Below are 72,089 nucleotides of genomic sequence, written 5' to 3' on the forward strand. Positions count from 1 at the left end.
GCAAGAAAGGTTATGACAAAAGATCATTTGGAGCCGACTTGCAACAGGGTGGACGAGTGCTTGTACGGAACCTGTCAGAGAGGGGTGGCCCTGGGAAACTGCGGGCCTATTGGGAACCTAAAGTGCATGTGGTGGTGAGGAGGAGGAGCAGTGACAGCCCAGTGTATGAAGTGGCACCAGAGGGAGGAGGCAAGAGTCGTGTGTTGCATAGGAATCTTCTACTCCCGTGTGACAGTCTGCCCCTGGAAAAACCAGAACCAGGTCCTGCTAAACGCGAAACAAAGATACAGGCAGGGACAAGAACAAGAGGGCAGCAAATCACGGAGCCAGAGAACGATTCGGACAGTGATGATGTTGAGCTGGTGTGTCGGTTCCCATACCACCGGGAACTAAGTCAGAGAACTGCAGTCTTAGACCCAGAGGCGGAGCCATTTACACCAGCTCCCACCATGCAAAATGGAGTGCCAGATCTGGAAGACGGAACGGTTGCTCGGGATGACGCAGAGACTGACAATAGAGGAATCACAGCTGACGGAGGTGAGGTGGAAGACACTACAGAGGCCAGGGACGGTCTACTAGAGTCATCAGAGGAAGATGATTTTCACCTGCCACCAGTGACAAGCTACCCACAGCGACAAAGGCACCGTCCCCAGATTCTGACCTACAACGCCTTGGGTGAACCAACGTGGGTGAAAGCTGGTGCAGAGAGCCTGCGTGTCGTGAGTATGACCTCAGCCTGCAAACCACCGACCATGTGGCGACCCTGGACATCACTAGACACTGAAGTAATGAGTTGAACTCACACAAACATTACTCTAGTTTGGAGAAAATGGACTTGGTGAAATTCCATGAAGTGTAAAGAAGAGACATTTCCAGGAGAACATATTGAAATAATACTGTACAGATAGAGATACTGGTAACAGACTAAAAGAACTGAGGCCGATATGAGTTCTGTTACAATTGAGAGTTGATCTGATTGAGGTCCACAGTACAGTAGCTGATGTTTACTGGTATTGAGCTAAATGGGCCGGATACTTTGATAAATGGGTACTAATTGAACTTGATGTCAAGGGCCACATTAAATAAAATGTAACATCAATAGGTAATACCATGTTTCAGTAAGAAAATTCGATATGTGACAGGGTACATTTTGGGTATCAGAAATGTCTGAGGACATTTATTATTGGGGGGGAGAGTGTGGCATACTGAGCAAGCAGTGGGTTGAAACTCCTACCCAATGATTAGATACATGATTAATATAATTTACATGTAATACAGTTTATGTTCAGACTGCTAAAGTTGTGTTTTCTGTTAAGGAAAGTTTGTTTTGTTGTTTGAAGATGAGTGATGGAGCAGTATGCACTGGCTAACCCCGACCAGCAGGGGGCGCGTTCGCTACACTGTGTGTTCTAGGTTATTCAGAGAATAAGAACACATGAATGTGAAGTATAATTGTGTGTGGCGAACTGTGTTGTTAAAAATAACTTTTGGCTCCTTGCAGGTAAGAAGGGGGGGTTAGAATTGGATAGTAATTGGTAAAAGCGAGTTTATGATCTCAGCTGATTTAGGGTATTGTTTATGACTGTTGTGTGGCAAATACAAAGTACCGAAAATGGTTAGCTTATCGTTAGCGGCAGTTGCTAACTACCTTGGGTGAGCGCGGGGCTGGGGAAAATAAACAGTGAGCCTGCACTCCGTGGGAGGAGTTTGTCAGCCTGTGTAAATAAGCTAAAATACGGAATGATTTATTTGATTAATGGTAATTTGATTAACGTTGACAAGGTTTGTTAAATATGATTGGTTCACTATTTGAGCAAATTTGCTAGACAATGTATAACAAAACTGATCTGAAAAAGGTGCTATGTATATGATTTTTCTGTGTTTGGAATAGATTCAAAGGCTATGATTTATTGTTAATATGTGGTGCAAAAGTTCAGAATTGCACTGTGTGTGCTAGGTTATTCAGAGAATAAGAACACATGAATGTGAAGTATAATTGTGTGTGGCGAACTGTGTTGTTAAAAATAACTTTTGGCTCCTTGCAGATTGCAATAAAGCTGATTCATCAAGTTAAATTTGTAGTGGAGGACAGTTTCATTCTGGACCACGCTACACGTGGAACATGGTCCATTCAGACTCAATGTCCCCCGCCTCCCTCGGGACGTGTTTAAAGTTCTCCCGGAGGTGGGAGTTAAAGCTCCGCCTCACAGGGGACTCTGCCAGACGTTCCCAGCAAACCCTCACAGTGCGTTTGGGCCTGCCCGGTCGGACCGGCTTCCTCCCCCGCCATCGGAGCCAACTCACCACCAGGTAGTGGTCGGTGGAGAGCTCCGCCCCTCTCTTCACCCGAGTGTCCAAGACATACGGCCGCAGGTCAGATGAAACGACAACAAAGTCGATCATTGAACTGCGACCTAGGGTGTCCTGGTGCCAAGAGCACATATGGACACCCTTATGCTTGAACATGGTGTTTGTGATGGACAATCCATGACGAGCACAGAAGTCCAACAACAAAACACCACTCGAGTTCAGATCAGGTGGGCCATTCCTCCCAAACGCGCCCCTCCAGGTCCCACTGTCATTGCCCACGTGAGCGTTGAAGTCCCCCAGCAAAACGAGGGAGTCCCCAGGAGGGGCACTCTCCAGTACCCCTTCCAAGGACTCCAAAAAGGGTGGGTAATCTGAACTGCTGTTTGGCGCATAAGCGCAAACAACAGTCAGAACCCGTCCCCCCACACGGATGCGGAGGGAGGCCACCCTCTCGTTCACCGGGGAAAACCCCAACGTGCAGGCACCGAGATGGGGGGCAACCAGTATGCCAACCCCAGCTCGGCGCCTCTCACCATGGGCAACTCCAGAGTGGAAGAATGTCCAGCCCCTCTCAAGGAGACTGGTTCCGGAGCCAGAGCGGTGCGTCGAGGTGAGTCCGACTATCTCTAGTCGGAACCTCTCTAGCTCTTGGGACGTGGAATGAATTGGGACATTTGGTCAAAATCAATTCTGGTAGGAGACAACTTTGGTAATGAACTTAGTATGGATGTACAAACAGATCCTCTAATCTTTTGGATTTTTTCAGTAAAGAAGTTTGCAAATTCGTTGCAGGCCCTGGTGGAGTGGAGTTCGGAAGCCACTGACACAGGAGGATTTGTTAACCTGTCGACTGTGGCAAATAAGACACGAGCATTATTAATGTTTTTCTTAATGATCTCAGAGAAGAAAGATTCTCTTGCATTTTTCAGTTGTAAGTTATATCTGTAAAGTCTCTCTTTATAGATGTCATAGTGAACCTGGAGTCTGTTCTTTCTCCACCTGCGTTCAGCTTTCCGACATTCCCTTTTTTCACTTCTAACTGCTGGAGCATTTCTCCAAGGAGATTTTTTCTTCCCGGAAAAAAACTTCACTTTGACTGGAGCAATGCAGTTAATGATGTCAGAGACTTTAGACTGAAAGTTATCTACTAGCTCATCTACTGAGTTGCAGCCCAAGGTTGAGGTAGCAGAGTAAGCTTGAATAAAAGTTTCTGTGGCATTGTCCTTAAAGGTGCGTTTTCTTACGATGTCCCTTTGGCTAAATGAGTCACTGGTAATGATACATTCAAAGTTAACGGAGAAGTGATCGGATAAGGCAACATCAGTTACATTGACCTGTGAAATGTTTAGACCTTTAGTGATGATTAAGTCTAAAATATGTCCCTGCTTGTGTGTTGGCTGTTTAACATGTTGGGTTAAACCAAAGTTTCTAAGTGTGTCACACAGTTCTTTTGCACTTCTGTCTTTAGGGTTGTCAACGTGAAAGTTGAAGTCTCCCACAATAATTAAACAGTCATAATCAACACATATCACAGACAGGAGGTCACTAAAATCATTAAAAAAGTTTGATGTGGACTTAGGAGGTCTGTAAACATTCAGAAACATAGTTCGTACCGGGCTCTTTACCTTGAGAGCCAAATGTTCAAAAGAGTCAAATTTTCCCAAAAACACCTTTTTACACTTTAGTGAATCATTAAACAATGTTGCTACTCCTCCACCTTTCCTTTGCTGTCTGCTCTCACAAAGGAAATTGTAGTTTGGAGGTGTTGACTCCATCAGTATAACTTCTTCATTAGATTCATGTAACCATGTTTCTGTTAAAAATATAACATCAAGATTGTTGTCAATAATAAAGTCATTAATTAAAAGGGATTTTCCTGACAGAGATCTAATGTTTAATAAACCTAGTTTATATGATTTAGTGGTTGATGATGTCTCTGTGGCAGGTTGCATCTGACAGTTAATGACTTTCAAGTATTTTTTCCTGTTTATCCTTTTGTTTTTCTTTTTTCTGCCACGTATCATCACAGATATTCCGTAATTCCCGGGAAAAGACCCATGCTGATTCTGGAAACTGTTATGTCTGATAAACGTGCAGCGAGGGCCCGCTGTGTATCACAGCGAAGTAATCTGAAGGTCTTGAGGACAGGCATGTTCCGTGATACATAGAGGAGGATCTGGGGCTCTGCGGCCTTTGGAAGATGCTGGTTTAGTCACAGAGCTGTGGCTATATGGAGAGGATGTCATCTGTAGGCCAATCTTAAATACTTTGTTCATCTTGGGAGAAAATTCCAGAAAAGGAACCTCTGGGCTTTGTGGAGAGGAAGGCGAGGCGGGTGTAGTCCGGACCTGTGTTCGTGACAATGGAGGTTCTTGGTCCTCTCCATGTCCTGCTGAGATCTGGGATGAATCCTCCTGTAGCTCTGATGAAGCCTCTATCTGTGTCATCTTTCTGGCCATCTTTATCTTGGCTTGTTCGGGCTGCACTTGTCATAGTTTGAGTTCCTGCCTTAGTTTTAATTTCTGTTTTTAGGTTATTGTTTTCTATTTTAGCTTGTGTCCTGTTTCAGTCTTGGTTTGAGTTCCATCTTAGGTTGGGTCTTGTAATTTATTTTGTGTTTCAGATTGGTTCTTGAACTGTTTTAGTTTAACCTGTTTTCACATGGTAGTTATTCAGTCAGTTCAGTTCCACCTCCAGCCACTTCCCTGATCAGCTCCACTTAGTCTGGTAATTAGTTTGATTCCTTTCACCTGCTCACTCCCCTACTTATGCCTGCCTCTGTTCCTTGCACTCTGCCCGATCATTGTGTGTTTGTGTTTCCTGCCTGGGGTAAGTCTGATCCTGTCTGCCTGTACCCAACCTGATTCTGTTAGTTTTTACCTGGATTCTTTGACCTGTTCTGCTCTTTTTGTTAATAGACCAGCCTGACTTCTGACCAGTTTATTTTAGGTTGTTGGCTGTGGACTGTTTAAGTTTTTTGGACACTGCCTCTTTGCTTTTTGGCTTGGTGCCCTCTTTTGGTTTTTTGCTTTGTTAATAAATCACCTTTTTATTACAACCTTTTGCTTGTCTGGCTGAATTCAGGGTCCTCTGTTTCTTATTCATGACAGCACTGGGCTTATCATTTGTTTTGGCACTGGATGTACTTTGTTTTGGGACAAAGCTGATGGCGTATGGTTCACAGAATAGAAGATGTTTGAAATCAGCCGTTTTGCACCTGACCTATTTAGAGAGAAGCCATTGCTGCTAAACAGATGTCTTCTTTCCCAGAAGATGTTAAAGTTGTCTATGAAGGTTACAGTTGTTTGTTTGCATGTTTTTTCCAGCCATTTGTTTAGCATCAGAATTCTGGAAAAAATCTCATCTCCACAGTAAACGGGCGAGTGAGGGCCGCTAAGAAACACCTTGACATTAAGGCCATGAACTAGGTTCAACAAACAAATGTAATCCTCTTTCAATACTTCTGATTTTCTTATCCGGGTGACGTCGCCCAGGGCTTCAGCTTGTATTATGAGTTTTTCCAAGGTCGGGCGTTCTTTCAAGATCCTCAGAAGGTTGTCTGATATTTCAGACACCAGGCCAAAGTTCGAAGGGTTATAAATCAACACCTCTGTGTTTTTCTTGTTACAGAAATGTTTAATCCCCCTTACAGATCCATTGCATAATATCAGGGTCCTTGGTCCTGTGGCATGTCTTTTCTGTGATGTCTTAGAACGAAAATCGTTGACATACCTCTGATTGTTGTCGTGATCCTCCCTGGTCACATTTTGGAGCGGAGCGAATCTGTTTCGTAATGGAATTCCAGCATTTCCAGCAGGTTTACTCCTATCATTTGTTTTGAGAACAGCCTCTCTGGAGTTCGGCTTCAGAAATGCTTTTTTCCAGCTGCTGAGTTCCTGGGCTTTACAGCTTAAGTCACCACGCAGAGTTCATTCATCCACAAAACGAACAAATTATTCTTCATCGCTGCACCCTGAAGGCAGAATCAGCGTGGACTGATGCACACATCGTCTCTGGTCCTGCACCCAGCTGCTGGTTTATAGGGAATCTGCTTATTCAGAGGAGATTAAACTTAATCTGGATCTTTACCAAACAAGCTCACCTGGAATAGGAAACTCTAAGACTGGTTACTTTAAAGCATATCTAGATTATGTCTGCCATATTGTGTTGGGTTTTTATTTTCTTATAGGTGATACTGTTATCAAACCAAATGAAACAGAAGCGGCTTAATTTAGAAACAAAAATAAAGCAACAACTGCAGGAATACCAGACAACTTTTAACTTAACAAGCATGCGATGTTCAATCAGGACGCATGCGAAGAGCAATTTAACTTGAAAGTTTTAATTGATTGACTTTGACCCCAGCTAAAATAGCTTTGAAAGCTAAACATAAAAAGATGAGCACATGTCGAAGAAGTAAAGCTCAGCTAGCTGCCCTCTACTGGTCAGATGAAAGTAGGACAGGATGAAATTAACAATTTTCTAGTACAGATGTTATTTATGATAAACCACCTGACATGGGTTGACAAAAGTCTCACTAGGGGTTTTGAAAACATTCTGAGATGATTGCATGAAAAAAAAAAATCATAGTTTTGTTTTTTTAAATACCTGTGCAAATTTAGCATTATCCTGGTTGCTGCAGCTGCAGACAGACTTAAATCGGAGGCGACCGGACATTCGTTCAGTTCTATCTGAAAACGTTTCGACACCTAACCCTAACCCTTTGCAAAATATTTAGTGTAGCGTCCTCATAATCTGTCAGGAATGTTTCTCACGCTCCAAATGACATGCTCATTTTAAATCAGCAGATCTTCACTGGCATGAGAGAAACCTGTAAGAAGAAGTTACGTCAGAAAGATAAAGGAAGAGGGTAGTGGTGGTATGGCAGCCAGAGAACTGAATCTGCCTTTTCTGTGGTCTGCAGCCATAAATGGGGAGGCAGTGTGTTCAGAAGGTTAGATCAGCCGCCTCGCTGCACATCGTCACCTCTCAGCATGCTGGACGAAGACTATCTTTATTTCTATTATTATGATAACATCACTGGGAACGACACGTCAGACCACGTGTGTCTCCACCCCGGCCTGCGTGGCTCCCACATTTTCCTGCCGGTGACGTATTTCCTGATATTCTTCTCTGGATTCTGGGGCAACGTCTTTGTGATCGCGGTGGTCTGGAGCAAAGGCAAGAGGGCGGGTCGGCTGGTGGACACCTTTGTGGTGAACCTGGCACTAGCCGACCTGGTCTTCGTCCTCACGCTGCCTCTGTGGGCCATCTCCGCCGGCCAGAACAACCACTGGGACTTTGGGGCTGCCAGTGACGTCCTGTGCAAGCTGAGCAGCTATATCATCTCCGTGAACCGCTTCTCCAACGTCTTCTTCCTCACCTGCATGAGCGTCGACCGCTACCTAGCCACGGTGAGAATGATGGATTTGAGGCACCTCAGGAGTAGTCGGTGCGTTCGCATCACCTGTGCAGCCCTCTGGGTGGTCTCCCTCATCCTCGGCATCCCCTTTCTGGTGTACCGATACCTGGCGCCGTTCGAAGGGGGCCAGGCCTGCCAGGCGGATGACAGCTCGATGCTCTTCCTGGGCAGGAATCTGGCCACGGAGCTCCTCACGTTCGTCCTCCCAGCGCTGATCATCCTGCTCTGCTACGGAGCCATCCTCAAACACCTTTACAGGCACCGCGTGGCTGCAGGGAACGCCAGAGCCGAGGCCCGCCGCAGACACTCAGTGAAGATGGTCCTCTGCGTCATGGCAGCGTTCGTGGTGTCCTGGCTGCCCTACAACACCTTCAAGTCCGTCAGGATCCTTTCACGCCTCTCAGACTTCAGTCTGAGCTGTGAGACCACGGCCTGGCTGAGCCACGGCTTCGTCGTCTCCTGCTGCCTGGCCTTCTTTAACAGCTGCATGAACCCTGCCATCTACTTCTTCCTGGACCACCACTTCAGGCTGTGGGCGCGGCTGCTGTTCCGCGGCTGCATCAGGAAGACGAAGGCGCCGCTGAGCTTCAACGCCGTGGCTTCGTTCACCAGCTCTGCTGCGAGTGGTGAAAGAACACAGCTTCAGACGTTCCTGTGAGAGGAGAACAGCTGCTTCCCTCACAGCTATCTGACAAGCAGCTATTGTTAGATATTCTATTCTGATTAGTTTTGGAAGCTGGGGTACAGGAGATAATCCATGAACTGAGATGGAGAACATGCAGAAAGACCCGAGGCCAGGATTTGAACCAAGGACCATCATGCTGGAAGGCAACAGTGCTACCAGCTGTCATTATTCCTGGTTATTGTCAGATTTAATGTTTTCTGTATAGTCTTTATTACAAGACACTGTGAAACTTTTTTTATGGATTTTGGAAAAGTACTCAGACTTTGAATATTTCTGTGTGTTTAATACTGGGTTTGTAAACTGTGTAAACCTCTTTATGTGTAGCTTGGGGTACTTGAACATGTGTGCTCACATCCACACAGCGATACTAACCAATTCTGAACACAAAATATATGCATAAAATATATGCATTTAGAATAAGGCTGATAATTTGAAAGTTAGCTTTATGAGGAGTGAAGAGGGGCTGAAAGCAGGTGAGTCTGATCAGACAGATGGAAACCAGCTGGGAAACTGAGGCTCCCCACGGAGACCAGATCATGTGTTTCTGTAAAGGTATTTGTTTTTGCGAGACCATAAATGATAATTTTTGAATTTCCACATGTACATGTGAGACACACCTTTCCTTGAAAGATTATGTTGTATCTTCGCTTCTCTCTGCAATCTGCACGCTCCTCACTCACAATTAACAACAAACATGCTGCATGACTGGAAGATATCCTTCAGAGCACATAACCCCAGTTCTGAAGTCCTCACTAAGACTAAGAACGTAGAGAACAGGGACCCGGTTCTGAAGTCCTCACTAAGACTAAGAACGTAGAGAACAGGGACCCGGTTCTGAAGTCCTCACTAAGACTAAGAACGTAGAGAACAGGGACCCGGTTCTGAAGTCCTTCCACTGGCTCCCTGTATCTCAGAGAATAGACTTTAAAATACTTCTGTTAGTCTATAAATCCCTGAATTAGCACCTAAATACATCACAGACTTGTTATCAGGGCATCAACCCTCCAGACCACTCAGGTCTTCTGGCTCCAGCCTGCTCTGCAGAACCAGAACCAGAACCAGAACCAAACATGGAGAAGCAGCATTTAGTTCCTATGCTCCACTGATCTGGAACAAACTCCCAGAAAGCTGTAAAAATGCGGAAAACCTGAGTTCTTTTAAATCAAGATTAAAAACACATTTGTTTAGGACTGCCTTCGACTGTTCTCGTTAAACAGTTTTACTAAAACATCATTAGTTCAACTTTTTTAGTCCAACTGTTTATTGATGTTCTATTTTGTTTCTACATTTTATTCCTACTTGCTTTTATTCTGTTTTATTTTCCTGTATTTTAATCATGTAAAGCACTTTGCATTGTCTCTGTACTGAATTGTGCTATACAAATAAATTTGCCTTGCTTTCACGGTTTTCTGGTATCATTCATAGTTTCATACTTTATGATGAAATCAATCCTGGTCCTGATGCCTCCAACAGTCGGTGTAATTTGTCAATTACATGTCAATATTTTGCTGATTGGAGAAGAATAACACATTTCATCATGTGTTTGACTTAGAGAAGTTGTGGAAGACCAAAAAAAGCAAGAAGTATAAGTATGAGTTTGGGGACAGTGTGAAAAGAATAAGAGGAAGCCTAAAAGATCAGTCAGCTGCGTGATGAAAGTGAAAGTCTTTACAAAGTGGAAAATGAACCGGCATGAAACTTTAACCTAACTGAACGAAAATAAGGTCATGACCTGCTGATTAACATTAGGATGCAGGATTATGAGTCCTGTCTTCCTCTGTCTGACCGATGCAGCTCTGCTCTGTGAGAAAACAGTTGGTGCCAGAGGTAGTAATTATGATACTTTCTACAGAGGAAAAGAATCAATAGGACAAAGAAGAAAAAACCTCCAGCAAAATGGAGGATGCACATTTTAAATGTTTTTAACTATAAAGTCTCTGCACACCATCTCTGAATACTTAATTTTTGTCTCATTAAACTTTATTTCTTCATTACAAAGACATTTAACCTGACCGTCCTGTCTGCAGATCGCCTGTTTCAAATTCCCTCTGGCATTATTAAAGTATTTCTGATTCTGATGTTACTTCTCCCATTCCTAACCCAAACACATTTTCAGGTATCTCACAGCACAGCATCATTGTCTTGTTGATGGAGTGAGTTGTAAAGGAAAGGTGAGGAAGAATAAGGTGCGATTACACCGAACATGAATGTGGCCGCTTTGTTGCAGAAATGGTGTTCAGTGTGAATGAGTTTGGGTTTCATCCTGAACAGCTCAACGTCTCACATCAGTAATATAAGTATTTCTGCTTTTGGTATATATAGTTTTGGGTAAAACATAAAATAACCCCTAATTTCTAAAGATGGGAAACTGACCAGAACAGGGGTGGCATAACGGAGGACCCGACAATGAATGACAATGGGTGAATATATAGAGGAAGAGACAGAGGGGAAGGCAGGTGAGTCAATTAGCATAGGTGAAAGTTGGAAAGGTAATTAAACTGAGGGAGAGAGAGAGAGAGAGAGAGAGAGAGAGAAAGCAATGATCCGGGACAAGAGGAGAATAAAACCTAACAGGAATATAAGAGCCATGATAAATGGACAGTCTATGACCCAAAAAACACACTTAAACAGAACAGAAGAGTGAGGCAGGAAGGTAAGAATCTGACAGAAACATGAGCGGCAAACTGAATCCAAATAAACAGAATAAATGACAGGAAGCAAGAAGAAACATAAACTTGTATTTCAACTTTAACTTAAAATACCAGTGTAAAGTCAGTTCTATAACCTCGTTGAGACAAATTAGAAAAGCTGCCAGCAGCTCTGAGCCGCCCTCGCAGCCCAGCGTTTCTCGGCTTGTGTTTGACTGCAGCAGATCAGAATTAAGGCCTTCACGCCTCTGATTAGTCAACGTCCACTAGGTGGCAGTGTAAGCAAGCAGCTAAATCCTATAAAGTAGCGCTCAGGCGCTCCCTGCAGATGTGTTTACAGCTGCTGACGTTTCTTTAAAACGTCAGCAGCTGTACTCAGCGATAGGACTGTTTCACTCTACCCTGGTTAATGAAGGTCAAACCTTACATGTTTTCTGTGTGAGACTGTAAATGTCTGGGTATGAAATGTTTGTGTTACTTAATAAAATGCTGGAACTTGATGGAATCACAGTTTCCTTTTGTTCAATCAGTAACTGGGGATTCAGTTATCTTTTATTTCCCACACCAAATGCCTGGTGCAGAAGACCCCATAATTCAGTCAGACAACAGGAGTGAATTCAAAACTTTAATTAAAAGAAAGATTTTGGTGTTATATGGGAAAGAGCTGGTAGTGCTCGCAGGAACCACTGAAAATGGAAGTTAGTGGCTGTGATTAAATCGATTAGGTGAAGAGGGCACTGAAATAAAGCCACTAACCTTCCCATAATCTGGGAGGTGGCACAGGATCCAATGGGTAGAACCAGGGACTCTGTGGGTCCTGGACATGAAGATTATGTGGTCACAGGCACTGAAACTTGGAAGGGGTTTCACAAACATAGTATATAGGGCTGAGACAACTGGGCAATCCAGAATCTGGACAGGGGTCATACACAGGAGACAGAGACTGGCAGAGGTAATCAGAGGGCTGGGGAGAGCGGCTTGGTCACAAGGCAGATCGATAAGTCGGTGTCCAGAATCCAGGGCCAACAGGAGAGTCCAACACAGGTAAAACAGGGATAATCCACAGAATGGGATTGGGTCAGGAACAGGTAGGTAATCAAAGAATACCTAAATGGTCTACTCAGACGATGGCTTTCAAAAATATGGCAGAGACTAGCTGTGAGAGGCAGGTATTTATTGGCAGGATCACAGGTGAACACAATGCATGTAATCAGGCGCAGGTGCTGCTGCCACCGCTAATTAACAGAGCCGAGAGGAGCATGGAATGCAGATAGCCGGACCAAAACACTAAACATCAGGGCAGGAAACAGAAGAAACAGCACAGGTGCATAACACTGGATAACAGTTCTTCTTCCTTCAAGGAAATCAGCCAGCTGTGTATCAACTGCCGATGAATCAGTGCAGGTGAGATTTGGTCCTGTGGTAACCGACTGATAAAAGTCTGAGGTTAATGCGATTAATTCTTTCAGTGGGAGGATGTTGAGCCAATGCAACCAAAGTGTTGCATTAAGAATGACCAACAGAGTCGTAGTTAGAGGGCTTGACAAAATGAAAAACACAGTGACAGCCAATGTTAACGCTCCTGATATTTTAGGATCATCTAATGCTGAGATGACTACATCTGAAACTCTTTTTCCTGATTTATGTAAATCAGTGTTAATGATCAAGTGACCGCCTGTTCTGAGGATACTGAGAGTGATAATGTTCTGCCAGAATAACATGATAAATACAAACACAACAATCAAGACAGTTATTATCAGTGACAAGCACATCTTGGTTTTAAATGTTGATTCTTCTTCACTGTCAGTCTGGTTGTGGCCAAACCTGAAAAAAGCAACACAAATATTACTTTTTATCTAATTAATTATCAGGTAATATCAGGTGTACATTTATCAGGTCTGCTGGTGGTTCCTAGAGTCTCTAAAAGTAGAATGGGAGGCAGATCCTTTAGCTATCAGGCTGCTCTCCTGTGGGATCAACTCTGTGAGGCAGACACCCTGTCTACGTTTAAGACAAGGCTTAAAACTTTCCTTTTTGACAAAGCTTATAGTTAGAGTGGCTCATGTTACCCTGAGCTACCTCTTTAGTTATGCTGCTATAGGCTTAGGCTGCTGGAGGACATCAGGGCCTATTTCTCTCTCTCTGCTGAGTTCTACTATTCTACAATTTGCATTCTTGGTTGTTATTTCAACTTTTAACTTTTTGTTCTCTGTAATTTTTTCTTCATAGAAGGTACACCTGGTCTGGTGTTCTGTTAGCTGTGACATCATCAGGGGAGGCAGATCATCCACTATTACCATCTAACATAGAAAGTACTCCTGGATCAATGTGAGCTTCTGTGCTTTCTGTGTCTCTGCTCTGTCTTCTCTACCATAGAAAGTACTCCTGGGTAAATGTGAGCTTCTGTGCTTTCTGTGTCTCTGCTCTGTCTTCTCTAAGCCCCAGTGGGTCGAGGCAGATGAGCGTTCACACTGAGCCTGGTTCTGGTTCTGCTGGAGGTTTTCCCCCCTGTTAAAGGGGAGTTTTCCTCTCCACTGTCGCTTCATGCATGCTCAGTATGAGGGATTTCTGCAAAGCCATCAACAATGCAGACGACTGTCCACTGTGGCTCTACGCTCTTTCAGGAGGAGTGAATGCTGCTTGGAGAGACTTGATGCAACCTGCTGGGTTTCCTTAGAGAGGAAACTTTCTCACCAACCTGGAGGATCTGATGGAGTCAGACTTTGGAAAGAGCCTTGAGATGACATGTTTCATGAAATGGCGCTATATAAATAAAATTCAATTGAATTGTATCATCATACAAGTGTAATAAAATGTGTTTTCATAGGCACTGAAAAACTAGGCTGCACATACATTATACAACCTTTCGCATAATTAAAGACTTCCCTGTGGAGCTAAATTGGGGGCATAAAGTTGGTTTGAAAACATTTTTTAAACTGAAAAAGGAAAAATAAATTGAAACAGAAAAATTATTTTCAAACTGAAACTAATTGAAACTGAAAAAAACATTTAAAACTGAAACGTATTTTTTAAACTAAAAGGAAATGTTTAAAACTACTATTCAGATTCTATTTATATTTCAGTTTCAATTTGTTTCAAACCAGTGCCCCATGGGTATGGGTGCAGGACGTAGATTACATGAGATGTGGAATGATGACGTCTTGGATAGAGTTGAGAAAGTTTTGGGGAGAGAAGGTAAAAGCTTGGAGATTGAGGACAGTGATAAGAGGATAGAGAATAAAGCCAACTAAGAAGAGGAGTATTTCACCTATGTGGGAACATTATGACTTGATTTCTCCTAATAAGGTAAATCTAACATTCTTAAGATTCATTTCCTCTGTTTTATTTGTCTTTATCCTAATTCTAGAAGTAGAAATAGTCAAATAAATAGCACTATTATTTTGTGGAATCCTAATCATGCTATTATAACTAAGCAAAAGTCTAAACAAAAAATAGATGTTTAGGCAGAATCTAGTGTTCCTATACTGTATATTATGTAAAAGAAATGACGCCTGCTATTTATACCTGAACTGCCTCGAAGGGTCGACAATAAATTAAAGCAACAATAGCAACGAAATATTGGTAAAAGGGAAACCCTCACCTTTTCTTTTTCAGATGGCTGTGTCTAAGAATCTGAATTTTTAACAGCCTACAGTCTTTGTTTTTCCATCTTTCCAGCGATCTTCAGAACCCCTGCCTGGCAAAACATATTTAGTTTTATAAAAGAGATTAGGTTTTTGTTGATAAAAATGTATTATTCTTAAGAATTAAATGCTATTTTGAGATGCTAACCTTAGTTACTTTCATTTCTCCAGTTCAACAAATTAAAACTCTCTCTCCTGCTTCTGTTCAGAACTGCACTCAGCATTTTTCACCTATTTTAGTGCAGATAATATTTAGTTCCTTAACTGGGACCAGTTTCGTAGCCTGATATTAATTGTGGTAACGGCAGTATCCCAGTATGAATGAAAACATAAATCTCGCGCTCCAAGCACGCACGAACATGCACGTACACACAGGCAATAGAAAACAGCCAATCAGGAAGAGGGAAGGCGGAATTTAAGGCAACACAACCATTGAGAGTGGAGTTAACCAGCACATAGCACAGTCACGTGTGCTGCAGATTTAAAGGGACCGGAAAGAAAAAACAGGCAGTGGAGCTGCGCACAGCTAACCTGACTCCGCCAGATAGATTTGCTCCGCATATCCATCTGGAAACCTTCCGTTGAAGTAATTTTGGGAAGGGGCGAAAATACTGGTTAGCTGATTGGCCTATGTTGGTGATAGACGGGCTAAATGAACCAATCAGATTCGTCGTCACTCTGTTACGAGCGACGACGAAAACACAACCACAAGCCAAGCTACTCTTGCTGCTGCAGGTAAAGGCTCGTTAGCTCAGCAAAGAAATACTCTGTAATTCCGATAAAACTTGCTCGATAGCCACGCTAACGCTAGTTTCATCGGCTGAAGCCGCCATGTTGTTTAGACTGAACTGACGCGCTTCCTGTTGCGTCACACCTCAACCCGCCTCAAAGCCAACGCTGATTGGACGTTCGTTTGGTGAACGGCTCCAAATTTTCTTTAACGGAGAGTAGCCAGACTGATCTGCGAGTGAAACCTTGAAAGCTCGCGAGATCAGGATGGTCTCACGAGGCTAGCGCACAGCAGCATTGAAATAATACCATGGGAACGCCAAGCACTTCAAACGGAGGCGTTTCGGGCGAACCTATGCATGTACGCACATGTGGCAGAGCCGAACCGACATACAGGAATACTCTGAATCAGTATTTTTTAGGGGTGCTGAGCTAAGATTTAGGGGTGCTTGAGCACCCCTAAAAATGGCCTAAATATACCACTGCTTGTTATTAAGGATAATTTCCAAGGGCCCTAAAGGATAAAAATACAGGCTGGTGTCACAGATGGCTGTGATTATGCACTTGACCAGTAGGTGGGTTCATGTGCAAATGACGCTTCAAGAAATTAACTGTTTGCTGAAGCAACAGGTTCAACGCCTCATTAGGCCTCATATGAAATCACTACTGAGTGCAACACATGTGAATAAATAAGCTGTCAGTCATCTTTCCACACCTCCTGTCAACTAAGTCATGCCCCCACAGTGAGGCGGCAGCAGTTGGAAACTAAAGAACCTGAAACTGAAACAAACCCTGAACCTGAAAAAAATGTGAATCTGAATTTATTTTTAGTTATTTTTTTAAATCTTTTTTTAGTTTATAATGTATTTTCCAGTTTCAATAATACTTTTCAATTTTAAATATTTTGTTATTAAGTTTCAAATTTATTTTTCAGTTTCAAATCACTTTTGTTCAGATTACAAAAAATGTATTCAAACAAATTTTATTACCACAATTTAGCTCCATATTTCCCTGGTAAATATGTGTTTATGACATAGTTCATATATTTTCCAATGCTGGCTGTTGTTGCCAACATATTAATTCACTGTGAATTTTTGTTTTCATTGCCAACTGTTGCTCAGTGGGAGTAGAAGTGGTTTAAAATCTAAAAGTTCTTGGTTCAATTCCAGCTTCCTCCTGTCCCATGTTGATGTGCCTCTGGGTAATGTATTTAACCTCAACTTGTCTGTTCAAAACATTAGAGCATGTGCTCCGATGAGGCAGGTTTTTCAACTTAAAGGTACCTTTAAGGAAGTATTAAACATAGTTTTACCAAGCCTACATTTCTGCATTCAATTAATTTTTTTTTGGTTTGATGAAAGCTTCTAATCTCAGATGCCGTTAATCTAATGGCTGTGAGCAGAAAGTCATTGTAGCTAACAGAAATAAATAAAGTCCACCTGTGAAGAATATTCTAATATATTGAATATGATTGTATGTCTCAGTCTTTTGGTAACTCCATGTCAGTTGACTTTTCTTACTGACAGTTTTTCAGTAAAAAAAGGCAATATTATTATTATTATTATTATTATTATTATTACTATTATTATTATTTATGTTATCTAGTCAGCGTTAACTAAGATATATTTTTAGTTTTCAGCAAATGAATGTTGGTGATGTAGATATTTAGAGTTTAATGTAGTCTGTTGAGTTATAGATGAATCACAGCATTCATCAGTTAGACGAAGAACAATTCGATCTTTTCCCCCCCCCCCCCCCCCAAAAAAAGTATGTGGTTATAATTTAGATATGTATCAATTCTTTTTTTTAAAGCATTCACTGTCATGTCAAATTTCATCTGTCTTTTACATCATTGTCCACACAGTAGCAGTTAGCGCTCCGCAAAAGACCTCTGTTAATAGCTGTGTTGCTTTCTTCTTAACTCGCTTAGTCTTGCTATGATGCGATGGTAATATTTTCAGCTCTCCTTGCTCAAAGCTTTCTATTAATAATGAAAGAGAGATACTGGTTGGTATCCGTGTTTTATTTCAAGTTTTTCTGTAACTAAAGTTTATTGAACAAATTCTATTTAAAATTTGCATTCTTCTGTTATCTGCACTTGATAACTGCTATTTGTCTTGATCCGTTCAGACAGCTGTATAAATGTGGTTGCATTTAATAGTAGTATGAACAACTACTCCCAAAAGAAAAAAATCAAATTTTTGCAAAAAATAAGAAGTGAGTATCAAGACCTGCAGTGTGAACGTAGCCAGTTCAAGGCTTGGTTTCATTTTCAGTCTTGGGGTCCGTTCTTTGTACGTGGCTAACTCAGTTAGCAGGATTTCATTGTTGACGATTTGGCATGATCTTGGATCGTTTGGTTCTTCGAAAGACTTCCTGCACTTGTTGTCATAGCAACATGTGCACCAGCTTAAACCTGCTCGAGAGCAGGCTTATTTCATGTAAACAAGATTAGATCACAGCTTTAGAAGCGGAGGAGATAGGGAAGTCTGCCGTAGCCATGTCCATTTTTACGACAGCAACCTGTTGCGGAAGGTGCAAGAATAATTTGCAGAGTTTTTCGAATTAATCGCGTATTGCGCAATGACAGGATCCTTTAGCGCAGCGCGACAGAGATTTTTCTTGGTGGCTGTTATAAACAGACAAACACATCATTTAACAGTGACTTTTAAAGAGGAAAAAGTTGTGTTGGAGCTATAAATCTAAAATATTTAAGTTGTTTGTATGAAGGTTTGCTTTTTATTTGTTATCATATTCAGTAAGAAGATTTGTTCGGGCCATTTTATTGTGAAGTTTAGTTTACTTTGAAAGGCTTGCTTCCTGTCGAGCCGTATATTGGATTAGAAAAAAAACTATGGATGGATTATCTACACACGGAGCAATACAGTTTTACCGTGTAAACTGTGGATGACTTGGAAAAGGAAGATTTTAATTTTTTATGGATAAAGATTTTTTTTGTTAAAATTCCCAGTTTGCACGTGTCCTTTACTTCCAGTGTCTAAGGAATGACACTGAAATTTGGATCTCTTGACATAACAAGTGGCTTTTAAAATACCATTTTGTAGAATATTCTTCTATTTCACTTTTACTTGTCCCCATGTTCTAGTGGGTCCCGTGGAGGCTCTGATATAAAAGAACAAAGTAAATATGAGATTATTAAAATGCAAAAATTCATACTGTAGAAAGTGATAGAAACATCTACCATGGACAGTATTTACGCATTAATTTGTCTGCTACTTTTTGCCGGCCCTCTCTCCTGGCTTTAACAGATTTTGAGGTGTTTTAATTAATGACTCAAATTCGGCATAACCTTCCATTAAAAGCTCGTGTTCTGCTTGGGAGAAAAACTGTGGGCGTTCTTTGCTGAACAGCCAATAGCAGCGTTGCTGATCATTGTTTCTACTATCGATACATTTCCCCTTTTAAACAAACGCATGAACGCGCAGTTGTCTCAGATAACTCAATCCAGCCATACTAATCGTAAACAACAGGTGTGTTTGAAGAACCCAATTAGCCGGATCATGATTAGCCGGATGATATTATCTTGGATGTCTCATTTGATCTCGGATGTTTTAAGCAACGTACGAAGAACGGACCCTTGGTCTGAAAAGTTGACGAGAATAAACAGAACTTTTTTATCTCTTCACTTTTTCTGTGGAGGTATATTATGTTAAGATTTTTTTTAATCAAATAAGGGAAATTGTGGAATTAAAAAATGTTGACTGATGTTTTCGACAGATCAAACACACAAAGAACGAAACAATTAAGGCTTCAGTTGCTTTCTATAAGAGGAATGAATATCAAATTAATTTGGAATAAAGCTTGGTGAAATTTTTTAAGTAATTTGAGAGTTGTTGTTTTTTTCCTGATATACTTATATTAATAGTTTAGCTTACCAGTTGCTTACTGTTAATACTACAACTTTATATTTCTCAAAGCATTTTAAGGAAAAGTTTGTGAACAACACAAATACAACCGATAAATGTAACAATGTTTTGAAGGTAAAAATTAATATTGGGAATAGCTAAATATAACACATTCAGGGGAAACACAGCATGGGCAGAGTATTGGGAAATTAAACAGGGTTTATGACAGGAGAACAGAGTAAGAGAAAGAATCAGCAATGATAGATGAAAACCATGGAGCTTACATACAGAGGGAAGTGTGGAGAAAGACCTGGAGAGTGGGTCAGTCAGGTGAGAATGAGAAACAGCTGAGGAGAAATGATGCAGGGAGCTGCGGGAGCAAGAGAAACATTAAGATCTAAACACAGGGAAAAAATCTATAGAAAATAATATAACATGTACATAGAGCACAACAATGAACTAACAACCGTAAAAAACGGGATTAATTTAGATTAATTAAGATAGTAAAACTAAGTCTAATTGCAAACAAAGATAGGGTCAGCAACTTAAAAATGTCTAACACTGACATATAATGACATACGGCAAATATAAAGACTTAAGCTAACATTAACGCAATTATTGTGGGAGGAATTTGGATCATAAATTAGATTCAGTCTGTGGTGAGAAGGATTGACCAAAAGTATTTATTTGTCATCAGCTGAATAATGCATTTATTTTAAAATGTTGCAAAGATTAAAATAAAGTAGAGCAAACCTTAACCAATATTTCTCCTCACTCTGTGGTTCGGGTTCTGCTGGGTGCTGAGTTGTGCTAAAGCCGGTCAATTAAAAAATAAATTAAATTAGTCACATTTGAGATATGATTTGTTAGGAGAAATAAGATTTGCTAAACAAATCTGATGACATATCCCCTAAATCAAGACTTATTAAACTCCAGTCCTCACACACTGATGTCCTCCAATGTTTAGATGTGTCTCTGGTACAACATGACTATAAACAATTGGCTCCTCAGTAGGTACTCAGCAGGTACTCAGTGTCTACAGACTTCTGCTAATAGCCCAGTTATTTGAGTCAAGTGTGCTGACAGAGACACATCTAAAGGCAGCCATGTAGCAACATTGTGTTCAATTAAACAAAATTCCTAAGTTTTTGCACACTTACCTATAAGTGTTCTTCAGCAAAAAACAAGGGAGTGTTTTGCGATTGCTTAGTTTCTTCTGTTTATATAGAAATACTTGCAGAGACACACCTACTTTCACTCAAAATGAAACAAAAATCTGCAGACCTAAACTGGCTCTCATTCAACTTTATAAAGAAATATGCAGAACCTGGCTTTTCCCCGAGGAAGTGAAAAATTCATATACTTCCTTTTAGGATGAGCAAACAGTTCAATTACCTTTTATGATAAACCTTCTCTGGCTCTGCAGTGGAGAGCTCAGAAGAGATTTTTTTATGTTTGTCTCATTTAAAAAAATATCAATAGGGAATGAGGTTTAAGAATAAAATCAATGATGGCTAATATCTTGAAGATGAATTCTCAGGAGACCTTATTGCATCCTCCCGGACTCTGAGGCGTGCAGGGAAAATTGTGGCTGATCCATTCCACCCCAGTCAAAGACTATTTCAGACACTTCCCTCTAGCAGGAGGCTGCAATCCATCAGGACCAGAACCTCACACCACAAGAACAGTTTTTTCCCATCTGCTACCAGCCTTATGAACAAGGCCAAGAGCCGCCCGTGAAACTGGACACTGTCTCTCTCCCCCGTTCAGGACTTACAAGCTTCTGCGTTACATTAACGCACAGTTTACTGAGTGTGTATAGCTTCTGTATATATATATATATATATTTAATTTTATTTTATTTTTTGTCTGCACCATCAACACCAAGTCAAATTCCTTGTAAATGCAAACCTACTTGGCAATAAACTTGATTCTGATTCTGATTCTGATCAACATCTAAATACGGGGACTCGGTTGAAAAGTGTAGCTGAAGAAACTGGTTTCAGTTGTATGGGTATGTTCAAATTTGTGCAAAGTGTTTGTTTTCTTGTAGAGTACAAATAAAAATGTTGAAAGATTAAAAGATAGTCATTCTTTTTTTTGGTTCAGGATAAATAAATTGCCCAAGAAAACTAAATTGATCAGGAGAATTTTGCTCTTCTTTTAAATGATTAAAATCTCGTCTCTGCCTTCTTTGAAACCACTAGAATGTGGATCAGCAGCTTTACCAGGAAGAACAAACATTTGCTGAGCAATGGGAAAAACTCTCAACAATTGTCTTGTTTGTACCTGTGCAAAACCTTTTGTTATTAACTTCCTTGTGTGGTTTGCACTTTTTCTAATTGTAAAATATATAGAAATTCTGACAAAATGCACAAGCTGCAAATTTTCTACTCTGCAGAAAATAAAATCAATGTAGCATTATGATAGTTGATTAGATGATTATTTAGATCTAGTCCAGTTAAATATATTTATATAGCGGCATTTTACAATAATGCCATCTTTGTCATATTTTGTGGAGGTTAAGAACCAAAGTAGCATCATGACCAGAGTACACGTGTAGCAATAACCGATAAATATAATAAACTGTTATGGGAATCCTAAACAATAATAACTGAGTTCCCATCTTTACTAAATGAAGAGATGGCGGTGATGAAGTTCCAGCACTTTTATTGAGAAACAGAGCAGAGATCACATAGATGGAAAGTAATCGCACCCCACGAGCCCGCTGCAGTCTGCCCTGCCTCTGCCTGTCTCGCTTTCCGGCTCTCCCTAATACTGCACAGTGGCCTTGGCATGAGACAAAACAAAGACAGTCTATCGTAGACAATCAGCTGCAGCATTTGGCCTTGCAATCAGCAAACAGTGGATCTTATACACAGCAATCATGTCTGCAGGCCTCCTATGTCTGAGTGGTGTGAGCCCATAGTGACTTCAGAATAATATTTTTATAACATTCATCTCTTTTTTTTGATGATGCCGTTGTCGGCAGGATCTGTGTGATCACACACAAAACAAGATGACCCATCACATGAAAATGTGAACAAAACACAAAGGACCCATTTCTGTAAACTCGTAAAGTGGGACCCAAAAAGTTCCCATGTTGGAACCAGGCAGTGCTGGAACTTTTAGTACAGATTAACATGAATGCTTCACAGAGTTTTATCACACAAGAGGAAAGGTTTAGCTTTTATTTACAATTTAGGGTTCATCTAATTAAGTAAGGCCGGTTTCAGGTCCCTTTGTGCACATTATTTTAATTTTACATTAGACTAGCTAAACCTGTTCAGTAACCAAGGTCGAATCCGTCTACTCTATTCACACCCTGAAAACCCCTTACTTGGTTCTCCATTCTCCATTCCCATGGACAATCATCCATCACTTTCATACCTTACAAATCCAGGAGTACCAGTGTCGGGCATCAGAGGGCAGGCTGGGCCTTTATTCACCAGAAAAACTCATCCTTTCTAAAAGATGATAAAAACTGATGTGACCCAAGGTGAAATTCCGCTCTCGGCCAATCCTGAGCAAGAAGTCCCTGTATTGAAACTAGGAGTTACCATTACCAGCTAATATTAAAGGATATTTAGAGCCAATCTGATCCTGGTTCTTCCTATATCAAAGTTAAAAAAGTGCATAAACCTTAGGTATCTGTGTGTCTGAAGAAAACAGTTTCCATTCTTTATCATACAACCATATTGATCAACATAATGCAACATCACGGTGTAGATGTCATAACACAATAAATCAAACATGAAAGTCAGTGGAACAGAGCAGTTAAACAAACAGTAACACAATATGAGAGGAGTCAGAAACGACAAGAACACAAAGTTAAGAAAGCCTTCAGGTCTTTCAGGGCACTAGGCAGAAATTAATTTAATCGTGCTCAGGGTTCTTCAGGCAACTCCTCCTGTTGAAGAATACCAAATCAGAGTTCTTTGTCTTCTTCATCTCCAGTCCTCTTCTTGTTCCCCCCTTGAAGGCTGGACAATTGAGCTGGATGGTAATAAGTGTTTAGTTCTGGATTGACAATGAGCATTTTATTTTGCATTTCTCCCTAATAAAACAAGATGGTCTGCAGAACAACATGCATTAAGTTCTTGAGTTATAATAAAACTAATCACTCAACACATTTACATATTGGTAAATAACAACTTTTTAAAACAACATATGAAAGTCTTTATTTAGCTGTAAATTCTGGTTAAGTATTTCAATCAAAATAAAAGTTGTATAATCACAAACACAGTTAAACTTAACAAAGACATTCCCATTTTGTAAGTTTCCAAAACAAGACAAAAATAAGAACTTTATATGCAACAGTAAACCATTAACTTAAAACACAAGTTTAAATCAAATTCAGTACAATGTGGAAGAATCCAGATGAGACAAATTAGTTAATGATTAGACCAATTAGACTTACTTTTGCAGAAGTGTACATAACACAGGAGTGGGTATGTGATCATTTTCATTTTAATGCTACTAATTATTTTAGTGATTCATTCTGGTTCCTCTGTTACCTTGCATAATTTATCTTTCTCAGCTGAAATAGACATTGACACAAATGTTTAAAATTCCTTTATATGTAACGTTAAAAAATAGGAAAACAATGTGATGAACAGAGTTTGGTGTCTGAAATAAAGAACAGACCTATCTTCTAATTATTACATGCAGTTTTTCATGTATACAACCGAAATTCATAAATAGTTCCAAAAATTTGTTTTCACATTTCCAGCATTTGCATTAACCTGAATTAGAACAAAGCAACATAACAAGAAAAATACATATTTCCACCCTAAGGAAAAAGAATCTGCCAAACATAACACACACACACACACACACACACACATATATATATATATATATATATATATATATATATATATATATATATATATATATATATATATATATATATATATATATATATAAATAAAAATATATAATTGTGAGTTAGATTTGTTCTAAAGACACTGGTAAATTACTGATAGGCCAGAAGTTTCTCTCCCTTCTCTACTTTAGCTATGATATCTGCCTTTTCTTTCATTTTCTCCAGAGACTGAAGTCTTTCCTTCCAGCCTGGTTTGGCCTCCTGTTCCTCTCCTTTCATCAGCATGTTGATATATTCTGGAGTGGTAAGGGGTTTTGGGTTGAGAACTATTTCCTTCAGTCTGTTCAGACACTTTGCAGCCTCTGCAATCAGTTTCACTACATCATCCTGATTAGATTCATAATCAGAAATCAGGTTTCTCATCAGCTTCTCCAAAGTCACCTTCTGCCCACAAACCTTCTCGTATTTTTCTTTTATCTCCTTCAATGTTCTTTTTTCGTGAATTTCTGTATATTCCCATCTGAAACTCTGGTTAGAATGCACGTTCCAGAAACATTTCCCTGGACACACTGTACAGTATCCCTCCGGCCCCATTGCCCCACACCCTTTTTTATCCCCATCCCTTTCAATTTTACAAGGGAAGTGACAGGTAACATGACACTGCAGACAGTTGGTGATGTACTGCTCAGTGTGAGAAATATCTACTTGTTCGGTTTTTGTCATGCTAATGTGAAACTCAAAGTTCTCATTCTGTCTGATCTCTGCTTCGTGCTCTTGTAGTTTTTCCTTTGTCATTCTTATTTCCTCAAGTTCGGCTAAGCCTAGTTTAACCTTCTTCTGTAGCTCCTCAGCGACATTTTCCAGCTGTTTTCTTTCTTCCATGACCTCTTTGGTCATTGTCAGTCTTATGGTTCTGATGTCAGTTAGACTATCAAAGAAACTGGCCATGCTCTTTGTGCCCATCTTCCAAAACTCAAAGGTTTTCTTATTAAGCCCAATCGTGCGTCTTATTGCTGAGAATTTGTTGGAAGCAAACAGCACTGAGTTATTAAATATGAAGTGAAACGGTAGCCCGTCATTGCTTTGAGGAAATGGGACACCAGACACTTTGATGGCTTCTAGAACTGGTAGCTGCTGCTCATCTGCATACGTCACCAGAACTCTGATGTTTTCTGCCACATCTTTGCCAAAGATTGACAGGGCTGAATCAAACACGTATCTCTGTGTTGATGTCAGTTCAGTTATAGCAGCCTGAACAACAAAACACACGGCATCAATTTCACCGACACCTTCCTGATTAGTAAAGAGGTCACGCAGCTGCTCTGTGATCTCCTTGTCTCTGTCTATACCTCCATTGCCTCCAAAGCCTGGAGTGTCAACAATAGTCAGAGAGTAATTCACTCTGAAACCCTCCTGGTGGTAGAGTTTGTACAGCGTGATTTCTGAAGTCTGACCTTGAACTTTTGACTTTGACTGGCCTTCATCCACTAACTTAAACCGAAACGAGTCTTCCCATCTAACGCCTAGAACGTAATTTACCATCGCATTGATGACAGTGGACTTCCCAGCACCTGAGGCTCCAAGGACCATGATGTTTCGATTACAGTTCCTGGATTTCTCTCCAAAAGTGAAACTTTTGCAGCCTTTAATGTCAATTTGTTTTTCTTCTGGTGGAATTTTGTAAAGCGGTAAGCAACCATTTTGTGATGGCAGAAGAGTGCTTTGTTCTTTAACAACAACAGCCAGTCGTTTACCTTCTGCCTTTGAATCAGTGCAGGTCTGATTTGGTCCTATGGTGACTGACAGCCAATGCAACCAAAGTGTTGCAATAACGACAACCAGTACAGTAGTTGTTGGAGGGGTTGAAAATTTGTGAACCACAATGACTGTCAGTGTTAAGGTTCCTAATACTTTAGGATTTTCTAATGCTGGGATGATTACATTTGAAACTATCTTTACTCTTTTGAGTAAGTCTATCAGAGTTGAGAGTAACAAGAGTATCACAACCACAACAATCTGGACAGTTATTATCAGTGACAGGCACAGTGATTCTTCTTTGCTGTCCATCTGCTTGCAGTCAAACCTAAGAAAACAACAACGAAAATATGATTTTTATCCAATTAATTATTTAGTAGTCCATACAAGTCTAATAAAATATGATTTCATAGACACTGAGAAACCAAGCTACAAGTAAATCATGCGTCCTCTGTGATTAAGGGCTTCCCTGTTTGAAATGTTTAAAAGTAATTAACCTTTTATGACACATTTCGTATATTTCCTAATGTGTGAATTAGTACCAGAGAATACATTCAATGACAAAAAAATTGTCATCGCTAACTGTTGCTCAGTGGGAGGAGAAGGGGTTTGCAAACTGAAAGTTCTTGGTTCAATTCTAGCTGTTTTTATAACCTGACTTTCGCCAGATGGATATAGTTCCACTGAGCTCCACACGGCTCCACACATCCATCCGGACTCGCTGCCATTGGAAGGGATTTCATCACCACATAAAATGGACAAGCCAATCAGGATCGCTGGGCGGGATTTCTGTAGATGTGACGTATCAGAGAAGCGGCTGTTTGGATTCAGACAATGGCAGCTTGCAGCGATGAAGCAAGCGGGAGACATTGATGCTGCAATATCATCAGTGTTGTTCAATCTACTGAATATTAATTATTAAAAAAAACACAATAGAACAGCTTTGAAGGCTTTGTTAGTGGAAACAATGTTTTCACTCTTCTCCCTACTTGATTTGGCAAGAGCTTGTATAAATATAAACAAAGACTTGGAGAGACACACCTACTTTTGCTCAAAATGAAAACAAAATCCTCCAGAAGCAGTGTGGTTTCAAGTTTACAGGTTTCTTGTGAAGGGTGGGTGTATAACAATTTTCAAATGCGTGCAACACCAAGTAGTTAATAACTGGAATGGCTAGTGTTTAAGTGGAACAGGCTGGAGGTGCCAGAACAGGTTTTTCTGAAAGAATCTTTCGGGTTAAGAAACTGAACTGAATCACTTCATTAACAGATTTACACAATTCTCAGCAAAGCTGAGGACAAGGTTGTTGTATGTCCTGGTCAGGACTGGACTGAACTTCAGCGTTCTGTTGCGTTCTATAAATCTGGACACTCACTCCCCCCAGTGATTCAATCTGCCATTTCCTCATGCATACCGCAGGGAATGGTACATGCACATGCTTGTCGCCCCAGTTTCCAGTAACTTAACAGACACACAGAGCAATAAAACTGAGGGCAAAGGAGGCAGGAGATGAATGAGGAAGAGCAGGGAAGACACATTATGTGTGTTACAATATATTTTCCTTTAGTTTCTTGATTTTTTATATTTGTTATAGCCAGACATGGCTTTAATTCTGTACATTGACCTTTGCTGTTCTTAATTTAATATTTGATTTTCCATCATGTCAATAAGGCCTATTTTTTGGTGATATATAGGTTAAGTTTTTATTTCCCCCCACTTTAAACATTTATTGTTTTCATTTGAGTGCAGTAAAACTAATTTAAAAAACTGACATTTAGTCACATTACTTTTATTTGTTTCTTTTACATGCTGGAAATGTGTGCACATATAATGCTTATTCATGTCCTGATCCATATAGCAGAAGCAGAAACAGCACCACCACTTCCCACACAGTATTGGTTGCTGAAACACTCACACCTGTACTGCATGAATCGGTAAGTGTTTCCTTCCCACATTCACTGAATTAAGATTCTTGAACCTACTGGAAACACCACTGTACCGCCACTGATTTGTGATTCTAGTGTACTGCTGAACGTGGCAGGAGATCAAGTCACTCAACACTGAGTCGAGTCAGTCCTGTACTGCATGTGAATCAGTGGTGCTGTGACTGAGTCAAGAGTTGCAAACCTGCTGGACACACTGCTGTACTGTTTCTGATTCATTAATAACCACTGATTCATTTAGCGTGAACATGAACCCTGTATGCCTTTATTCATGCAAGGTCCGAATCTTACTGAAAGTAGCGCTGCTGACTCCTGTACTACCCCAAGGATTTAGAAGGACAGACAAACGGGATTTGGGATTGATAATACACTGATTTATGCAATGGACTTTCGGAATTATATTTTTTTTCCAGAAGGAATAGATTTCTGTTCCAGAACTGGTATTTAGCTATGCATTTTTACCTTTTTCGAATGAGCCATACATCACAGATGAAATTACCGAGACTTCGGTGTGGATTTAAAATATGGCAGCAGTGCTCTGTGTCTGCCTACAGATGGGAACCCTCTCTTGCGGGGAAGTACTGTGCTGAATGTGCTCGGCCCGAACAAGGTAGGCATCGATAATTTTTTTGACCCAAAAGGTGAATAGTGAGACGTGCCTATTCCTTATAACATCTGGTTTTCTTGCCATTATTTGTAAAATCTTTAAGCGTCATTTTAGCTTTGAAATCAGCAAAAAAGAAAAGAGTGTTGGAACAGACTATCATTATTTAAATTTGCTATTGCTCTTCTTTGTCAATCATCGCTTCAGAGATGCTGCTATTTCATCCGTGTTGTTCATCCATCCATCCTCTTCCTGTAATCCGGGGTTGGGTTGCGGGGGTAGCAGCTTCAGTAGAGAGACCCAGACGTCCCTCTCTCCAGCCACTTGGGCCAGCTCCTCCAGGGGAATGGACTGGTACAGCGCCCGCTTCACAGCAGACGCCGCACCACTCCGCCTGTTGATCTCCTGCTCCATCTTCTCCTCATTTGTGAGCAAAACCCCAAGATACTTAAACTCCTCCACTATTGCTCCTCCCCAACCCGGAGAAGGCACTCTACCCTTTTCCGGCTCAAGACCATGGTCTCAGATTTGGAGGCACTGATCTTCATCCTGATGTTGTTCTATCTACCAAATATTAATTCTTCAGTAATTCCACCCTTCTCCCTACTGGGCTTGGCAAGAGCTTTTTAGCATGGCAGTAAAGATGATGGACAAGTGGTTTGTCCAATCATATGCAAGGATTTTTGACAAGGTCCCGCCTTCTGAAATACATCCCAATGGAGCAATCTGAGATGGATGTGTGGAACTCAGCAGAACTACATCCATTTGGTGAAAGTCAGGTTATAGCTTTTAATGGCTGTGAGCAGAAAATCATTCTAATTAACAGAAATAAAGTCATGGAAACATTGGCCTGTGTGGAATTATTCCATATAATGTGTTTCTGATGGAGGTACTGAAATAAGTTAACTTTTGGATATTATTCTAATATATTGAATATTACTGTATATCTCCATCCTTTTGTGACCTTATGCCATTTGACCTTCCTAATATATCTTGGGTATTACATTAATTAACATATATATTAAAAATATTATATGTTATTTAGAAAGACTCCACTAAAATATATTTTTAGTTTACAGCAAGTTAATGTCAGTGAAATAAATATTTTGAGTTTACTGTAGGAAAACTAATGATTCATTATTCTTTTAAAGATGAATCACAAAAAACCTTGGTCAGGTGTTGGAAACAAGACTTGCAGATCAAGAAAGTGTTTGTTTGTATTTCTGGTCTTGGTCTGACGAATTCCTGAAATACAAGAATAAATAGAAACTATTAAAGTTTTCCTTTCCAGTCATGAAAGTACATTATAAGTATTAAGTATCTCTAAATGATATCTGGGTCATTGTGAACACAGAAAATGCTGATTGATGTTATTAGACAATAGAGCAAATACATAAAGAGCAAAGCAATTAAAGCTTTAATTGCTTTCAATAAGAGGAATGGACAATCAGTTTGATTCAAGTTTGTTTAAGGTTTAAAGGTCATTAGGAAGTTGTATTTAACTTTTTACATATTTATAAATAAATTCATTAAAATGTTAGCAGTTAACAACTGTGAGTACCAACTGCATCTGTATGAATGGAGACCAGTTGCTTACTGTTAACACCACAACATTATTTTTCTCGATGCATTTTAAGGAAATGCACAAGAGAAATACAGATGATAAATGAAACATTATGTTACATAACAAAATAAAACACAGAAGTTGGTAGGTAGGTAAACAGTGAAAACTCAAGAGAAAAAGGACACAGAGCACAAGCAGAGTATCAGGTAATTAAATGGAGAAACAGGGTTCATGACAGGAGAACAGAGTAACAGAAACTTTAGCAGTGAGAGATGAAAACCAAAGAGCTTAAACACATTAAGTGTGGAGAAAAAGCATAGCGAGCAAGGCAATCAGGATAGAATGATAAATAGCTGAGGTGAATTAATTGTGTGGGAGCTGAGGGAGCTATACAAATATTGGCAGGATCTAAACACAGGGAAGAAATCTAAAGAAAATAATATAAAATGTACATAGAACGAAATAATAAACTAAGATAAAACACCAAATGAAGAACCTGAGACAACAAAGTTAGAAACGCAAACAATGCTGCCAACAGATCATGACAAATCAAGCTCATCAAACGTCTAACATGCACATTGATTAAGAGAGGAAATTGGATCACCAAGTAGATTCAGGCTGTAGTGAGAAGTGTTGAACCAAAGCATTACTTTACCAACAGTTGATTAATAAATTTATGATAGAAGTTGCATAGATTAAAATAAAGTGGAGCAAACCTTTATTAATAGCTCTCTGCACACTGTGGCTCGGTTCTGAAGGGGGATGAGTTGAGCCAAACTGGGTCAATTCATACAAAATTGAAAATTAGTCACAATTTAGATATGATTTGTTGAGAAATGAGATTTTTGAACAAACTTGATGACACATCCCCTAAATCAGGCTTGCTAGAGTCCAGTCCTCACAGACTGATATCCTGCATCGTTTAGATGTGTCTCCTGCCCAACATGCTAAATCAACTCCTCAGCAGGTATTCAGGTACTGCTAATGGCCCAGTTATTTGAGTTAAGTGTTCTGGCAGAGACACATCTAAAGGAGGCCATGTCCAACATCATACTGAAATAAACAAACTTTGTAATTTTTCGCACACAAGCTGAAATAAACAACATTCATAATTTTTTTGAAAACTTACCTCTAAGTCTTCAGAGAAAATGATCGAGGATTTCTGTTGCTGTTTAAAGTTGCTTCTGTTTATATAAAAAAAAGATTTGGAGAGACACACCTACTTTTATTCAAAATGAAAACAAAATTTTCCAGAAGCAGTTTTGTTTTCACAACTGTCAAATGCTTGCAATACCAAGCAGATACCAAGCTGTTTCAGTGGAACAGGAAGAAGGTTGTTTTGAAATAATCATTTTGAGCAGAGATTGGTTCTGAAAATAAGTTTTTACACACTGATAACATTGCATAAACCCAACCAATAAACCATACTTTAACACTTATTAATTTGTTGTTTGTTTGTTTCTCTGTATTTGACAAACTAAGGCTGAATCACATGTGTGTGATAAGTGCAATTGGGTGCAATTTGTCCTTTTTTTTGGTAGGAGTTTTCGTGTTGGGGCACTAGGGTGGAAACGTCTGAATGTCATTGTGTATGTAGTTTTCTGTTAATTTTTCAGGTTGGATTTGTACTGCCCCTCCCTGGGCTGCCACCTTACCTGTGGCCGCAAGGTTGTCGGTACAGGTCGCAGTGGCAACCCTCGAACACGCTGGTGGACACCAGCGGTGAGGAAAGCCTGCAAGCTGAAGAAGGAGTCCTATCGGGCTTTTCTGGCCTGTGGGACTTCGGAAGCAGCTGATATGTACCGGCAGTCAAAGCGGCAGGCGGCTAGGCTGGTTTTCGAGGCAAAAACTCGAGCGTGGGAAGAGTTCGGAGAGGCCATGGAGCAAGACTTCCATATGGCTTCGAAGCGATTCTGGTCTGCTATCCAGCGTCTCAGGAGGGGGGAGCAGTGCATTACCAGCACTGTTTATAGTGGGGGTGGTGTGCTGCTGACCTCGACTCAGGACGTCGTGAAACAGTGGGCGGAAAACTTTGAAGACCTCCTTAATCCCACCAACACGTCTTCCATTGAGGAAGCAGAACCTGAGGAACCTGACCTGACCTACTTTAAAAGCCTGTGGTACATATCCATTTACTAAGGATAGATTAATCATGTCTAAAATAGTGCCACTGATCAAAGGGAATGTCTCCTTAAACAACTTGGTTGGGATTGGGTCTAACATACAGGAAGAAGGTTTAGATAAAGCTAGAATTTTACATAGCTCAGAAAGCTCTACTGCTTCTAAACAGTTCAAACACTGCGCAGGTTCTAAAGATTCTTCCAACACTACCTCACTTGCTGAGGATAAGATAATCATGTTTGGGAGGATGCCAACTATTTTATTTTTAATGGAATCAATTTTATCTATGAAGAATCCCATAAAGTCATTACTGCTAAGAGCTAAAGAATTGGATGGATCAATGGAGCTGTGACTCTGAGTGTCATGGTTTAGGTTTTGTCTGGTTTCTTTTCTTGTCATTTTTTGCAGTTCACTCGGCTCACCCTCCTTCAGCAATTAGTCACACCTGTCTGGACACTAATTAGCCTTCATTCTCGTCACCTGTCAGGCTCCCCTTATAAACTCACCTCGGTTGTTTCCTCGTCGCTGGCTCGTAGTGTTTGTTCCTGACCATCATGCCTGTCTGCTCCAGTTTCCCCGCCTTGGTTCCTGTCTCGTCAGGTTTGGGTTTTGTTTGGCTGCGCTGCTAACTTTTGATGACTTCGTCTTGGTCTCGTTCCTTGTTCCGCAGCAGCCCAGCTCCACTTTGCCTTGGGATTATTGCTCATGTTTTTGGACTCTGTACCTGCCAGCCAGCTCTTGCATCCTTCACCTCCGACTGGTAAACTCTGGTTTCTCATGTCACCACCATCCACCTGCAATAAACTGTCTTAACGAACTCCTCTGACTGTTCTAGTTAAACAGTTTTACTGTTTTTAATGTTCTTTTTTGTTACTACATTCTATCCCTACTTGCTTTTATTCTATTTTCTATCTACATTTTATTATTTTGCTATATCTTAATCATGTAAAGCACTTTGTATTGTCTTGTACTGAATTGTGCTATATAAATAAATTTGCCTTGCCTTGCCTTGCCTCTGTGTGTGCGTGCTGTGTCCGGGTTCATCCACAACAAAATCATGACAGTACGAGCCAGCCAAAAGATGAACTCGAGCACACACAGAGTCATGATGCAAGAGCTGGCAGGATCCGCTCCGGGAAGGATATGCTCCGCCTCAACCCGGAATCTCCGTGGGTGCCATCCGCCGCTGGAGATGCTCCGCCTCGACCCGGGATCTCCGTGGGTGCCATCCGCCGCTGGAGATGCTCCGCCTCAACCCGGGATCTCCGTGGGTGCCATCCGCCGCTGGAGATGCTCCGCCTCGACCCGGGAGCTCCAGGGAGATCTTTGTCTCGCCGGACTCACAGTTCTGCGGGCTTCCGCCTCTGGTTTCGTCTCGCCTGGGTCGCCGTGTTGCGACGCCTCGCCTTTGTTTCGTCTCGCCTGGGTCGCTGAGTTGCGACGCCACGCTTCTGTCTCGTCCCGCCTGGGTCGCTGAGTTGCGACGCCACGCTTTTGTCTCGTCTCGCCTGGGTCGCTGAGTTGCGACGCCACGCTTCTGGCTCGTCTGCCGGGGTCGCATCCGCGACGCCCCGCCTCTGACTCTGTTTTCCTGGTCCGCCTTCCCCGCTGCTCAGCATTAAGGACGGCGCTCCTCGTCGTCGCTGCCCAGCGCTAACTGTTGCCGCTGCCCAGCATGCTAAAGACTTTGCTGCCCAGCGCCTTTTGGTTCTGCTTTGGTTTCTAGTTTTTGCTTTATGTTTTGGTTCCAGTTTTAGTATTTGTTTCGGCTTTGTTTTCTAATTTAGCTTAACTTGTAGTTTTGTCTCAGTCCTATAGTGCTTAGTTCTCGTCTTTGTTTGGTATGTTTTTACTTTATTCTGTCTGATTTCCTTTTTTCTTGTGCTCCATAGGTTCCTGCGCTATTCGGGTTCCTGCGCTATTCGGGTTCCTGCGCTATTCGGGTTCCTGCGTTCATTAAAGGTCCCGGCGCTCATTGAAGGTCCCGGCGCTCATTAAAGGTTCCTGAGCTCCCTAGTTAAAAGTAATGTTATTTTGTCTTAGTCCTAGCGTTCATTATTTTGCCTTTGTTTTGAGTTATTTTTTGGTCCTTGTGTTTTGAGTTACTTAACATTCCTTAGTTTTAGTGTATTTCAGTGCTTCTTAGATTTCTTAGAGTTCCTTAGTTTCGGTCTTGCTTTGTGTTCTAGTTCCTACTTTAGTGTACTTGTTCCTGCCCCAGTTATCAATTTTTTCCCCCTTGTGACACGTAGATTTTCTAGTTTCTGTCTCAGCCCTGTAGTTCCTGTCTTCATTCTCAAGTTCCTGCTTTAGTCCTGTAGCCTTATTGTTCCTGTCTTAGTTTCTGTCTTGTGTCTAGTCCCTACGCTGTATGGGTTCCTGCGCCGTCTGGGTTCCTGCGCTGTATGGGTTCCTGCGTTGGATGGGTTCCAGCGCTCTTAAGGGTCCCTGCGCTCTTAAAGGTCCCTGCGCTTATTTAGGTCCCTGCGCTTGTTAGGTTTTCTGTTTGTTCTGGTCTCCCCTAGTTTCCCTGTTCTAGTTCCCCTGTGCCTCTGTTCTGTTCTCCTAGCCCTCTAAGTTCTTGTTGTTCTCGTGTTTAGGCGCCGCCAGAGCCCTCCGGCGTTCCAAGTCGCCGGCTGAGCCCTCTAGCGCGCCCAGCCTGTCGCTGCCTAGTGCATGCAAGTCGCCGCCAGAGCCCTCCGGCGCTCATATGTCGCCGGCTGAGCCCTCTGGTGCGCCAGCCTGTCGTTGCCCAGCGCATGCAGGTCGCCGCCAGAGCCCTCCGGTGCTTATAAGTCGCTGTCTGTGCCCTCTGGCGCGCCTGGCCTGTTGCTGCCTAGCTCACCCTCTAGTTCCTGGTGTTTATGTTTTTCTTGGTTCCCCGGCGTGTTTAGACGCCCTCTGTTCTTGGTTCCCCGGCGTGTTTAGACGCCCTCTGTTCTTGTTCCCTGGTTTGTTAAGATGCCCCTTGGTTCCTGCGTTCTCTAGCCTTAGGTTCCCCGTGTCCTCTAGCCTTAGGTCCTCCGTGTTCTTGACCTTTAGGTTCCCTGTATTCTCTGGTCCTTTGGTTCTCTGTGTCCGCTGGCCCTTTGTTCCCTCAGTTTTCAGTTTTGACTCTGGGTTTTGTTTGGCTGCGATGCTAACTTTTGATGACTTCGTCTTGGTCTCGTTCCTTGTTCCGCAGCAGCCCAGCTCCACTTTGCCTTGGGATTATTGCTCATGTTTTTGGACTCTGTACCTGCCAGCCAGCTCTTGCATCCTTCACCTCCGACTGGTAAACTCTGGTTTCTCATGTCACCACCATCCACCTGCAATAAACTGTCTTAACGAACTCCTCTGTGTGTGCGTGCTGTGTCCGGGTTCATCCACAACAAAATCATGACACTGAGTAAGCGCCATTTTCTCTCCAATTTCCTAACATTGTGCTTCAAGGAACGCAGCTCTGAATAAAACCAGGGAGCCAGCTACCGGTGAATAATCACCTTCTTTTTTAAGGGAGCTACATTGTCTAATGCAGAACGCAATGACAAAGTCACACCGTTAACAAAGACGTCTATTTGTGAATGGGAAGAAACAACATTGCTGCCATCTGCATGGCATTTATGCAATACTGAAGATAGTAAAAGGGGGAAAGACTTTAAAGTTTGATGCAGCATTATAGAGTAGAATAGAATAGAACAGTATAGAATATAATTCAACTTTATTGTCATTGCACTGTCACAAGTAAAAAGCACAAAATGGGGTTTGCATCTATCCAGAAGTGCTATACAAGATATAAATATTATTTATAAGTGTATGTATAAGTAAAAACTAATAGTAGGTGACTGTAAAGTGCAGTCCAATATAAATATGGGAGCTATATGCACAGATCATACAGCATATGCAGGAATGTTAGGAAAAGGATTATATATGTATTAGCGGGTTTATAATACAAAATAAATATTGGCAGATAAGATTTACAGAATCTATACAGATTGTATACAAGTTTTGTATGTGTGTGAGGGGAACAGTCCATGGTATGTGTGTGTGTGTGTGTGTGTGAGGACAGTCCATATGTTATTATTGTATGGGAGGATGGGGGGTTACAGTCCTTATAGTTGTGTCAGGAGGCGTTCATGAGCGTGACAGCTGTGGGAAAGAAGCTGTTCCGGTGCCTGGTGGTTCTGGTCCGTAAGCTTTTGTAACACCTTCCAGAGGGCAGAAGGGAGAAGAGTGTGTGTGCATGGTTAGGGAAGTCCTTGGTGATTTTCCCGGCCCTTTTCAGACAACGCTTCCTATAGATGTCCTTGATGGTAGGGAGCAGTGCCCCCGTGATGTGCTGGGCAGCACATCAAGGCAGCGCCTTCCGGTTGGCGAAAGAATAGTTCCCGTACCAAACTGCAATACAGTTTGTGAGGATGTTCTCAATTGTGCAGCGGTAGAAGTTCGTGAGGATCTCTGAGGACAGATGGTACTTCCTCAGGGTCCTCATTAAGAACAGGCGCTGGTGCGCCTTCTTGGTGAGTTTGGAGCAGCTGGTCGTCCAGGTAGGGTCCTCGGAGATGTGGACTCCCAGGAAATTAAAGCTGTCCACACGCTCCACCGCTATCCCCTTGATGTGGATGGGAGGGTGTAGGTCAGCGTTCCTCCTGAAGTCCAAGATGAGCTTCTTGGTCTTCTCGGTGCTCAGTTGCAGGTTGTTTTTGTCGCACCACTCTCCTCCCTGTAGGCGGCCTTATCATTGTCTCTGATGAGGCCAATCACGGTGGTGTCATCTGCAAACTTGATGATGCTGTTAGAGCCATGGACAGGTCTGCAGTCATGGGTGAGGAGAGAGTAGTGGAAGGGGCTCATCTCACAACCTTGTAGCACTCCGGTGTTTATAATGATGGTAGATGAGAAGTGGTTGTCCAGCCAAACATGTTGGGGTTGACCGGTCAGGAAGTCGAGCAACCAGTTGCACATGAGTGTACATACTGATGCCAAGGTCTGTGAGTTTGGTAATGAGTTGTGATGGGATGACAGTATTAAATGCTGAACTAAAGTCTAAGAACAGCATTCTGGTGTAAGTGTTCTTGCTGTCCAGGTGAGAAAGGACAGAGTGCAATGCTACGGAGACTGCATCCTCTGTGCTCCTGTTCTGCCTGTATGCAAATTGGTGGGGGTCCAGTGTGGGGGGGAGACAGGATCTGAAGTGTACTAGGACCAGCCGTTCCAAGGCAAGGCAAGGCAAATTTATTTATATAGCACAATTCAGTACAAGACAATACAAAGTGCTTTACATGATTAAGATATACCAAAATAATAAAATGTAGATAGAAAATAGAATAAAAGCAAGTAGGGATAGAATGTAGTAACAAAAAAGAACATTAAAAACAGTAAAACTGTTTAACTAGAACAGTCAAAGGCAATTTTAAACAGATGTGTTTTTAATCTTGATTTAAAAGAACTCAGGCTTTCCGCACTTTTACAGTTTTCTGGAAGTTTGTTCCAGATAAGTGGAGCATAGGAACTAAATGCTGCTTCTCCATGTTTAGTTCTGGTTCTAGGTATGTGGAGTAGGCTGGAGCCAGAAGACCTTAGTGGTCTGGATGGTTGATACACTGATAATAAGTCTGTGATGTATTTAGGTGCTAAGCCATTTAAGGATTTATAGACTAACAGAAGTATTTTAAAGTCTATTCTCTGAGATACAGGGAGCCAGTGTAAGGACTTTAGAACTGGGGTTATGTGCTCTACTTTCTTAGTCTTAGTGAGGACGCGGGCAGCAGCGTTCTGGATCAGCTGCAGCTGTCTGACCCACTTTTTAGGAAGTCCTGTGAAAACACCGTTGCAGTAATCAATTCTACTAAATATAAACACATGGATTAGTTTTTCCAGATCCTGCTGAGACATCAGTCCTTTAATCCTAGAAATGTTCTTCAGGTGATAGAAAGCCAACCTTGTAATTGTCTTTAGATGCTTTTGAAGGTTCAGGTCTGAGTCCATCACTACTCCCAGATTTCGGGCCTGATTGGTGGTTTTTAGCTGAAGCGACTGAAGCTGTGTGCTAACTTTTGATCTTTCCTCTATTGGTCCAAATATTATTACTTCAGTTTTGTTTTTATTCAATTGGAGAAAATTTTGGCACATCCACGTATTGATTTCTTCTAGGCATTTACTCAGTGCCTGAATTGGTTCATAGTCACCTGGTGACATGGTGATGTAAAGCTGTGTGTCGTCTGCATAGTTATGGTAGCTGATGTTGTAATTTTTTATTATCTGAGCTAGAGGGAGCATGTAGATATTGAATAGGAGGGGACCCAGGATGGACCCTTGGGGAACCCCACATGTGATTTTTGTCATCTCTGATGTAAAGTTACCTACTGATACAAAAAAGTCCCTGTCCTTTAAGTAAGATTTAAACCAGTGGAGAGCTGTACCAGAAAGGCCGACCCAGTTCTCCAGGCGTTCTAACAGGATGGAGTGATCAACAGTATCAAATGCTGCACTGAGGTCCAATAGAACCAGCACGGTGGTTCTTCCACAGTCTGTATTTATATGGATGTCATTAAACACTTTGATAAGGGCGGTTCCAAGCACTTAGTGATGATGGAGGTGAGATCTACCGGGCGCTAGTCATTGAGTCTGGTTGGGTTGGAATTCTTGGGGATTGGGATGATGGAGGTAGGCTTAAAGCAGGTCGGTACCACAGCGCGGGCCAGGGACCGGTTGAAGATATCCGTCAGCACTCCTGCCAGCTCCCCAGAGCACGCTCTGAGGACACGTCCAGGTATGCCATCAGGACCCGCAGCCTTGTTGGATTTAATCCTGCTCAGAGCCGCTACTACGTCAGTAGAGAGGAGAGTCAGTGGCTGTTGGTCTGGTGTAGTGGCGTAATCCGGGGGCGACCGCCGGAAATCCTGACCTGCAGGGGCTGTCATCCAGGACGACCGCCGGACATCCTGACCAGCCGGGGCCGTCATCCGAGAAGACCGCCGGACAACCTGACCCGCCGGGGCCGTCATCCGGGACGACCGCCGGACGTCCTGATCTGCCGGGGCCGTTTCCTCAGTCTGGAGCCTTCCCTAGCCCTTAGCTCGGCGCCGTCCACAGCCTTTAGTCTGGCGCCGTCCACAGTCTTTAGTCTGGCGCCGTCCACAGTCTTTAGTCCAGCACCATCCACAGTCTTTAGTTCGGCGCCGTCCACAGTCTTTAGCCCGGCGCCGTCCACAGTCTTTAGCCCGGCGCCGTCCACAGTCTTTAGCCCGGCGCCGTCCACAGTCCTTAGTCCGGCGCTGTTCACAACCTTTTGTCCGGCACCATCCTTTGTTTTCTCTCTTTCCAGAAGTCGGTTTCTGAGAGTCCTGCTCCGCCGCCGGCCTTCTGTCGTCTTACTCTGTAGGGGCCGTCATCCGGGACGACCGCCGGATGTCCTGATCTGCCGGGGCCGTTTCCCAGGATGTCCGCCAGAAATCCGGCCATTTTTATGATTCTGTTTAGTCTGGATTCGCCCTTAGAGGGTTGTTTTCTGTTTTAGTACTTGTGTTGGATATCATTATTTTTTCTTCAGACTCTGGTCCTTCAGCCTTTAGCCCCCTCCACCCACCTGGTTTGACTTAGGTTCTGGTTTTCTTTGGACTCCCGTAGACATTGGAGGGCGTCTAGAATCCGCCGTTGAGGAGGGGGCTCTGTAATATTCTGGTTTCTGTTCTGGTTTTATTTTTTAGTTATTTTTCTCTCCTGCTTTAGGTTCTCTGGTTGCTTTGAGTCTCTGTCTTGTCTGGGTTTTTATTTTCTGTTAGTTTATCCTGTTTTGTCATCTGTTATAGTCTTAGCTTTATTTTCTGTTTTAGGTTTATACTTCAGGGTGATTTTGTTTCTTAGCAAGTTTGGTCTAGTTTCTGTTCCCTTGTCCTGTCGGCTTTTAGCTTTGGTTTCTGATTTATTCTTATATCTTGTTGAGTGTAGGTGAGTTCTCCTCTTGCAAGTTCTGTTATGTTTTGCTTTTGGATTTTATTTTATTTTTTTTTTGATTCTTTTGGATTTTAAACCACCTTGTCTCCAGAAACCTGTGCCATCCCGTTCTGTCTGTTCCTGCCTGGTCTGCCCCGAGAATCCGTCCGCTTCTGTGCCGTCTTTTGGATTGACGGTCCTTTTTGGTTTTTTCCTGTTTTGCTTTTTGTAAATAAAAGAAGATATCAAACTGAACCTCTGCTGGTCTAGCTGGATTCTGGGTCCGCTTCCTCAGTTCATTACAACCGTTTATGACAACGAACTTCCACTTCTTCTTCTTCTGTTTTAAAAGTGGTGCGCTCTTCTTCTTCTTTGTGTATTAATGGCAGCTGACATCCAAAAGGATCATTACCGCACATCTAGTGGTGCACTCTGTTCCTCGTCTATATATTATCAGCAGCGCAACCAGCTACCATAACACCTGTTTTTGCGTGCAACAGCTCTACCCTAATAACAGTCTACACACAACATTTTTCCCCTCATTCGGACGGTAAAATCGGGGACATTTCCGGGGACAGCTTTAGCCGGGGACAGGTGGTCCAAAACAGGGACTGTCCGCGGGGACGTCTGGTCGCCCTGTTATTACACCAGCAGGCTAGAATGCGGCTCAGGGGCCTAGCCGACACGTTGCGGTCAGGCTAGGCCGGTCCAACGTCCTGCTTGCAGTCTCTGACCCGGTTGCAGCCTGCGATTTCAGTCCAGATTTTGCCCTCAGCTTGGGAAAGTGGGCCATGTGCCAGCTTTTCGGCTCTGTCTGGAGTCCGTTTCGTGCAACAGCTGAGAAAGCAAAACAAAGTTGCTTCAGCATAGAAGGATTCATTCACTTCAGCATCTGTTTTAAGCAGAAGTGAGACTGCATACTTATCGGCAGTTTCTCTGATGCCAGTCAAGTCCTCAGCTTCGCAGAGGACGAGAATTTCCTCCCTTGCGGCTCCATTGAAGCGAAGGGGAGATGAGTTTCACAGAAGGCCCCCTTCTGTGCAGCTTGTGAGCATTCGAGCCCCATGAGGCCAGCTTGGTTCCTGGTCTGGTCCCAGCACCCTTTCCTTGAGAGCCCCAGCAACAAAGTGTAAAGAGTCCCAGGCAAGAAGTGGAAGACATGTGAGGAGTGGTCTTGCTCACTAGCAGGGCACCCTGCTTAGAGAGGCTCTCTCTGCATGGGTGGGAAATCCCTCTGCTCACAATCCATTTTGATTCTTCCCCCACGTCACATGTTGGCAATTCAATCTGATTTTATTTTTCTCATCGTGGCTTTAATGGCACATCAACACTGAGAATGTATCGTTCTTTCCCTTTTCTTTCTTTTTTCTCTTCTACCTTCTTGTTTTAGTGTCCCATATAACATGAAATAATCCCTGCATTAGCTTCTCGCATGTACAAATTGATCGGATCACTATGGCGAATGCAATAAGGCTCCGCTTGTGAAAGCAAAAGCTGTGTGGCTCTTTTTGGCTTTAATACCATTCTTAATGCCACATTGCCAAACAGGACTCTAAAAATAATAATTTTTTAGACACTTTTTGGAAGGTATGGAATCAGATCAAACTAAAATTTTGTTTATGTTTGAATTGTGGGGCGACGTGGCACAGAGTTTGTCTTGCAGTTGGCGGGTTGCCGGTTCGATCCCCCGCACTGACTGTCTCTGACGTTATGTCCTTGGGCTACTAATATAGCTCACCACCGTCAGGGTGTGAATGTGAGTGTGAATGACTGAACTGTAGTGTGAAGCGCTTTGGAGGTCGTCAAAACTAGTTAAAAGCGCTATACAAGTACAAGCCATTTACCATGTGTAAGAAATTAACAGTTTAGATTTGGTCTATATCTTTGCAAGAAATAAACTCCATGTGTTATGAAATAATCAGGTAAGAAGTGCATTCAGGTACAAACCACCTGTGGCCACCCACTTCCTTCAGCTTGGAGTATTTTTGTTTTAGAACAAACAACGCAGTGGCAGCTTTAATCTTTCACATAAGATTAATGAATTTTATTGTCATTAATGCAGCAAAAACACACTGGTTAAACTTAACAATAAAATTTTCTTTTTGACAGTTCCCAACACATAATGATAAAAATTAAGAACTTAAAAGGCAACAATAAACTTAAAATAACCATTCAAAGCCAGTTCAACACTACACGAAAAACCTAGTTGAGAAAAATTGTTTCATGATAAAACCAAATAGAATTAGTTTTCCATAAGTGTACATATTACCAAAGACTAGGAATGTGATCATTTTCCTTTTACTGCAACTAATTATTTATAGTAATTGTGCAAGTTTTTCTTAATTATTTCATTTGCTTTCCCAACAACAGTCGGGAGTAAAACAGTAAAACAATCCCAAATGTATTTTTCAATTAGTTACATAAACTTGAAGTAGACCAAAGTAACATGAGTAGAATAAATTCATATTTGCGCCCCAAGAAAGAAAGTGATACAGAATCATTAAAAAAAAACAAAAATATATTTGAAAAAATGTTGTGGAAACATCTTTAAAAATAAACATTTTAGTCAAAATACTTGACTATGATTTCCAGGGATAAAACACACCGAAATGCAATGAAATTTTCATCAAAAGCTCGGTATAATCAGTAGATCACTGATTGTCCAGAAGTTTCTCTCCCATCTCTACTTTAGCTATGATTTCTGCCTTTTCTTTCATTTTCTCCAGAGACTGAAGTCTTTCCTTCCAGCCTGGTTTGGCCTCCTGTTCCTCTCCTTTCATCAGCATGTTGATATATTCTGGAGTGGTAAGGGGTTTTGGGTTCAAGGCTATTTCCTTTAGTCTGTTCAGACACTTTGCAGCCTCTGCAATCAGTTTCACCACATCATACTGTTTAGATTCATAATCAGAAATTAGATTTCTCATCAGCTCCTCCAAAGTCACCTTCTGCCCACAGGCCTTCTCGTATTTTTCTTTTATCTCCTTCAATGTTCTTTTTTCATGAATTTCTGTATATTCCCATCTGAAACTCTGGTTAGAATGCACGTTCCAGAAACATTTCCCTGGACACACTTTACAGTATCCGTCTTGCCCCATTGCATCGCATCCTCTTTTATCCTTATCATTTCGTATGTTACAAGGGAAGTGACAGGTAACATGACACTGCAGACAGTTGGTGATGTACTGTCCAGTGTGAGAAATATCCACTTGTTCAGTTTTTATCACACTGACGTTAAACTCAAAGTTCTCACTCTGTCTGATCTCTGCTTCATACTCTTGTAGTTTTTCCTTTGTCATTCTTATTTCCTCTAGCTTGGCTAAGCCCTGTTTAACCTTCTTCTGCAGCTCCTCAGCGATATTTTCCAGATGTTTTCTTTCTTCCAGGACCTCTGTGGTCATTGTCAGTCTTATGGTTCTGATGTCAATTAGACTATCAAAGAAACTGGCCATGCTCTTTATTCCCATCTTCCAAAACTCAAAGGTTTTCTCTTCAAGCCCAATCAAGCGTCTTACCTCTGAGAATTTGTTGAAAGCAAACAGCACTGAGTTATTAAATTTGAAGTGAACCGGCAGCCCATCATTGTTTTGAGGAAATGGGACACCGGACACTTTGATGGCTTCTAGAACTGGTAGCTGCTGCTCATCTGCATACGTCACCAGAACTCTGATGTTTTCTGCCACATCTTTGCCAAAGATTGACAGGGCTGAATCAAACACGTATCTTTGTGTTGATGTCAGCTCAGTTATAGCAGCCTGAACAACAAAACACACGGCATCAATTTCACCGACACCTTCCTGATTAGTAAAGAGGTCACGCAGCTGCTCTGTGATCTCCTTGTCTCTGTCTATACCTCCTGTGCCTCCAAAGCCTGGAGTGTCAACAATAGTCAGAGAGTAATTCACTCTGAAACCCTCCTGGTGGTAGAGTTTGTACAGTGTGATTTCTGAAGTCTGACCTTGTGACTTTGACTGACCTTCATCCACTAACTTAAACCGAAACGAGTCTTCCCATTTAACACCTAGAACGTAATTTACCATCGCATTGATGACAGTGGACTTCCCAGCACCTGAGGCTCCAAGGACCATGATGTTTCGGTTACAGTTTGTGGATTTATCTCCAAATGTGAAACTTTTGCAGCCTTTAATGTCAAATTGTTTTGTTACCACTGGAATTTTGTAAAGTGGGAAACAACCATTTTGTGATGGCAGAAGAGTGCTTTGTTCTTTAACAGCATCAGCCAATCGTTTAGCTCCTGGCTTTGAATCAGTGCAGGTCTGATTTGGTCCTGTGGTCACTGACTGGTAATAGTCTGAGGCTATTTCAATTAAATCTCTTAGTGGAAGGATGTTGAACCAGTGCAACCAAAGTGTTGCAGTAACAACAGCCAACAAAGTCGTTGTTAGAGGGCTTGACAAAATGAAAATCGCAGTGACTGTCAGTGTTAATGATCCTGATAGTTTAGGATCATCTAAAGCTGAGATGACTACCTCTGAAACTCTCTTTCCTGTTTTGAGTAGGTCGTTCAGAGTGATAATGTTTTTCCAGAGTAACAAGAGAATCAGAACCACAACAATCAGGACAGTTATTATCAGTGACAAGCACATCTTGGTTGTCAGTCTTGATTCTTCTTTGTTGTCAATCTGCCTGCAGTCAAACCTGAGAAAACAGCAACAAAAATTATACTTTTTGACTAATTAATTATGAGCTAAATCCTACAGGTGTATTAAAATATGTTTTCATACACACTGAGAAACCAAGATGCACATAAGTTATGAATCCCCAATGATTAAGGGATTTCCTGGTTGAAAAGTTTAAAAGTAATTAAACTTCTATTACATATTTCATATATTTCCTAATATGGGACTTAGTATCAAAAAATAAATTCAATGACAAAAATTATAGGTGATAGGTGCCCCTACTGTTCAAAATATATAGGTATGTGCTCTGAAGAGGCTCGTTTACCACATTAAATCACTTGTCCTGTAAAGTGTGGGTGTTTTATTTTGCATGGCGCATTGCTGCCATCTGTTGGACTTATAGGGAAATGCTTTACTTTCATGTTTAGTCAGTATGTTTTGTTTGCTAGCGGTAGAGCAGGGGTCCGTTCTTCGTACGTCGCTAACTCAGTTAGCAGGATTTCATTGTTGACGATTTGGCATGATCTTGGATCGTTTGGTTCTTCGAAAGACCTTCTGCACTTGTTGTCATAGCAACATGTGCGCCAGCTTAAGCCTGCTCCAGAGCAGGCTTGTTTCATGTAAACAATATTAGATCACGGCTGTATAAGCGGAGGAGATGGGAAGTCTGCCGTAACCATGTCCATTTTTACGACAGCAACCTGTTACGGAAGGTGCAAGAATAATTTGCAGAGTTTTTCGAATTAATCGCGTATTGCGCAATAGACAGGATCCTTTAGCGCAGCGCGACAGTGTAATTGTAGAGAGAGTTTTCTTGGTGGCTGTTATAAACAGACAAACACGTCATTTAACAGTGACTTTTAAAGAGGAAAAAGTGGTGTTGGAGCCATAAATCTAAAATATTTAAGTTATTTGTATGATGGTTTGCTTTTTATTTTTTATCATATTCAGTAAGAAGATTTGTTCGGACCATTTTATTGTGAAGTTTAGTTTACTTTGAAAGGCTTGCTTCCTGTCGAGCCGTATATTGTATTAGAAAAAACTATGGATGGATTATCTAGACACGGAGCAATACAGTTTTACCGTGTAATCTGTGGATGACTTGGAAAAGGAAAATTTTCATTTTTTATGGATAAAGATTTTTTTTTTTTTGTTAAAATTCCCAGTTTGCATGCGTCCTTTACTTCCCGTGTCTAAAGAATTACACTGAAATTTGGATCTCTTGACATAACAAGTGCATTTTTAAAATAAAGTGTAATAATTAAAGGCTACCATTTTGTAGAATATACTTCTATTTCACTTTTACTTGTCCCCATGTTCTAGTGGGTCCCGTGGAGGCTCTGATATAAAAGAACAAAGTAAATATCAAATTATTAAAATGCAAAAATTCATGCTGTAGAAAGTGATAGAAACATCTACCATGGACAGTATTTATGCATTAATTTGTCTGCTGCTTTTTGCCAGCCCTCTCTCCTGGCTTTAACAGATTTTTGAGGTGTTTTAATTAATGACTCAAATACGGCATAACCTTCCATTAAAAGCTCTTGTTCTGCTTGGGAGAAAAACTGTGGGCGTTCTTTGCTGAACAGCCAATAGCGGCGCTGCTGATCATTGTTTCTACTATCGATACATTTCCCCTTTTAAACAAACACATGAATGCGCAGTTGTCTCAGATAACTCAATCCAGCCATACTAATCGTAAACAACAGGTGTGTTCGAAGAACCCAGTTAGCCGGATCATGATTAGCCGGATGAAATCATCTTGGATGTCTCATTTGATCTTGGATGTTTTAAGCAACGTACGAAGAACGGACCCCAGGGGTCGTTCTTCATCCGGCTAATCATGATCCGGCTAATTGGGTTCTTCAACACACCTGTTGTTTACGATTAGTATGGCTGGATTGAGTTATCTGAGATAACTGCGCGTTCATGCGTTTGTTTAAAAGGGGAAATGTATCGATAGTAGAAACATTGATCAGCAGCGCTGCTATTGGCTGTTCAGCATGAACAAAGAACGCCCACAGTTTTTCTCCCAAGCAGAACAAGAGCTTGGAAGGTTATGCCGAATTTGAGTCATTAATTAAAACACCTCAAAATCTGTTAAAGCCAGGAGAGAGGGCATGCAAAAAGTAGCAGACAAATTAATGCGTAAATACTGTCCATGCTAGATGTTTCTATCACTTTCTACAGTATGTATTTTTGCATTTTAATAATTTGATATTATTTGTTTTTTTATATCAGAGCCTCCACGGGACCCACTAGAACATGGGGACAAGTAAAAGTGAAATAGAAGTATATTCTACAAAATGGTAGCCTTTAATTATTATACATTTTTTTAAAAAAGCACTTGTTATGTCAAGAGATCCAAATTTCAGTGTCATTCCTTAGACACGGGAAGTAAAGGACATGTGCAAACTGGGAATTTTAACAAAAAAAATCTTTATCCATAAAAAATGAAAATCTTACTTTTCCAAGTCATCCACAGTTTACACGGTAAAACTGTATTGCTCCGTGTCTAGATAATCCATCCATAGTTTTTTCTAATACAACATACGGCTCGAAAGGAAGCAAGCCTTTCAAAGTAAAACTAAACTTCACAATAAAATGGCCTGAGCAAATTTTCTTACTGAATAGGATAAAAATAAAAAGCAAACTATCATACAAATAACTTAAATATTTTAGATGTATGGCTCTAACACCACTTTTCCCCTTTAAAAGCCACTGTTAAATGATGTGTTTGTCTGTTTATAACAGCCACCAAGAAAAATCTCTCTACAATTAAACTGTCGCGCTGCACTGAAGGATCCTGTCTATAGGGCTTGGTCGTCATGACGTATTACTTTGTGTGGCCGCCATATTGAATGCCTCCGCGGCTCCGCCCCCGCTACTCAGACTACTGCCTATGACTACCGCGTACTGTACTCCCTCTCTCAGCCGTGTTTTAATTTGATTAATTTTACCGTAACTTCATTTCAACCATGGTAAACCGTTGCTGTGTTGTGGGCTGTAACAGCGCAACACATGATCGCCATGGGAAAAACATAGAAAATAGAAAACATAGAAAACTTTCCACCGCTTTCCTGCCTGGAGGCGCAACCACGGGAGAGACAGCAAGCGCAATGGAGTTGTCGGCTCGCTTGGATCGCGGCTTTAAGACTACCGATCATAACTTTCCACAGTATCCCGATGTCAATGAGAGTGTGTTCCCTCCATTTTCATTCTGGTAAGTTAAAGATGCACGGTTTTATTTTATAGCCTACATTGTTTCCTTCCTTCAGCCGCGACACCACATACATGCACATAAATACTAAAACGGCAGCGGGAAAAGGCTCAAATACGTGAGAAACCCGGAGGGTTTAGGGAGGGCTGGCAGTTAACGTTATTAACTAAACCTTTGAAACACATAGCAGCTAGTTAAAAGTACATTACATGCGTGAGTGGTTGTTAGCACTAACGGTTAGCAGGTGCCAGAGCCCATCTGAGCGCAGCTTACCTTTGTGTGAATTACTGTGTTCCCACTGTTTGCTGGATTTATGATCTGCCGCTCCTGAACCCATCCATTCGTAAAACTGCACATGAGACTCCAAGGACTTGTAGCTTTGGAACTTTTATGAAGTCTAGGCGCTCACACCACAAACAAGGTAGCCGAAGACGTCCGATATGGAAAACAGTGGCAACAAGTGGTCGTCGGCGCTCCATAATAATGCTGATTTTGTCAACATACCGGTCCCTGATTTCTCTATTTAATGTGTCCCGGTAAATTTCAGATCCTTTTCGGGACTTTTACATATTTTTTCTATCTATTCTTTCTCAACTCTACTTCTACGTCTCTTCGTTCAACAACGTTATGTCAGAGGTATTTTAACGTTGCATTGCCATCAATATGGCCGCCACGTCCCACAATGCAACGCGGATCCCAAGCCCTATTGCGCAATACGCGATTAATTCGAAAAACTCTGCAAATTATTCTTGCACCTTCCGCAACAGGTTGCAGTCGTAAAAATGGACATGGCTACGACAGACTTCTCCATCTCCTTCGCTTATACAGCCGTGATCTAATCCTGTTTACATGAAATAAGCCTGCTCTGGAGCAGGTTTAAGCTGGCGAACATGTTGCTATGACAACAGTTGCAGGATGTCTTTCGAAGAACCAAACGATCCAAGATCATGCCAAATCGTCAACAATGAAATCCTGCTAACTGAGTTAGCGACGAACGAAGAACGGACCCCAGAGGTCAAGTTCTTCGACGCAATGCCTGTAAGTAGCAGCTTATACTTCAAAATGAGCGTTTATGTTAACGAATTAGAAGCAAAGTAAGTTGTCCAAAAAAAGGCATGGAAACATCTGCGTTGAAGTATCCCATACAATGTGTTTCTGATGGAGCTATTTAAGTACGTTAAGTTTTCAATATTATTCTTATATATTGAATATGACTAGATATCTCAGTCCTTTTGTGACTAAATGACAGTTGATCTTCCTTAATATAGCCTAATATCTTGGGTATATTAATTAAATAATATTATAATTATATAATTATGTTATATGTTACTTAGGGCTGTTATAAAAAATATTTCTATAATATATACAGTGTGTCCACATATTTACAGTGGATCGAAAAAAATAAAAATAAAAAAAGGAAATAAGGCAGAGATTTAAGATAACATATGTACATTCGAGGTGACTTATATACATATGGATTTGACGTTGTACATTAAAGTGGTACCAGGTAAAGAACAACAGTGAGGTAGTAAGATAACTACATAACTTGTGTTGAATGTTAATGTGATACTAGTATCAATATGCTGCATCACTACACAGTCATGTAATTCAGGTAACCACTAAAAAAGGGTTTTAATACCAGCAATCCAACTTGAGGTAGGATCAGAAAGAATCGATTCTAAATCTTAAGAATCAGAACCAAATCAATTCTGGAAATTTGAATGGATACCCAGCCATACATGTCTCTCAAATCAGCACCTACAAATGATGTTTAGTCAGAGTCCACTAAGATATATTTTTAGGTTTCAACAAAGTTGATGATATAGATATTTTGAGCTTACTGTAGGTAAACAAATGATTGATTCGTATTTTTTAAAGATGAATCACAACAAACCTTGGTTGAGTGTTGGAAACAAAATTTGCAGATTCGAAGAATTTCAAAGTGTTTGTATCTCTGCTCTTGTTCTGACAAATTCCTGAAAACACGAAAGCAATTAGAACCTATTAAAGTTTTCATGTTGTGCTTTGAATGTACATCATGTTTAAGTATCTCTAAATAAAATCAGGGCCATTGTGAAAACATACAATGACGTTTAAAATATATAGGCAATAGATCAAGCACATAAAAACCAAAGCAAATAAGGTTTTAATTTTTCATAATGATCATCACAATCAGTTTAATTCAAAAGTGCTTAAAGTTTAAATTACAAAAAGTCTAACATGAAAATTCATTGTAGGAGGAAATTGGATCACAAAGTAGATTTAGGCTGTGGTGAGAAGTGTTAAACCAAAACATTACTTTCCCAAAAGTACATTGATGCATTTATAAAAAGAAGTTGCATGGATTAAAATAAAGTTGTGCAAACCTTAATCGATATTTTTCCCCAGGTTCAGGTTCTGCAGGGTGCTGATTTGTGCTAAACTGGGTCAATTAAAAAAAGTTTGAAAATTAGTTACAGTTGGGATGTGATTTTCTAAGATATGTTAAACAAGATTGATGACACATGTACTGCAACATTTAGATGTCTGGTTCAACATGACTATAAACGGGTTATTTGAGACAAGTGTGCTGGCAGAGACATATCTAAAGGCAGCCATGTCCAACATAATGTTGAAAAGCAAAAAAAAACTTACCTGGATGTCTTCTTCAGAGAAAATGAAGGAATTTACTGTGATGGTTTACAGTTGCTTCTGTTTATATAGAAAGACGTGCAGAGACACACCTACCCTTACTCAAAATGAAACAAAAATCTCCAGACCTAAACTGGCTCTCATTCAACTTTATTAAGAAATATGTAAAACTTGGCCTTTCCCCGAGGAAGTAAAACAATAATTTACTTCCTTTTAGGTAGAACTTCACAAAGCATATATTTAAGTTACCTTTTATCACAAAACATATCTGGCTCTGCAGCAAAGAGTTCGGAAGAGTGGTTAAGTCTTAAGGATAAAACAAATGATGGATCAACTTAGAGGATGAATTCTGAGGAGACATTATTATACTAACATCTAAATGTGAGAATTGGGTAGAAAGGTTTAAATGACGAAATTGGTTTCAGTTGTGTGTGTATGTTTAATTTTGTGAAAAGTGTTTTCTTGTGCAGTATAAATCCATCCATCCATTTTCCTAAATGCTTATCCCTGTTGGGGTCGTGACGGGTGATGGTGCCTATCTCCAGCTGTCTGCATTATAAATAAAAAAGGTAAAGGACATCCATTCAGTTGAACATTTTCAGGATAAATTATTAGTTCAAGAATACTAAATTGACCAGAATATTTTGCTTTTCATTCAAATGATTAATAGCATTTTTCTGAATTCTTTGAAAACAGTAGTATGTGGACTTTACCAGGAAGAACAAATATTTGCTGAGCAACGGGGAAAACTCTGGACTGTCTGGTTTGTATCTGTGCAAGGCATCTCAATAATAACTTCCTTGACCTGTTTTTTACTTTTTGATGAAAATAAGCCTACATAGTGAGTGAGATATAAAACAGTTAAAATGGATGATGCAAAATGTACAACCTATTAATTAAAAATAAAATTTCAAGATAAAATTATTTTAATACTTGCTATGATAGGTCAAGAATCAAGAAGACTTTATTGTCAACATGTGTTGCCATGGTGAAATTACCTTTCATTAGCAGACCAATTTCGGATGTAAAGAAAAATGAAACAAAATAGCAAGTGACTTGGCACTCATGCACAGCATACTTAAGATTTTTTTGTTTTTCTTACACCAGAGCAGGGATTGCCAAAGTGTGGTGCATGTGAGCTGCCACTAGGGGGTGCTTGAGCTGAAAACTGTACTGGCGGTCTGGCAGTGTTTTTTCCCCACACCATAAAGACATGTAAATAAGCATTTCCTTTGTAAAGATTAAGATCAAAAACTGTAAATTTAATCAATAGATTAAAATGTATTGTAATGATCTGTAATGATCTGTATTAAACATTATTGCTAAGTGCTGTTGCACACTTACTGTTTGTTTTGGGTTTATACCGGAAGAAATGTGTGTCTTCCCGGGGGAGGAGTGTTGGATTGGGGGACTGGCCGGGTCAAAGCTCTTCCGTTCTGTTAGTCCTAAAATAAGGTGTTAGTAGCAAAACATTAGAACGTTACAGTATTCACACAGAAAATTATTTATTTAATAAACCTTCCACGCTTCATATTAAGATGAAATATACACATTGTGTTGTATAAGAGCACCTGACTTGTGGCTTTTGTTTTAATCATTGCCACAATGTGCTCAGTTGGCTGATATCAGGGAAACTATCATGCAGCTGAGACGTCTAAGGTCAAAGTTAGTGATGAAGGAGGAATCAAGAGAGCGAGAGGAATCGGAGGCAACAGAGAGAATTGCAATGGATCCGGGAGAAGAAAATGAAAGACAATCAGAAAATGTCTCCTTCTCTATCCTGACTTTACGTCGTTTACGTTTGTGACGTCGTCGGCAAAGGAACATTTTAATTTGGGCCAAAAGATTTATTTACAAGATTATATTGAGTGACTGGATCTCTCTATCGATCGCACAGCGCCTACAAACAGCTTTGCCCATGGTGCTGTGACTCTGAACAACCACATCATCATTGATGCTGTTATGCTATAATAACATCATGATGAATAACTGATCTCAGATTGAATTCTGAACAGTGGAAGAGTTTAACAAAGGAACTCCACTCTGGCTGCAACATGAGACACTCAAGGTTTGGACGGCCTTGCCTATCACCAGGGGTCCTGCTGCTATAAAACCTTCCTCCCACAGACACAGACTCTCTCTCTTCAGCTCTTCAGTTCTGCAGACCACCTCTCCCTGGTGCAGACAAAGAAGGCCAAACCATGAGGGCCTGGTCGGCCCTGACCGACACACAAGCCAGCGGCTGAGGGAAGGTGCCTGGACCAGCCATGCTTAAACCAGGGTCGTCTGCCGGTTTCAGCAGAGGACCTGACTGAATCCAGATAAACAACATATGAAATACAAAGCTAAGTCTGCTGTTTAACATCATCCCCGGTAGCAGGAGCAAAGATCCTACTTGCAAAACTTTGTTGTATTTTTTCCTTAGTCCGGGAAGAGAACCACAGATCTCGCTAAGAGCCAGCTGCAGAGCCCATGTTGAATGCTCACGAGGAGAATCTGCTTAGACCGGACTGCAATCGGGTCAGAGGCTGCCTGGAGGACCTACAGGCCTCCATTCCCTCCACTCGCTGTGGTTAGCCCACATGCTGTTGAAGAGCTAGCACGCCAACAACTTCCCTCCTTCAACGTTCCTTCCCTGAATGGCCAAACTGGACAGAACTGACACGAGACAAAGGACAGTTTTGGGCAGCGAGATGAGGGTGAAGTTAAAAGGTTTATTGGGAAATGTTTTGTAAACCGTTGTACACATGGTGCTTTAGAACAAAGGGCTAACGAAATACCTCACGCTAGCCTTCCGTTAATGGTACTGCTAATATCATTGAGTGAAATATCAATTCAAAAGGAGTTCGTTTTTAAAGCATAAAGCGTAACTGTTCTGCTCTCCCATCCTTCGATGGTGCTATGAGCCTTATCCCCGCATTACTATTGAATATTAATGTTGGTAAAGGTATTTTTTATTAATTCATGTTGTAACCTCTTAGCCACCGATTTGCTACAGCGACCCCTGAGGCCCGGAGGGAGAATTAACATTAACAAACTCCGTCGTAAGGGTTTAAATGGTTTTACTGGGCCAAATAACCAGAATGTTATTTTCTCAAAATAATGTTCTGGTTAACTTGTGCTTTGCATTTTGAATGGATTGAAACACATGCCAAATGTTTTTCTAACTCCATTCCATGCTTTTTGGAATCAGATCTTCAGTGAACAAGGATTCACTGAAGATCTGATTATGACCAACGTCTTTTGTTTTGTCTTTTGTTTGTTTTGCATGTAAATAGTTCCTTAGCTTAGTTTCTTTTTATCTTCATTTTGCTTAGTAGTTTAGTTAAGTTTCACTAGCCTAGTAGAGAGGATTTGTTAATCGAAATAATGTGTTAATTCAGGTAAACAGCATTACATAGTGATGTTTTCTGGATGTTCATTTTATTTCTGTTATTAAATTCTTGTACTTGAAAAAAAGTTGTCACTCCTTTATTCTATGTGTGTGCAGGTTTTGCTGTTAAAACATCACTAGTGCTCGAATTCATACCTTTCAACCATTGTCCTGATATCAGCTTAAGAGCTGATCATCACCAGACAATACTTAACAGACAGAGAGTTATTTATGAAACATTAAATAACTTTAAACAGTGTATATTTGCAATGCTCTCTCTTTCTAAATTTGAGACCTCCCACTGCCATCAGGCAATGTTCTCCCATCACTCCTCTGGTCTTCACCACCAGTTTCAGGACCCCGGGGAGGAAGACTTTTCTAATCATAAAATAATGATCCATGCTCATAGACATTTGCAGCTTTCATGTCTTCGGCCAGGGTCCGAGCACGGAAGACATTTACTAATATGTCTCAATAAATCTGTCTTATTGCTTCTTTTTGTTTGTGTAAGTCTCTCCAGATTGAATTTATGTATTCACTTGATACAACTTCATGTTGGTTTCAAAACCAGTGGCTGTTTCGATGTTTTATGTTTTGAATTGCGTTGCTGGGGAAATGTGCTACACAAATACACTTGACTTTACTTGACATTCAGTTAAATGTTTTTGAAGCGTTTTTGAATGTTCCAGTTACTGCCAGTAATGTTTGATTGACTAATAATCTGTCAAGTGAAACCATGTTTTTTATGAGTTGGGAAAAGAATTGTTACAGGAAATAACCCTGTTTCACAGATACAAAACCAACAGGAACTTCAGAGATGCATTACTAAGATAAACATCTTCTTCCTGCTGTACTTGCTGAACCAGGCAGCTCGTTTTCATTTTCATATTTCTGCAAATCATGGTCCAGGTTATTCAAAGTCAATCGTCAATGTTGTCACTTTCTAAATTTCAGATCTCACACTGTCTTTGCCATCAGGCAATGCTCTCCCTTCTCTCCTCTGGTCTTGCTGCTGAAATGTGCTACACAAATAAACTTGACTTGACATTGAATGAAATGCTTTAGAAGCTTTATTGAATGTTCTAATTAATGCCAGTAATGTTTGATTGACTAATAATCTGGCAAGTGAAAACATGTTTTTAGTGAGATGGGAAGAGAATTGTTAGATGGATAATCATGTTACACAGACACAAAACCAACAGGAACTTCAGAGTTGTGTTACTGAGATAAAAAGATACAATCTTCTCGCTGTTGTATATGCTGAACCAGATGAACCAGGAAGACAAACCTTGTATTTTTGTAGAGAACAGATGAACAGCAAAAGGAGGAGCCTATCATGAAAAAGCAAACCCCTCTGTGAAAGATAAAAGCTCCATCCTGTCCCCTAAGACTACACCTATCCTTAAGCCTGAGGAGGACCCAGCTCTCCACTTCCACTCTAAATTATTCCCACACTTTGACAGAGAAAGGAGTTTAATAAAGTTCTAACAATGCTTTATGTGAACTCTGATTAACCTTACATCTCTGATTAACCTTAAATCTTTGCAAACACTTCCTGACGGAGACATGGCACATTTACAGCACCAATTGTTTGTTCATTAATATGCATTGTTCCTTCCGGTGGCACCTTGAGAGGCTGCGGCTACCTACAGCTCCCAACAACCTGCGAGCATTTCTATAAAAATATTCCCCCTAACACGCTACAAACTATACATCGACCCGGTAGATCAGTACTTGACCGCTAACGCCTGCTGGAGTTACGGTCATCAAGTGTTTTTGGACTCGTAACTACAACTACTCTTGATTGTTTATGTGTCTTCAGAGTGCTTCGGGCACAAGTCCCAGAGGCCCACAATACAGCAGACTCGCCGAGCAGCACAAGCCGGAGGCGAAGCAAGCGAAGGCGGTGTGACCGGCGGCGGAAGCGCGGCTGTCGAGGTGGGCTAACAGCTAAGCTGAAAGCAAACCCCTACAAAACGGTGCTTCCTTCCATCCTGCTCTCCAAAGTCCACTCACTGGACAACAAAATAGATCAATCCACAACTCAAACTCTCTGCAAAGAGGGAGTTTGGAAACTGCTGCGCTCTCATCTTTACGGAGACATGGCTTACCTCATCGATCCCGGACAACGCCATTAGCCTGGAGGGGCTCGCTACATTCTGCACCAACAGAAACAGCTGTTCTGGCAGTAAGTCCCGAGGGGGCGGGCTGTGTGTTTACATCACCGACTACTGGTGTAAAAATACCAGATCGGTCACCAGCTACTGCTCTCCGGACATAGAGCTTCTGACTGTTAACTGCAGACCTTACTACCTGCCCAGGGAGTTTGCTGTTGTTAGCATCACTGCTGTTTACGTGCCTCCCAGCACAAATACTGAAGAGGTTATGATTGTTGTCTATCGGACTATCACTGAGCTGCAATCTGCGCACACGGGATGGTGTTTTCATAAGGGGCAATTACAGAATCCCCCCCAGTGGGTGTAGTTGACAGTTGACTTCCATAACGGACTAAATAACTTCTTTGGGAGGTCTGAGACACCAAACAGCATTCCAGACGTGAAGGCTGTTCCCCATCAGTGAAGAGGAGGCACTCTGCCCTGACACAGCTGACATGTGGAGGACTCTGAGGAGAGTCAAGCCGCAGAAGGCCCCAGGCCCCGACAACATGCTGCTCGCTGCAGGTCCACCAGGGTCTGCAAAAGTCTGCCATCAGACTGCTGAACTGTTGAACTCAAACTGGAAAGCATAATTTCCAGTGACTCATTTAGCCAAAGGTCTATCATAAGAAAACACACCTTTAAGGACAATGCCACGGAAACATTTATTAGGCGACTGCCATGCAAATGCATGGGCAGGCCTACTACTATCCACCTAATAAGCGTTTTTTATAGTTTATTTTTCTTCCGTCACCGTTAATACAGCCCGAACCGTAGGGTGTACACCCACAAACTATATATCAAAACGTGCATCTCGACGCTGTGAAGTGGGCTATTTGTACTTCACGCCATTTTGAGTTACCACGGCGATAAAATTAGCGAAAAACTACCCCTAAAACAGAGCTAAACTCCACAATGCAGGACCATATATGGTGCTGGTCTTTGGTACAGTGGTTTAGTTCTCGGACTAGCAGTCAATAGGTCGCAGGATCACAACCTGGTGTGGCAAGTTTAGACAATCAATTACTTTTTCACCCCCATAGTATATATATCAAAACATGCGTCTTCATCCAGTCAACTGCTGTTTTTGTATCATCCGCCATTTTGAGTTACCATGGCGACTTCATGAACAAAAAAACATGCAAAATCAAATTTTTTTGAGGCACTTTCCAGTACAGCATTTGGAGCAAACTAACAGAGTACAATCACCCGGTGATACTGAACACAACCATGTTAGCGGCTAATGGTTAGCATGTTGCTAACCGGACGTAGCTCTAGGAAGGTCATACAAACTTCTGCTTCACAGAGTGTGTACTTCCTTTAGAGGTAAAGCTCCACAATAAATCTGGACCATGTCGGATAAAGCATGTCTATTTTATGAGGTGTCAAACATCCATTTTTGACCCCTTTTTGTCTCTGCTACATGCTGCCGAAATGCTCCAAAGAAACCAAAATCACACATTCCACTCAGTCAGGGTACGGTACGCACTACGAGGCAGTCGCCTTGCTAAATTTTTTCAGGAATTTTCTATTTCAAGCTTACTCTGCTACTTCAACCTTGGGCTGCAACTCAGTAGATGAGCTAGTAGATAACTTTCATTCTAAAGTCTCAGACATCATTGACTGCATTGCTCCAGTTAAAGTGAAAGTTCTTTCTGGGAAGAAAAAATCTCCTTGGAGAAGTGCTTCAGCAGTTAGATATGAGAAAAGGGAGTGTCGAAAAGCTGTACGCAGGTGGAGAAAGAACAGACTTCAGGTTCACTATGAATTCTATAAAGAGAGACTTTACAGATATAACTTACAATTGAAAAATGCAAGAGAATCTTTCTTCTCTGAGATCATCAACAAAACATTAATAATGCTTGTGTCTTAGTTGCCACAGTTGACAGGTTAACAAATCCTTCTGTGTCAGTGGCTTCTGAACTCCACTCCACCAGGGCCTGCAATTAATTTACTAACTTCTTTACTGAGAAAATCCTAAAGATTAGAGGATTAGTTTGTACATCCATATCAACTCAAGAACCAAAGCTGGATCCAACTGAAACTTATCCTGACAAAATGTCGCATTTCAGCCAAATAAACCACAAAAGCTTAGAGGAGATAATTTAGTAGCTAAGTTCCTCCTCCTGTTGCCTTGATGTTCTCCCCACAGCTTTCTTTAAGAAAGTTTTACCTGTCATAGCGTCTGAGTTGACTCAGATAATAAACACATCCCTTCTGTCAGATGTTTTCCCCCAGTCCCTAAAAACAGCTGTTATCAAACCACTGCTGAAAAAGAACAATTTAAACAAACTACTACTCCAGAACTACAGACCCATCTCAAACATTTATTAGTAAGATTATTGAAAAAGCTGTGTTTCAACAATTAAACACCTTCTTATCAATGACCAGCCGCTTTGATGTTTTCCAGTCAGGCTTCCGTGCTCACCACAGTACAGAGACTGCCCTTATCAAGGTGTTTAATGACATCAATATAAATACAGACTGTGGAAGAACCACACTGCTGGTATTATTGGATCTTAGTTTAACATAAGATGTTAAACCTACTGGTTTCCAAAGCTCTAAGCACCAAATGTTTTCTCAACAATAAACAAACTCAGTCTCCTCCATTACTATTCTCAGTGCTTTGCTAATCTGAATTATTATGAGTTAATCAAGTATCACCTGTTGTGTTTAAATTGATTGATTGGAATTTAGATAGGAATTGTCCTGGGTTAGCCTAAATAAAAAAATATCTGAATCTTTTAGATACTCTGCCAGGAGAAGTTATTAAAGTGTATAAATGCAGGAGATGTTGTGTCCAGTAATAAACAGTTTTAGTTTGTGGCGTCAAGGCACTCTAACATCAGTTACATAACATAATTTACTCACACAGACAAACAGCTGTTAGAGATTATCAACCGGTGTTTAACATACACACCCACAAGACTGAACAACCATGTAACAAGCAAACAAAAGTCCTTTTATTTGATAATTCCCATTTACACAGAAATGTGATTCATTTTCTACAGTTGTCAATATAATTTCCAATGATTCAACCCATCTTGCAGTTTATCTGATTCAACATCTCAGTCATACAGCTTTCATCTCACATGCTCCATCCACACTGATCAGATTGACTCCCCCACAAACACAATTTTGCAAAAATTCAGTCACACTTGGTCCCCAGGGATTTTATGACCAAATTGATAGTTTAGTAGTCCCACTGACCAGCTCCCTCAATTCGATTTGCAAGCACACTTGTCTTAAACTTACTCTCTCAGTCAGATTTAATAAAGTTTCTTTGGGGAAGGGTCATGCAAGAAGATTACTCGCCCAACCCCTTCTGTTGTTTAAATTTAACTCTGTACTTATAATTAATGTGGAGCTCACTTTTTAATTCAACCTTTGAACATTTCCAAAATTAATCCCATAGTACCATTTATTCTGAATCGTCATACTTGACTGTTACCCCTCTTTTAATTTTTTTGATTTCAATACTCATTCCCAGTTAAGTACCTGCATTTTTCATTGACATTTCTTTCTTGGATTTTTTTTCAGTTTAAATAGTAGGCTTTAGATTTTTAAGCCTTCTAGTTTTCAATTGTTGTTTTTAATCTGGGGGTCTTAAAAAGATTAATAATTAATCTAAAATTGCTTCTAAGTGCACTTCATAAGATTTTATTCGCCCTAACTAAATCCCCAGAAAGTAAACAAAGTTTGGTATTCTTTAGACTGTAATCTACAACCTCTTGAAGAGGTTGTAGATTACAGTCTACAACCTCTTGGGGTCTCCATGGTTTGAAAAACACTCAAACCATGGAGACCCCCAGGTCCATGTCAGATTTTCCAGCCTTTTTACCATCTTGGAGAGTCTCTTTGGTGTGACTGGCATGCTGTTTTAGTTCACTGAGCCGCACACCAAACCTCATCCCTTCACACGGATTGCGGATCTGAGCAGTCGGAAGTTGGAGGTTAGAGCATTAAATAGTTAATTTGCCCCTAATACTGAAATTATCCAGTCGGCCACTGTCCCACTTAAAACCCTTTTAAGCCCCAAAAGCCTTTACTGCAGCCTTTCTCTTCCTATTTTCTGCTTCAACTTTCCAAACCCTCAAACACTTAATATGCATTTCATACATTTGTACACTACTTGAAAATGTCTTTTATATTTTATTTTATGTAATTTTTCTTTTTTCTGTTTATTTTAAAAGTTTTTCAAACTGTTCCTTATTTGGATATTTGATCAATTTATTAACGCTTTAAAGTCACCCTGGTCCAGGTTTCTTTAACATGTCCCTACAAATGGGACTGTCAGGAGGATCAAGACAGTTTCTGGATCCAGTTCTCCCAACCGGCCATCTTCCTTATTTAGGTGAACTGCTAAGAAACATTTAATTCCTGCCACAATTTGTGACTTTAAAAGAAGAGGGGACCTGTCTGTATTAATCCAGGGGACTTTAACCCTTGCCTATCCATCTTCTTCTCCTCACAGGACCAACTAATACTGCAGATTGTTATTTATTATTTCATGAATCAATTAAAAAAGTATCTCCACTTCAATGAGAGCCAGGAATATATAGAACTTCTCCCAGGTGTAACAGCTGCCAGTAATTAGAGCTATTGCAGGTTTAATATAAGCAAAATTTTATTATTTTAGATAGAAAAGAATAAAACATAGTTTTGTGAAAAACTGAAGGTATCTTCTAAGATGGACTAGGGTATGAGGTCATACACCATCTTTCTGTGTTGTTCTCCGGTCTCTTGTTTACATAGCTGGGCCGGTCGCGTATGCATGTATATGCATGTGAACAGCTGCCACTCAGCCCTTTAATCCCCTTAAAATGTCACCACTGCATTCACCTGCAGACGATAAAGACCCGTTATTATCATAAAAACACAGTATTTGGCAAAGAATATGTCAGAAAATTGATTACAATTTAATTTTAATTATATAACATCAATTCACAAACACGTGATCTTAAATTCAATCAAATCCTATTGATTGTTCAAAAAGTGTCCTCTCTAAGGAAACCTAGCATATTGAATCAATCTTGACAAGCAGCGTTCACTCCTCCTAAAATTGCGTATAGCCACAGTGGACAGTTGTCTGCATTGTTGATGGCTTTGCAGCAATCCCTCATACTGAGCATGCATGAAGCGACAGTGGAGAGGAAAATTCCCTTTTAGCAGGGAGGAAAACCTCCAGCAAAACCAGAATCAGGCCCAGTGTGAACGCTCATCTGCCTCTACCCACTGGGGGTTAGAGAAGACAGAGGAAATACACAGAAAGCATGGAAGCATACATTGATCCAGCTTATCTTCCAAGTTCTTTGTATCTCTGTGGAAGTGAAACTCCTGCCCAATCCTGGCTTTAACGTTGCACATCCACAGAGCCACAGCATGAAAGTGAGGTCCCTCATGCAGTCTGTCTCAACGGGATAAGTAAATGGTCATCTTTGCTTCGCTGATGAAAAAACTTGAAAATCAACCCTTGGCTTGCATCTCCATCTGTGCTGGTGAAGTTTCTCAGTCATCTAGGTCATGGTCATTCCAAAAAAAGGTAAAAAACAAAGCAACTGGACTTGTTTTCTGTAGTTGAAGACGTTTTGCTTCCTCTCCAGGAAGCTTTCTCAATTCAAAAAGTCTGGAGTAGTGTGGAGTAACAAGCTTTATACCATTGGCAAACAAGGGCCTTGTAATGGCTTAAATAACATGCAAATTCAACCAAAACAGGTCCACTCCTTAGTAATGGGCGGTCGTTAAAGCCATTAAGCCAGCAGATTGGACCGAAACTGGTCCACTCCTCTGTAACGAGGAGTTGTTAGGGTTGTTATTGGCTTGGCTCAAAGGAACAATGTTTTGATCACCCGATTGAGGGTGAGAGTTAAGGTGATGATTGGCCGGAATTAATCCTATAGCTGTGTTGTAAGTTTTTGAGAGTTGGAACCTAAGGCCTCCTCCTCTGTTTAAGGTTGGTTTCTCTCTCTTAACGTAGATGGCTTCCGTCACACCCCTTTCAAACTATCTGTCTTCTTTGTCCGAAATGTGAACATTTTGGTCCTCAAAAGAGTGTCCTTTGTCCTTTAGGTGTAGGTGGACAGCAGAGTCTTGTCCTGAGGAGGTAGCTCTCCTGTGTTGAGCCATGCGTCTGTGGAGAGGTTGTTTGGTTTCTCCAATATAAAGATCAGAACATTCCTCACTGCACTGAACCGCATACATCACTCCGCTCATCTTAGGTTTGGGTGTTTTGTCCTTGGGATGCACCAGCCTCTGTCTGTCCTGTTTTGGTTTGAAATGTACTGGGATTTTGTGTTTGGAGAAAATCCTCTTGAGGTTTTCAGAGACTCCAGTAACATCTGGGATGACGATGTTTTTGCATTTATTCTTCTCACCTTTATGTTCTGCAGCGGGTCTTTTGTTTTTCTTGCTGATTTGACAAAAGCCCAATTAGGGTACCCACAGGTTTGGCGGGCATCTTTGATGTGTTTCTGTTCCTAATCAGCAAGAAAATCCTAATCAGCAAGAAAATGTATCCCTTTTGTGCAACTGTGATAAATGGCTTTCTGTGGTAAAACCATTTGCTGTGAGTACAGGCTGGAGAGCAGAGGTCTACTTTGTTCAGGATCCAGGATAAGGCCAGAAAAAGGAATCCCTTGGATCCGGTTGGCTCTGTCCCTCACAGAACGCACAGAGAAGGCTCCTCTCCTTGGCTGACAGCTCCACCAAATGTTTCACAGTTGTTGTCTTGGGTCGGTGCAGCACACCTTGTCCTGCGCATTCACACACATCCAGCCTCGACCCACAGATTAAAGATGCCTTTAAAAGCCAGTGCAGAGAGTTAAACATTTCGGATGCTTTCAGAACACAAGATTTAAAAACACCCTGATAAAGCCTAGGCAATCCCCTTAACTTTAAAAGATTTACAGCTGTCAAAAACAGAGCAGCATCCAGCCCCAGATTATTTACGCCTCTAAAAATGCATCTGGCCACAACCCTGCACACATTTTTTTTTTTTTTTTCTGGACAAAGCCTAATCTAAAAACTGCTTTTCTCCCAGCCAGGTGGACAAGGCCCTTGCCCCCCTGTTCTCTGGATAAAAAGGCCTCTGCTGCAACGAGAAGGGTGGGAATCCAACCAGCAGAGCAGCCAGCAGGGTAAAGCTCCTTTAGATGGATAAACTTGCCATCTCTCTGCCATGTTTCCCTCATGAAATGGAAATCCAAATTCTGTGTGGAGAAGACCTCATTTATGGAGGGGGATTCATACCGTTGTATGGCAAAAAAAATTTATTTTATTTTTTTTTGCAGCCATGAGCGACGGATTTCTACTGAGGTGGGCCTCATCTCATGAGACAGCAAACGTTTTCCTGTCCTCTATGCAATTTGGAACCAAGGCATGGCGTGGATCTCAGCTGCTGTCCATGATCTAAACACCACCTGGGGTTCATTCGCTCTGGCCATTTCCATCCTGAGAAATTTAAGAATCTGTCCTTTCAACATTTCTTGCTGTTTCCCATTTCTTAGCCATGTACACAGTAGGTGCTGATCTGAGACACTAAGGCTACATTCACACTGCAGCCTGAAGTGACCCAATTCCAATTTTGTTTGCCCATGTGCGACCTGTATCTGATCTTTTTATGACAGTCTGAACAACACAGATTGGATCTTTTCAAATGCGACCTGTGTCTCTACGGCCGGGTCGCATTCATCCGACCTGTACGTCACCGATACTCGACAAACGCCACTATTCTGCATCCTGCTATGCAGAAACGGGAAGAAAGACGACACCCATAGCGGACTACAACGAGGAGAGCAGTTAAAGGACGGAAAGCTCCGGTTAGAAAATAAATTAATGACCGCAAAATGCGCGCCAGCATTATAATCCATGCCTGCTGAGGACGCTTTACTACGTGTGACGTCATCGCGTCCTCAAGTCCGCATGCGGGACACTTCGGTTGAACGCATTCAGTTCACACAGGAGATCACATACAAGTCGCATATATTTGGAAATGTGAACGACCACGCAAAAAAATCCAATTTCACAAAAAAATGGAATTGAGCATTAAGACCTGCAGTGTGAACGTAGCCTAAGGAGCCACTGGAGAGACAAGCGTTGGACTGGTCTATTCCAGATCCTGCTGGTGACCCACACTGCCTCGAAGATCCAAGGAAGGAACTCTTGGATCCACGCCACACCGCGATAAGTGTTCAAGGGAACACCAGCTGAGCAGCATCCAGGTCCAAACCGCCTGCCTACAGGGGCTAGAAAACAACCGCTCACCTGTACCAGGCTGTAGAGATTACGGCGACGACGACAGAGAAAGAGACACACACATTTTGTCATGTGGTGAGTGAGTTTGAATATTGGGCTATATGTTGAAAGGATTTTGGAAGGTGTTGTGAACATTGTATCAGGTACATAATTTTGTCAGCTGATAATTTGTTTTCATATTTTGAAATTCTGTTCTGTTTCTGTTCTGTTGTGAAATCAATTGTGTCATTGTGAAACTGTTTAGCTGAAGATAATGACAGTACAGTATGGTGTATGCCTACTTTGGTGACAAATAGTGAATTTTAGTGTTGTATACTGTTCCTTTCCAAAATAAGACCTAATATTGCTGTAAATGGTTGAATGTATCTGTAAGCTGCTGATTCTGAGAAGGGAATTAAATGCTTATTGTGGAATCGTAGTAATTTTCCGACTTTTAATTTCATGGCATTTACTGGGTTTGGCAGGGAAATCTATTGGCCAGCCCCACCAAGATTTTTTTTCACCAGTCGCCACTGGCAGATGCTACTCTGGAGAGGCAATGGGATTTTTATCTAGTTTTTCGTTTCTTTCTTTTCTCTAAAAAGTATTAAGTACCAGAAGAAAGAACAGTCAACTTCACAGCCAAGATCAACATGGAGCTGTACAGAAGACTGAAGGTTTTAGAACTGGTGACTGACATCACACTTATTTTTATCACTCATCGGGGAAAAGGAACAGCACGAAAAATATGTGACTAACCTGAGTAGTCACATAAATGATACCCATCAGCTGACTCAAAGAGCTTTAACTGAAAAAGGTTTCTCCTCTCTGACAAATGAACAACAGGTTATCAACTATGACATTGTAAAACAGCCCAACATCACTGCCAAACAGTGCACTACTTTAAACACATTTTTGCCTACATAGGAGGATGGGGAATGTCATGACTGTTCAGCTGACTTAAATGTTGTTTGTACCCCTTGTCCAGATTTAAAAGAAACGATTCCTGAGATTTCACTGCAAGAAATTGTTGTCCAACAGCCATGGGGAATAAAACCAGACTGTAAGTTTATGTTTAATGTGTTTTACTGTTTTGTTCTTAGCTTTGACAGAGGAAAAGACCGAGCTAACAGGCTAAGCTGCCCACTGGCATATCTGAAGCAAAGCTTTGCTGATGTGGTTTGTGTGTTTTTATGGTTATAACAAACTTTATTTCCAGAAGGGTTTTATACAACGATGGGATATTGAAATCAAGTGTCCTAAAGGTATTGATTTTACTGAGCAAATCATTCTTTAAAATGTAATTTTAACGGCTCTTCCTGCCGTTCTGCTGCAGGTTTGAATCGATTCGGGTTTGTTGTGTGTTCTGACTCAGTTGTTTTGAATGGCTCTAGATTACCTATTTGCTGAGAAAGGAGACAAATTACAACAGTTGCTAATAATCCAGCAGGAGGAAAATACCGGTTCATCCTGGGATGCTTGGTCTTGGTTCATTTCTGGTGGTTGGAAAGATTGGAGTATGGGAGATTGGAAAAGTTTTAGAACTAGTAAGAGTGAAAAGGGACCTGCTAGACTCCATTAGAACTTTTGTTATTGCTTTAGAAGTTTTGTTTAGCTACTTTTACCGACACTAATTACTTGTAGTGATTGTGTAAGTGTTTATTCCAGCTCCTCTGTTTATTGCCATTTTTTTATATTTTTTTAACTGAAACAGACATTCACACAAACATTTAAAAAATAGAAGTTTTAAAAAAATCCGAAAATTATACAAAGAGGAGAAGAAGTATATGTCTGAAGTAAACAAGAGATCTGTCCTGTACTTATTTAATTCATCTTCCCATGTCGGCAGCAACAGGCGTAAAACTGTTCCAAATGCATTTATAAAATAAATACATATTTCCACCCCAAACAGAGTTCACTCCAGACAGGTCGCCAGTCAATTGCATACATAATACTTCAGTAAAACACTTGGTTAGATGTCCATGCAAGGACCAAAGTGAAACACAAAGAAATTGTCATTAAGACCTTGGTAAAACAAGCAGAAATAGTAAAAATAAAACAATCTATGAAAAGCAGTTATTATTTCACAGTTCTTGGTATTTTGTCCATCATTGTTTGTTTTAGATTTATATTAAAGATATTGGTAAGTTACTTATAGGCCAGAAGTTTCTCTCCCTTCTCTACTTTAGCTATGATTTCTGCCTTTTCTTTCATTTTCTCCAGAGACTGAAGTCTTTCCTTCCAGCCTGGTTTGGCCTCCTGTTCCTCTCCTTTCATCAGCATGTTGATATATTCTGGAGTGGTAAGGGGTTTTGGGTTCAAGGCTATTTCCTTCAGTCTGCTCAGACGCTTTGCAGCCTCTGCAATCAGTTTCACCACATCATACTGTTTAGATTCATAATCAGAAATTAGATTTCTCATCAGCTTCTCCAAAGTCACCTTCTGCCCACAGGCCTTCTCGTATTTTTCTTTTATCTCCTTCAATGTTCTTGTTTCTTGAATTTCTGTATATTCCCATCTGAAACACTGGCTGGAATGCACGTTCCAGAAACATTTCCCTGGACACACTTTACAGTATCCGTCTTGCCCCATTGCATCGCATCCTCTTTTATCCTTATCATTTCGTATGTTACAAGGGAATTGACAGGTAACATGACACTGCAGACAGTTCAAAATGAATTGCCCAGTGTGAGAAATATCCACTTGTTCAGTTTTTATCACACTGACGTTAAACTCAAAGTTCTCATTCTGTCTAATTTCTGCTTCATGCTCTTGTAGTTTTTCCTTTGTCATTCTTATTTCCTCTAGCTTGGCTAAGCCCTGTTTAACCTTCTTCTGCAGCTCCTCAGCAATATTTTCCAGCTGTTTTCTTTCTTCCATGACCTCTGTGGTCATTGTCAGTCTTATTGTTCTGATTTCAATTAGACTATCAAAGAAACTGGCCATGCTCTTTATTCCCATCTTCCAAAACTCAAAGGTTTTCTCTTCAAGCCCAATCAAGCGTCTTACCTCTGAGAATTTGTTGAAAGCAAACAGCACTGAGTTATTAAATTTGAAGTGAACCGGCAGCCCATCATTGCTTTGAGGAAATGGGACACCAGACACTTTGATGGCTTCTAGAACTGGTAGCTGCTGCTCATCTGCATACGTCACCAGAACTCTAATGTTTTCTGCCACATCTTTGCCAAAGATTGACAGGGCTGAATCAAACACGTATCTTTGTGTTGGTGTCAGTTCAGTTATAGCAGCCTGAACAACAAAACATACAGCATCAATTTCACCGACACCTTCCTGATTAGTAAAGAGGTCACGCAGCTGCTCTGTGATCTCCTTGTCTCTGTCTATACCTCCTGTGCCTCCAAAGCCTGGAGTATCAACAATAGTCAGAGAGTAATTCACTCTGAAACCCTCCTGGTGGTAGAGTTTGTACAGCGTGATTTCTGAAGTCTGACCTTGTGACTTTGACTGACCTTCATCCACTAACTTAAACCGAAACGAGTCTTCCCATTTAACACCTAGAACGTAATTTACCATCGCATTGATGACAGTGGACTTCCCAGCACCTGAGGCTCCAAGGACCATGATGTTTCGGTTACAGTTCCTGGGTTTTTCTCCAAAAGTGAAACTTTTGCAGCCTTTAATGTCAATTTGTTTTGTTTCCAGTGGAATTTTGTAAAGTGGGAAACAACCATTTTGTGATGGCAGAAGAGTGCTTTGTTCTTTAACAACATCAGCCAATCGTTTAGCTCCTGGCTTTGAATCAGTGCAGGTCTGATTTGGTCCTATGGTGACTGACTGGTAATAGTCTGAGGCTATTTCAATTAAATCTCTTAGTGGAAGGATGTTGAACCAGTGCAACCAAAGTGTTGCAGTAACAACAGCCAACAAAGTCGTTGTTAGAGGGCTTGAGAAAATGAAAATCACAGTGACTGTTAGTGTTAATGATCCTGATATTTTAGGATCATCTAAAGCTGAGATGACTACATCTGAAACTCTCTTTCCTGTTTTGAGTAAGTCGTTCAGAGTGATAATGTTTTTCCAGAGTAACAAGAGAATCAGAACCACAACAATCAGGACAGTTATTATCAGTGACAAGCACATCTTGGTTGTCAGTCTTGATTCTTCTTTGTTGTCAATCTGCCTGCAGTCAAACCTGAGAAAACAGAAACAAAAATTATACTTTAATTAATTATGAGGAAATTGTGACATGTGTATTAAAATTATTTTTTCAAAGAAACTGATAAAATAAGCTGCAAATAAATTATACAACATCCTCTGTTATTAATAACCTGACTCGCCCCAAATTTCGTGCCACAGAGCTCCACACATTCATCTAGGATTGCTCTATTGGAAATGTTCATTGGTAGTTGCCGCTTTCTAGCTGCTTATGCACACTTCTCTGTATGTGGTTAGCTTAGCCGTTAGTCTAGCGGTTAGCTGTTTGTAGCATCGCTGCTCTCACTGTATACTTACAACATGGCTGAGTGTGGCAAAAAGCAAACCCCGTTCATGTTTATGAGAAGAAGAGGGCAAACATGACTCACCACATGGGTTCATTCATGGGTTCATGGAGCTCAACACATCTATCTTGGATCGCTCCATTGGAGATGTATTCCAGAAGGACAGGCCTTATTAAACACACATTGAAACCAACATCAAAACTGGAACCATTGTTTCCAGTAATAAAAGCCTTCAAAGCCATTATCTTGTGTTCTCTTAAATAATTAATAGTCGGTAGATTGGACCACACTGATGAAATAGCAGCATCAGTGTTACCAGGTTAACATATTTCTGTAATGAAAACTGGGGACGTCTCTGAATTTGCTAAGATAGATCATACAAAATGGGGTTTCTGGGACGTCTGGTTACCCTTGCTTCCTCGCCATGAGCTGCCATTGTTTCCTGAATTCAAACAGTTGCTTCTCAGTCATCCAGGTCATGGTCATTCCAAAAAAGTTAAAAAACAAAACAACTGGACTTTTTTTGAAGTTTGAAGACATTTGAAGACGTTTACCTGAAACCTTGTTTAAAGAAGTATTCATTTTTGTTGATAAGGTCCAACTTTCACAGGACCAGAAAACCAAAGAACGACAAAAACACTGGATAGGAAGCGAAACGTCTTCAAACTTTGAAAAAAGTATTTTTGTTTTTTAACTCTTTTGAGTCGCTTCCCTGATACGTCAATCTATGAAAATCCTGCCTGCTGAGCTTGTTGGCTTGTCCATTTTATGTGTTATTGAGATCCCTCCCAATGACGATGATTCCAAATGGATGCATGGAGCTGTGTGGAGCTCAGCGGAAAGACATCTGGCAAGTCAGGTTACATGATTAAGGGCTTCCCTGGTGAAATGTATTGAAATATTTAAAAGTAATTCAACTTTTATCACATAATTCATATACTTCCTGATGTTGTAACCAAGGAGTAAATTCTATTACATAAAAGTTTTTGGCAGCTGATGCTCAGTAGGAAGAGAAGCGGTTTTGCACTAGCTTGGTTCCATTCTAGCTTACTCCTGTGACATGCTGGTAGGAGGCAATATCAACTTTTCTACCGACCTTATATGCTCAATAAATTTGAGTATTTGCTTCAATGAGGCTTGTTCATCAGATTAAAAGTACATTTAAGGAGGAATTAAACATACTTATACTAAGCCTACATTTCAGTATTAAATTTATTTTTTTATTGGTCTGATGCAAGTTTCAAATCCTAAATGCTGTGTTTATATTGGCTGTCAGCAGAAAATCATCAGACCAAAAATAAAAAGCTTTAAATTGTGTGAATTAATCAATATGATGTATTTCCGTTTTGGGGCCTCTACTATTTACTATCTATGTGAACAATGTTGGTCAGGATCTTATAGACACTAACTACCATTTTTATGCTGATGACATGATTTTTTACAGTTCTGGAAAAAACCCTAGTGCGTGTGTCTTTACGTTACAAATTGCTTTTAATTTGGTTCAGTACAGGCTTTTAAAATTAGATCTTCTTTTAAACTCAAATAAAAGTAAAATTATGCTATTTTCAAGAAAAAAGAAAAATTGTAAAATAGCTATCCTCTTATCACTTTGCATGGGTCAGAAAAAGAAAGGGTTCAATCTTTTAAATATTTAGGAAATTTAATTGATGAAAATCTAAATTTTAAACCGCATGTTGAACAATTGATTAAAAAACTCAGACTGAAAATTGGCTTCTTCTTCAGGAATAGGCTTTGTTTCTCTTTTAAGTCGAAGAAGAGACTGGTAGCTGCAACGTTTTTACCCATTCTGGACTATGGTGACCTAATCTATATTAATGCCCCAGATCAAGTTTTAAAAATGTTAGACTCAATTTACCATGCCTCCCTACGATTTATCACAAATTGTAAGCCTCGCACACACCACTGTGAACTTTATATACGTGTGGGCTGGCCAGCATTAGAGACTCGCAGACTCACTCACTGGTATATGATCATTTATAATGGGTATTCTGCGTCTGCTCCCCTCATACCTCTGTGAGTACATTCAACCAAGAGCAGCTGGACTGTATTCTCTACGTTCTCAAGAGTCTCTGCTTCTGTCTGTACCTAGTATCCGCACTGAAGCTGGAAAGACAGCTTTTCAGTACTCTGCCCCCACAGCATGGAACAATCTTCAGAAAGACTGGAAGTTGAAGGATTTGATTCAGATCGGACATTTTAAACGATTACTCAAAAGTTTGGAAATGAGATCTATGGTTTGTAACTGTTTTATGAAATTCTAATTTAGATAGATGTTATTGTAAACTGTAATGTAAATTGTAATGTAATCTTTTGCCGCTATCTTGGCCAGGACTCCCTTGAAAAAGAGATTGTTAATCTCAATGGGACTTTTCCTGGTTAAATAAAGGAATAATAAAGTTAGTCTTTTCAGTTACAGATGTTGGAAACACAACTTGCACATCCCAATGATTTTGTAATGTAAACAACACAGATCTTAACATAATGTACCCTCACAGCAGATCAAACAGAACCTAGTTATGTATTCCTGTTCTGCTGTGAGGGTATATTGTGTTAAAATGGTAGGGAAATTTTGTTTTCAAGCATCCTTAAAATATAAAAGTCATTTGGAAGTTGTATCTAACTTTTTACATACACATGAAGGTTAGCACTTCAGAAATACACCGCATGGGAAGAGTATGAGACAATTAAATGGAGAAACAGGGTGAATGGCAGCAGAATGGGGGAAGAGAAGAAATCAGCAGTGAGAGATGTAAACCAAAGAGCTTACAGACAGGGGAAGTGTGAAGAAAAGGCATGAAGAGCAGGTCAATCAAGGTAGAAAGAGAAACAGCAAAAGATAATTAATGCAGGGAGCTGAGGGAGACGGAGATAAATCAACAGGATCTAGACACAAGGAAGCTAATAATTCAAATGGCCTTTTCTTTTTTAGCACTTTATGAAGTCCTGATCACCCCAAAGTGTTCTAAGCTACATTTAGTCATTTACCCATTCAGTCACACTCACATGCTGATGGTGATAAGCTACATTGTATGCAGAGCCGCCCTGGGGCAGATTGACAGAAGAGAGGATGACATACCTTTGGCACAATAAAGTGGTGCAAATCCTTAGTTTATAGTTCCCCCACTTCTGTGGTTCAGGTTCTGCAGGTTATGGAAATCACTCACAGCTGGAATGTGGTTTGTTAAGACAAATAAGATTTATTAAACAAACTTTATGACACATCCCCTAAATCAGGGTTATTAAACTCCCCACAGACTGATGTCCGGCAACGTTTAGATGTGTCTGGTCCAAAATGCCAGAACCAATTGGCTGAATTAACCTCCCAG

At 40.8% G+C, this 72,089-nt stretch overlaps 3 protein-coding genes and 3 long non-coding RNA genes across 6 annotated transcripts in view; 2 read left to right on the top strand and 4 right to left on the bottom strand.

Annotated features, from left to right (window-relative positions):
* Positions 1 to 544: 544 nt before the first annotated feature.
* LOC118561451 lies at positions 545 to 2,075 on the top strand. The gene is made up of 2 exons (XR_004930055.1): positions 545 to 1,413; positions 1,958 to 2,075. It is a non-coding gene; the product is annotated as an uncharacterized LOC118561451 (long non-coding RNA).
* A 4,640-nt stretch (positions 2,076 to 6,715) lies between these two features.
* On the top strand, positions 6,716 to 8,390 carry LOC105923904 (probable G-protein coupled receptor 25). The gene is made up of 2 exons (XM_012859824.3): positions 6,716 to 6,726; positions 7,235 to 8,390. Exons 1-2 carry the CDS (start codon positions 6,716 to 6,718, stop codon positions 8,388 to 8,390), a joined length of 1,167 nt encoding a protein of 388 aa, XP_012715278.3.
* A 3,602-nt stretch (positions 8,391 to 11,992) lies between these two features.
* LOC110368037 lies at positions 11,993 to 20,482 on the bottom strand. The gene is made up of 3 exons (XR_002427871.2): positions 20,465 to 20,482; positions 20,058 to 20,114; positions 11,993 to 12,889 (listed from the first exon to the last, which is right to left on the bottom strand). It is a non-coding gene; the product is annotated as an uncharacterized LOC110368037 (long non-coding RNA).
* Positions 20,483 to 24,282: 3,800 nt separating this feature from the next.
* LOC105923706 lies at positions 24,283 to 30,733 on the bottom strand. The gene is made up of 3 exons (XM_036133461.1): positions 30,715 to 30,733; positions 24,787 to 26,215; positions 24,283 to 24,519 (listed from the first exon to the last, which is right to left on the bottom strand). Exons 2-3 carry the CDS (start codon positions 26,197 to 26,199, stop codon positions 24,283 to 24,285), a joined length of 1,650 nt encoding a protein of 549 aa, XP_035989354.1. The 5' UTR covers positions 26,200 to 26,215; positions 30,715 to 30,733.
* Positions 30,734 to 43,780: 13,047 nt separating this feature from the next.
* Positions 43,781 to 50,319, bottom strand: LOC118561442. Its single transcript, XR_004930051.1, has 3 exons — positions 50,257 to 50,319; positions 49,785 to 49,866; positions 43,781 to 44,689 (listed from the first exon to the last, which is right to left on the bottom strand). It is a non-coding gene; the product is annotated as an uncharacterized LOC118561442 (long non-coding RNA).
* Positions 50,320 to 66,430: 16,111 nt separating this feature from the next.
* Positions 66,431 to 72,089, bottom strand: part of LOC118561419 — a 12,218-nt gene continuing 6,559 nt past the window's right edge. The window contains exon 3 of the mRNA XM_036133462.1: positions 66,431 to 68,435. Coding sequence (XP_035989355.1) covers positions 66,431 to 68,435 — 2,005 coding nt within the window. The remainder of the gene's footprint in view (positions 68,436 to 72,089) is intronic.

Source organism: Fundulus heteroclitus, unplaced genomic scaffold (assembly GCF_011125445.2).
Source record: "Fundulus heteroclitus isolate FHET01 unplaced genomic scaffold, MU-UCD_Fhet_4.1 scaffold_63, whole genome shotgun sequence".
Classification (NCBI taxonomy): domain Eukaryota; kingdom Metazoa; phylum Chordata; class Actinopteri; order Cyprinodontiformes; family Fundulidae; genus Fundulus; species Fundulus heteroclitus.

What these genes read in the sequence shown, in the direction of transcription:
- LOC105923706 (XM_036133461.1), bottom strand. Translation starts at nt 26,199, where the DNA reads ATGGACAGCAAAGAAGAATCACTGTGCCTGTCACTGATAATAACTGTC. An exon ending in CCAACTGTCTGCAGTGTCAT is followed by an intron (nt 24,520 to 24,786) that starts GTTACCTGTCAC and finishes GAATCTAATCAG; the next exon opens with GATGATGTAGTGAAACTGAT.